At 37.8% G+C, this 72,089-nt stretch overlaps 1 protein-coding gene and 1 non-coding gene across 11 annotated transcripts; one reads left to right on the top strand and one right to left on the bottom strand.

Moving 5' to 3' along the window:
• Window positions 1-32,681: 32,681 nt before the first annotated feature.
• Window positions 32,682-32,789, top strand: LOC112766569 (small nucleolar RNA R71). The gene has a single exon (XR_003184433.1). It is a non-coding gene; the product is annotated as a small nucleolar RNA R71 (small nucleolar RNA).
• A 4,458-nt stretch (window positions 32,790-37,247) lies between these two features.
• On the bottom strand, window positions 37,248-40,830 carry LOC112742542 (uncharacterized). 10 transcript variants are annotated; one of them, XR_011872237.1, is made up of 5 exons: window positions 40,099-40,830; window positions 39,671-39,731; window positions 39,338-39,431; window positions 38,965-39,135; window positions 37,248-37,689 (listed from the first exon to the last, which is right to left on the bottom strand). XR_011872237.1 is itself a non-coding variant. In XM_025791782.2 (4 exons), exons 1-3 carry the CDS (start codon window positions 40,333-40,335, stop codon window positions 39,115-39,117), a joined length of 357 nt encoding a protein of 118 aa, XP_025647567.1. In that variant the 5' UTR covers window positions 40,336-40,830; the 3' UTR covers window positions 37,248-37,689; window positions 39,034-39,114. The 10 variants fall into 10 exon arrangements, 4 of the variants coding, with proteins under 4 accessions (XP_025647567.1, XP_025647575.1, XP_025647580.1 ...); XR_003171894.2 differs by having other exon boundaries at window positions 39,034-39,135; window positions 40,099-40,827; XR_011872234.1 differs by having other exon boundaries at window positions 39,338-39,436; window positions 40,099-40,813.
• Between the last annotated feature and the right edge of the window lie 31,259 nt (window positions 40,831-72,089).

Genomic DNA, 72,089 nt, shown 5'->3' on the forward strand with positions numbered 1-72,089 from the left:
ACAATTACTATAAGAACATTAGTCATAACTAAAAATTAGTACCGCAACTAAAGTATAACAGTAATCACAATTACAATATAAGAACAACAACCACGATTATATTATAAATTAGTACCACTAAGTTGCCAAAATCCACATGTGCATATTTTCTTTCCCAAGTCCACTACCATATTGGTTGGCCAACCATGGACCTCGAATTGTTCATAGTCTGCATCTCCGGACCACATTGGCACCTAATTCTTTGATTCATTCCTGATCTTTTCCAAGCGGCTACGTTGAACAGGTGGTAGTAACCCAACATGGTTCCTGAATTTCAGCTTGTTCCGAGCAATTGTCCTCATGATATACATTCTAACTTCTTTGAGTAGTGTGATAATTGGTTTGACCCTTGCTTCCTTGATTCTAGCATTGAAGACTTCACAAGTATTGTTACACATGTTGTCACATTTTGGTTCATTGCAAAAGAAGGCTGACTCCATGCATCTCTTTACCATTTAGAAAGGTACTCCCATGCTTCCTTGTTAGCTCTTTGAATTTTCATCATCCCTTCAACAAATCCCTCTTGAGTAGTAGATCTTGCACATTCCCATTGTAATCCTCTGAGTTTGTTGTCTTTCTACCGCTTATTGAAGTTTCTCCACAAGTGTCATACACAAAATCTATGGTGGACATCAGGCATAACCTCCTGGACAACTACGATTAGGCCCCACACAAAACCACCAAGATTAATAACTTACAATGTCGTGACCCAAAATGGTCTCCAACCTTACATAAGTGACACAAAATAAGTCCCTATACATGTATAAGTGACAGCAATCTAATCCCCACGACTTATTAAGTAGTACTCCTATCTCATTCTACCAATACAAGCAACAAAAAAAATTGAAACAAACCAGTTATTGAAACAGAATCATGGAAGCAACATATTGAAAAAGAACCATACAAGCAACAACAATTATTAAAACAGACCCATGCAAGCAACAAATACTATTGAAATACCCTCACTACTGAAATACAATAACTATTGTTAAAGCTAAGAACCATTAAATAACAATTATTGCTACTGATGACTAATGATTGGATTTTTGATGGTTTAGAATTTCACAAATGAAATCTCGTCGAAGTATAGTTTCTAAACCAAGCAATAATCCTTTCATACAAAAATTTGTTTGTCACAAGTAACAAACCCCTAAAATCTATAAATCGAAATATTGAACCTCGGGTCGTTCTCCCTAGGAATTACAATAAAGTGTCTTGTTATTGGTTATGAGTTATGTTTTGGGGTTTTTGAGAAGAGGCATGAAAGATAAATGACAAGGAAGTAAACTAATAGCTAAAAAGGTCTTGGCAAGGGTTGGTGGTCAAGGATCTCTATCTTAATCACTAACCACAACTTGAGAATTGGCAAGGATCGATCCCATTAAGTCATCCTCTAACTAGTAGTAAAGGAAAGTCAAATGAGCTATATTAATCCTAATCCATAAGTCCTAACTCTCCACTAATTCAATTAGTGAGAACTAGAGTCAACGGATTCCAATCATCAATTACTTGGACATTAGCAACTCAAGAAGTCCTAAGTTATCTTTCCAAGCCAAGAGCATAAAATTCTACTCTAAAATCCAACCAAGCATTTTATCAAACACTTGGAAGGCAATAAAAGGAAAGCATAGTAAAATTGCAAGGAAAGTAAATCTACACTACTCAATTATAAGGAATTAAACAACAACAAATCAAACGAACAAGATCTACATGAATTACCTTAAATTGCATAAAAGGAAAATAGAAGAAACAAAATTGCATCAACATAAAAGTAGAAAATTACAAGAATTAAATGCTAAATTAGAGAGAAGAGATGTAGGAGAAGAAGAATTACAAAAGGAAAAATAAATCAAAGCATGAATTAAACCTAGATCTAAGAACTAAACCTAATCCTAATCCTAATCCTAGAGAGAAGTGAGAGTTTCTCTCTCTAAAACTAACTAATCCTAATCCTCATGTGAGTGAATGATGGAATCCCCCTTTGCTCTTCAATCCTTGGCTTTAAATAGCATTTTTGGCGCCAAAGTTGGTTGGGATTGGGCCCCACAACCCTTCTGAATTTGCTGGCCATGTTTTTATTAAAAAATCATATACCAGCACCGACACGTACATGCATAGCACGCGTACGCGTCCATGGGGGTAATTAGCAAGGTGCGCGCGCGTGCGTCCATGGGAGAGTTCAATTCTTTGGCTTTTCATGATCTTCTCCACGTTGTATGCTTTCTTTTCACTCCTTTGATACTTCCCTAGCCCTTTTTAACCTGAAATCATTTAACAAACAAATCAAGGCATCTAGTGTAATCAAAGGTGAATTAAAATTAGCTAATTAAGGACCTAGAAAGCATGTTTTCACACTTAAGCACAAATTGGGAGACAATCATGAAACCATGCTATTTCATTGAATAAATGTGGGTAAAAGGTCATACAATCTCTTAAATGAAGCATAAGATAAACCCTACAAATGGGGTTTATCAATGACAAGTCATCTTATGCTAGTTTCACAAGCATTTTTCTCTTGTTTCATTAAGTTTTTATGAACTTTCTTGCACAATAAGTAAGCAATTGGATGAAATTTCATGCATTCCCTAAGTCAATTGAACATGGGTGTTTGTGAGCTTTTTCATGGGGTTTTATGCCACTTTTACTAGCTATTATAAATGATGCAAATACCTCATGATTATAGCAAACTTTGAGGCAATTGTTTGATTGATTGTAGGTAGAAATAAGGCAAGAAAGAAGCAAGAAATAAGAGGAAGAAACAAAGTAAAAGAGTATTGAAGAAGAGAAGGAGATGCAACGTTGGTGGATCAACATGCCACCAATGTTCAAGGCAACGTTTTTTTGGAAAGAAGAAATGGGTGCCAACGTTGAGGGCAACGTTGGTGATCCAACATTGCCTCAAATATGGGAAGCTGCAGAATGCTGGTGCTGGCATTGAGAGAACGTTGGAGGCCCAACGTTACTTCCAACGTCTTCGATGGTTTTTCAATTCTGGAGCCAGAAAAATTTTGGGTGACGCGTATGCGTCGATGACGCGTACGCGTGAAAGTGAAAAATTTCTTAATCCAGGTGTAAGCATGGGTTACGCGCACGTGTGAATTGGCGAAATTGACCATTCACGCGTACGCGTGGGTTACGCTTGAGCGTGAATGAACGAACGTTGGAAGTCCAACGCTACCTCAAACATTACATCCAACATCCGCAATGAGCCACCCAAAAATTTGATTTGGAAAATTTGCATCGACGCGTACGTGTGCATGCAAATTTTGGCCAGACACGCCAACGCATGAGCGACGCATACACGCAAAACTCCATTTTGACGCATATGCATAGGCGACGCGCACGCGTAGGTGGAAAAACATTGGTGCACCAAGGTTGGCGCCTATGCCCAGCCCTTTGGAAATCCTTTCTCAAGCCAACGTTTGATTCAATGTTTTCTTGCAAACGTTGGGGCCAAAGTTGACACCAGCACCAGTTTAATTGAGCACCCACGCAGATCAAAAATGTGAATTGCCATTTTCTCTCTTCAGCATCATGAGACCCATTCTTGCTTGCTTCAACAAAGGCCCAATCCAAGGACTGGAAGACCAATTTGAAAAGTGTATAAATAGAAAGAAATTTGATTTAGAAGGGGGGCTAGTCAGTAGGAATTAGAGCTGGGTAGTTGGTTACAGATCCGAATTTTTTCTTTTTGGTATTTTCTTATGCATTTTCTTTTTGCAACCTTCTGTTTTCTGGTTTTACTTGAGAAATGATGAAGTAAACCCCCAAATTTATTAGGAGGAGGAGCTCTATTGTAATTCCAATGAATCAATGAAATTCTTCTTTTCTTCTCAATTCATTTTTGTAGCCATTGGATATCTTCTGTTTTGATTTAGAATTCTTCACTCCAGAAGGGGGTTGAATTCAATTGAATGCTTGTGTGATCCTCGGAAGGGGAATCACTTGCATTAGATTTGGAGCTCTATTCTTCACTACTCTCTTGATCAACACTATTCGGGAGGAATTGAGATCTTGAGAGTTAGTGTGGCTTATGAGTGAGAGATTTGCACTTAACCTCTTCTCATGACAATTAGATCAAGAAATTGGCAAGATTGATTGTGATTAGAGAGATTGGATTGCCAAGAAATTGGGATCCAATCAACTTTAATCTGCCATAGATCTACTCAAATGATTGAGGAAGGAGTTGAGACCCAATTGATTTATGAAGGATTAGAATATCTCCGATCCATGATGAATCACTTTCACTGATTTTTCTTCACTTTAACCTTCTCTGAGTTCAATTTTCATTTGATTTGTCTTGCTGTTTGAATCCCTGCACCCAATTTCCTTTATAATTCATGCAATTTAAGTTCCCTCGCAATTTAGATTCTGCAATTTTACTTTCTTGAGCTCTAAGATGCAGTTATTTATATTTCTTACAATTTAAGTTTCAGCTCTTTTTATTTCTTGCACTTTAAGTTTTAGCAATTTATCTTTCTTGCCATTTAAGTTTCTGTCAATTTACGTCCAGCCTTTAAATTTCTTGCTATTTATATTCTGTCAATCAATTTCAACCCAAAACATCAACTATCAACTTAACTAAATTCATCACCTAACTAAAGTTGCTTAATCCATCAATCCCTGTGGGATCGACCTCACTCCTGTGAGTTATTACTACTTGATGCAACCAGGTTCACTTGCCGGTTGTTTGTGTGGAATCGTTTTTCCCCTATCAAGTTTTTGGCACCGTTGTCGGGGATTGATTAAGATTAACAATGATTAAGTAAGGTGATAATCTAGATTAAGCATTTTCTTTGGTTTTCACAAAGCACACTAACTATTTGAGATTTTATTTCTGCTAACATTAACTGTACTCTAGCAATAGAGTGCTCTGTTTGTGTTTTTGTCTTTGTTTTGGTTGTATGCCAGGAGGGAGAAGAAGTGATTCCATATCCTTTGATTCTGAACCAGAGAGAACATTCTTGAAATTGAGAAGAGAAACATGAGGGAAGGGAGTGATTGGAGAAGAAGAATTAGAAGAAGAAGATCAAGAGAAGGAGGGTAACGTCCCTAATCCACCTGAGGATGTGGCTAACAACAATGGTCAACCTCAGAGAAGAGTATTAGCCTTCTACACTATCCCCAACCCAAGGAATTGTGGAAGCAGTATCTTAACCACCAATGTCCATGCTAATAACTTCGAACTCAAACCTCAATTGATTACCATGGTCCAAAATAACTGTCAGTATAGAGGAAGTGCTGCTGAAGATCCAAACCAACTCCTCTCTGTGTTTTTAAGAATTTGTGACACTGTCAAAACAAATGGAGTCCATCGTGACATATATAAGCTTCTGTTATTCCCATTCTCACTGAGAGACAAAGCCACACATTGGTTAGAAACATTCCCTAAAGAAAGCATCACCAACTAGGATGATCTAGTTAGCAAATTTCTAGCCAAATTCTACCCCCCTTAAAGAGTCATTAAGATGAAAACTGATGTGCACACCTTTAGGCAGTTAGAAGAAGAATAATTATATGACGCCTAGGAGAGGTATAAAGCTTTGATCAGAAGGTGTCCAGCAGGAATGTTCAGTGAATGGGTAGAGCGGCAGAATTTCAATGAAGGCTTGAGCATGAGTTCAAGGAAAGCCTTGGATTACTCTTTAGGAGGATTCTTGCAAATGATGAAAACTGCTCAAGAGGCACATTATCTTATAGACATGGTAGCCAATAATGAGTATTTTTACTCCTCTAAAAGGCAAGCAGCTCCAAAGAGAGGCGTATTTGAGCTTGAAGGAGTTGATACAATCTTGGCTCAAAACAAGATTATGCATCAGCAACTCCAACAACAAATTGAAATGATGTCAAAGAGGATAGATGGACTACAACTTGCAGTAGTAAGCACAACTAACTAACCACCAGTTATGTGGGGACAGCAGGAGGAAAGTTATGAAGAACAGCAGTCTGAACAAGTTTAGTATATGCACAATCAAGGAGCTGGACAGAATGGTTTTCATGGAGACACTTACAACTCATCTTGAAGAAACCACCCCAATTTGAAGTGGTGAGAGAACCAGAACCATCAACCTTGGCGAAGAAACTCCAACCAAAATAACTTCCAAAACACAAACCACCAAAACCATCAAAACACTAACCAAAATCCATACAGAAAACCACAAAATAACCACCCTGCATCCACTTACTACCCACCAAATAATCCATCAACAAACCAAAATAATTTTCATCCACCATCTACATCACACACTCAGCCACAACTACCACAAGAGTCCCAAAGAATCTCCAACTTGTAGATGATGATGGAGAAAATGATAAAGCACCAGGAATTGGCCAACAAGAACCATAAAGCCTTATTAAGGAATCTGGAGAGGCAAATTGGACAATTGTCCAAACAGCCAGCTGAAAGGCCAACCAACTCTTTCCCAAGTTATACCATCCCCAATCCTAAAGAAGAATGCAAGGCAATTCAATTGAGAAGTGGCAAGACTTTGGGGAATGACAAAGAAGCTAACAAGAAGCTAGCAGAGGATGACAAGTCTAACAACAAGAAAGAAGTGGCAGCAGAGGAAAGGGATCAAGAGAGTTCCAAGAAGAAAGAGGATGAGCCACAGGCTTCAAAGAAGGGAAATCAAGTCATGACAGAGCCCCCACAAGAACAGAGGAAGGAAGTTAAATTTTACATCCCTCCTCTGCCATACCCTCAAAGATTGCAAAGAGAGCTCAATGATCAACAATTTTCCAAGTTTCTGGAGGTTTTTAAAAAGCTGGAAATCAATATCCCCCTTGCTGAAGCACTGGAGCAGATGCCTCTATATGAAAAATTCCTCAAAGAACTCATTAACAAGAGGAAAAGCTGGAATGAAAAGGAGACTGTGATATTGACACAAGAATGCAGTGCATGATTCAAAGAGGCCTCCCACCAAGACTCAAAGACCTAGGGAGCTTCATCATATCATGCACCATAGGCAACATGACACTAGAAAAGGCTCTCTGTGATTTAGGTGCTAGCATCAACTTGATGCCTCTCTCATTGATAAAAAACCTTGCAATAGAGGAAGTCAAACCAACAAGAATGTCACTTCAAATGGAAGATATATCATTCAAGATACCTAATGGAGTTGTAGAAAACTTATTGGTGAAGATTGGAAAATTCATTTTTCCTGCTGATTTTGTCATCTTAGACATGGAAGAAGAGGAACACAACTCAATTATCTTGGGGCGACCTTTCATGGCCACATCAAGAGCTATAATTGATGTAGAGAAAGGCGAAATAACCCTCAGGGTGCATGATGAAAAAATGATCATCAATGTTTTTAAGGCCATGCAATATCCCCCTGAGAAGGAGAAGCATATGAGGGTGGAAATGATAGAAGAATTAGAGGAGGTGTTACTTGAAGCCAACTATCAGGAGAAACAAAAAGAGGAAACAGAAGAAAAACAAGATATCATGGAAGAAAGAGTAGCTAAAATCTCTTTTGAAAGCAAGACAGAGTAGGTGCCAAAGTAAAAATTGAAGTCCCTCCCTCCTCATCTCAAGTATGCATTTCTTGGAGGAGAAGTGACCTTACCACTGATAATCAATTCTTTCTGAAACATGGAAGATGAAACAAAGCTTATTGAAGTATTGAGGGCTCACAAGACAACTTTGGGATGGACGATTGATGATATCAAGGGTATAAGCCCTGCCATTTGCATGCATAAAATCTTGCTGGAAGAGGACTCAAGACCTGTGATGCAACCTCAAAGAAGGCTTAACCTAGCCATGAAGGAAGTAGTTCAAAAGGAGGTGATGAAGCTGTGAAATGCTAGAATCATATACCCAATCTCTGATAGCCCTTGGGTGAGTCCGGTCCAAGTTATGCCAAAGAAGGGAGGAATGACAGTCATCTTCAATGAGAAGAATGAGTTAATCCTTACAAGGACAGTGACTGGGTGGAGGATGTGCATTGATTATAGAAGATTGAATGAGGCTACAAGGAAAGATCACTTTCCTCTCCTGTTCATTGATCAGATGCTAGAGAGATTGGTCGGCCATGCTTATTACTGCTTCTTAGATGGGTATTCTGGGTATAATAAAAATAGTGGTGGACTCCAAGGACCAAGAGAAAACCTTATTCACCTGTTCATTTAGAGTTTTTGTCTACAGGAGGATGCCTTTTGGACTTTGCAATACTCCAGCAACCTTCCAAAGGTGTATGCTCTCCATCTTCTCTGACATGGTAGAAAAGTTTTTGGAGGTCTTTATGGATGATTTCTCTGTCTTTGGTAACTCATTTGATACTTGTCTGCAACATCTAACCCTTATTTTGAAAAGATGCCAAGAAACAAATTTAGTTTTGAATTGGGAAAAATGTCATTTCATGGTACCAGAGGGTATAGTTCTTGGGCATAAGGTTTTAAGCAAGGGGATAGAAGTTGACAGAGTTAAAATATAGATCATAGAAAAGCTTCCTATCCCTGTCAATGTAAAATTAGTGAGAAGTTTTTTTTGGGCATGCTGGGTTCTATAGAAGGTTCATCAAGAATTTTTCAAAAATAGCCAAACCACTGAGCAATTTTCTAGTGGTTGATAATCCTTTCATCTTTGATGACAGTTGCAAGTATGCCTTTGAAACTTTGAAAAAGAAACTAACTACAGTACCTATCATAACACCCGCTGAATGGGGACTTCCTTTTGAACTTATGTGTGATGCAAGTGATGTTGCAATTGGTGCTATATTGGGCCAAAAGAAAGACAAGCTGCACCATGCATATATTATGCAAGCAAGGTGTTAAATGAGGCACAAAAGAATTATACCACCACAGAGAAAGAGTTTTTGGCTATTGTGTATGCATCTGACAAATTTAGACAATACTTGATTAGTTCAAAAGTTATAGTATACACTAATCATGCTGCTCTCAAGTATCTAATGTCTAAATAGGATTTCAAGCCAAGGCTTATTAGGTGGGTGGTGCTGCTACAAGAATTTGACATTGAGGTGAAGGATAGGAAAGGAAGCGAGAACCAAGTGGCAGATCATTTGTCAAGACTACCACAAGAGGCCAACCAAGATACACCATAACTAGTGAATGAAAAGTTCCCAGATGAACATCTTCTCCAAATACAGCAAGCACCTTGGTTTGCTAACATTGCAAACTACAAGGTGGGAAGAAAGATTCCTCAAGAGTTTACCAAGCAACAAGTGAAGAAGTTGTGTAATGAAGCCAAGAAATTCTTGTGGGATGAGCCATTATTGTTTAAGAGGTGTCCAGATGGGATGATTAGAAGGTGTATCCCTGAAAATGAGATGAGAGACATATTGTGGCACTGTCATAGTTCAGCTTATGGTGGACATTTTGGGCCAGAAAGAACAGCTGCTAAAGGGCTTCAAAGTGGATTTTATTGGCCAACTATATTCAAAGATGCCAGAGAATTTGTGCACCAATGCAATAAATGTCAAAAGGCTGGAGGGCTAACAAAGAGGAACGAAATGCCTCAAAACTTCATCTTGGAAGTGGAATTATTTGATCTTTGGGGTATGCATTTCCTGGGGCCCTTTCCTCCATCTTATTCCTTCAAATACATTCTGGTAGCTGTGGAGTATGTCTCCAAATGGGTGGAGGCTATAGCCACAACCACCTGTGATGCACCAATTGTCTTTCAATTTCTTAAGAGACACATCTTCACCAGATATGGGATGCCTAAAGGCCTTATCAGTGATGGTGGTAGCCATTTTTCTAATAGACAGATGGAAAAGATGCTCCACAAATATGGAGTAATTCATAAAGTGGCCACACCATACCACCCTCAAACTAATGGGTAGGCTGAATTGGCAAATAAGGAGCTAAAGAGAATCTTGGAGAAGACAGTTGGGATTACAAGGAAAGACTGGGCCAGAAAGTTGGATGATGCTCTATGGGCACATAGAATAGCATTCAAAACTCCAATTGAAAAGTCACCCTTTCAGCTAATCTATGGCAAATCCTGTCACCTTCCTGTAGAACTTGAACATAAAGTATACTAGGCCACTAAGCTCCTCAATCTTGACTCTCAAGCAGCAGGAGAGAAAAGGCTACTATAACTCAATGAGCTGGATGAGTTCAGATTGGAGGCTTATGAGAATGCAAAGATATACAAGGAGAGAGCTAAAAAGTGGCATGACAAGAAAGTCTTGAAAAGGGAGTTCAAACCAGGACAACATGTGCTCTTATATAACTCCAGGCTCAAGGTTTTTCCTGGCAAACGCAAGTCCAAATGGACTGGACCTTATCTGGTGACCAAGGTTTCTCCATATGGGAGTCTTGAACTTCTTAATGAAGCTACAAATGACACATTCACAACAAATGGTCACAGAGCCAAGCATTACCTGGGAGGATCTTGGAACAAAGAAGAGAGCATTTAGGAGATGGGATGAACAAGGATAAAGGACGTCAAGCTAATGACGATAAATAAGCACTTGTTAGGAGGCAACCCAAACAGAGGTAGTTTTCTTTTCATAGCTATTTCAATAAAACTTCAAGAGTTCGCCTGTATTGCAAGGAATTAAGTCTGGTGTTGCACACCAAAAGGAGTATAAAAAGGGTGAATTTTGATTTTAAGTTTGATTTGATGGAAAGTCACTATAACCCTTTGAAAAACATCAGGAGTCATAAATTCCAAAGCAATTAGGGAAATTTCTTGACCGTTGCTTGAATTTTTTTTCTGGTTTACTTAATAAAATCACAAGGTTTCATGCATATGGTTAATCTCACTATGGATAGTAGCAAGGGAATAAGTTTGGTGTTCCCACACCAAAGTAAATTCAAAAACCTACAACAGTTTATACATGCTAACCGTTTTCTTAAGTGCTTGGGGAACAAGCAACTTCCAATGATTATGCAGGGAAGCATTTGACCTCATGATGACAAAAGAAAATCTGGAAGACATTCCCAAGAGGTTGTATTGTCACTTAATTCCCTTTTTCTTTGAAATATTCTAAATTGGAAGTTTCTATATATCCTGCTGATTAGCCTAATTAGTGCAAATTCTGATGTCTGCTAAGTGTTCTAGTATAAGTGCTTGCTTTATTTTCATCTGCTTGAATGTTTGTGTTGTATCCCCTTCTGCATAATAAAAGAAAAGGTTAAAACAAAATCTATAAAAGTCCAATATGGGAAACATTAGAATAAGGATCAATGGTGGTAATTGCTTGATTAGTTGGTAAGCTCAATAATAAAAGCTGCAAGGTAAAATGTTTCTTTCAAGTGTAAACTTAGTTGCTGCTATGAATCTTTGATGAATAAATGTCCCTGGAAGAAAAAGAAAAAGTAAGAAGGAAAGAAAGAAAAGCCAAGAATTGGCAACAAACAAATGAAAGAAACAACAAATAAAAGTTAGACACCAATAGCTTGGACCTTAAGACATATGTCTGTGGTGTCTTTGTACTAGGATCTGCTTGGATGAGTAGGTTCTAAGGAGTGTTTCAACACTTGATAACTTGTGTTAACTAACCCGGGATTATCAACCAAAAGTCCATTATCAAAAGCAACCTAGTTACAAGACATTTAGTAACCCAAAGAGGTGATGGGCACCAATGTTCTAAAGAAGAATTGTGAGCCAAGTGTCTGTAGTGAAGAGGTGTTGATTGAAAATGAGCCAAAGAGTTGATGCAACACTTGACACTAAGCTACAATTGAAAAATAAGTTTCTAAAGTAAAGGAAAGAAAGAAAATCTCACAAGGACCAATACAGAATAAGGTCTTGTAGTAGTGATGACACGTCATTTTGTACATGTTCTACTAGCAAATTTTATCTATTTTTACTTGGTTTTCATACATTTCTAGGCAATAAGTAAGTGCTTGGATGAGAAATTCATGCTTGTCTTGATTCAATCAAACATTGTTGATTTTATGCATTTTCATGAAATTTTTGCAAGATTTAGCTGATAATATGAGTGATGCAAGATTTGATTATTATGCTAAGGCTTTGATGTATCAGTTTGGTTGATGACAGGTGAAAACATGAAGGAAAAGAAGTAAAAAGCACAAAATAAGCTCAAAAGAAGAATTCTGGATACATTTTGAAGTTTGAGCATGCTTTGGAGCCTTAGGCCACGATTTTAAAAGCGGGACCATGATTTAAACAAGGAGAGCGCTCTTGGCGCGAAAACGCTCCATTCGTTACCAAAGAACGCCTGCATCAAGTGCAAAATTTGGATTTGAAGTTTAACCATCGACGCGTATGCGTAAATGACGCGTACACGTTGATGAAGGCACAGTGTGGATCTGACATTTTGCAATCCACGCGTACGCGTGGGTGACGCGTACGTGTGGAAGGAGCGTTCATTTCGCGAACGCTACGTTCTCAAAGCGAATGCTGCAAGGGATGCGTACGCGTGGGTGACACGTACGTGTCGATGAACAAATACACCAGGAACCCGCAAGCGTATAGCACCCATGCGTGTGGGTGCCCGTACGCTCCATTATCTAAATAAACTCTACGCTCTCGTGGAAGTGAATTTCTGCTCAAATTAACTTCATTCCAAGCCCATTTGAACTACAAGCAAGCAAGCCCACTCCTATCACTCAATGAAGACCACAAGGATCATCTAGAATAGGAATCTCATTTAATTGAAATTGTTTTGAATTTCATTTCAATTTGTAATTTAGGAAAGCCTATATAAAGGCTTCAGGTTCGAGCGCTGGAAAAAAAGGATTCAAAAGGCTTTTACGGACATTAGGAGTAGGAGTAGGGTAGAAGGCTCTAGTAGAGAGTTCTCTTGGAGGATTAGAGACTCTAGAGAGCTTAGCATAGTTGAGATACACTTTTATTTTCTGCAATTTCTACATTTCAACTTGTATTGAATTTAATTTCCTTTATGCAATTTCTATTTCTTGCACTTCTCTTCTTCTGCAATTCACTTTCTGCAATTTTACATTTCCATTTGTTGTGAGCTGGGTTTACTTTCATGCAATTTACATTTTCTTCAAGTGTTCTTAGAGCGATGATCCATTAATCCCACTACATTAGGGGAGGGGCTCTATTATAATTCACATGATTGAGTGAACTTCTTCTTCTTCTCTATCGTTTGAGTAGCTATTGGATATCCTTTGTTTTGATTGATGATTCATTCACTCTGAAAAGGGGTTTGAATCTGTGAATACTTATGTGAGCCTCGAAAGGGGAATCATGGGCATTAGAACTGAGGCTCTATCCTTCACTACTCTCTTGATCAACACCATTCGGGAGGAATTGAGCTCCTAAGAGTTAGTATGGCTTATGGATGAGAGACATGTACTTAACCTCTTCTCATGACAATTAGATCAAGGAATTGGAAAGATTGATTGTGATTAGAGAGATTGGATTGCCAAGAAATTGAGATCTAATCAATTTCAATCCGCCATAGATATACTCATATGATTAGGAAAGGAGTTGAGACCTATTTGATTCATTGTGGATTATGATATCTCCAATCCCTAATGAATCTTGTTCTCTGTTAATCCTCATTTTTATTGCTTTGAGCTTCATTTAATCTTCTGCCATTTACTTTTAGCACTTTAAATTCCTTGCAATCATATTCTGTTAATCAATTTCACTCAATTCACCATTATTAGCTTGACTAAACTAGTCACCTCACTAAAGTTGCTTGATCCATCAATCCCTGTGGGATCAACCTCACTCACATGAGTTTTACTACTTGATGCGATTCGGTACACTTGCCAGTTAGTTTATGCGGAAATAAATTTTTTGCCATCAAGTTTTTGGCGCCGTTGCTGGGGATTGATATAGATTAACAATGATTAAGTAAGGTGATAATCTAGATTAAGCATTTTTCTTTGTTTTTACCAAGCACACTAACTGTTTGTGATTTTGTTTCTACTAACCATAATCTCACTCTAGTAACAGAGTGCCCTGCTCTTGTGTTTTTGGTTTGTTGTGTGTTTGTATGCCAGGTGGTAGAAAAGGTGAATCCACCTTCTTTGATTCCGAGCCAGAGAGAATATTTTTGATATTGAGAAGAGAAGCAAGAGGGAAGGGAGCTATTGGAGAAGAATCAGAAGAAGAAGATCAAGAGATGGAGGGTAATCTCCCTAATCCACCTGAGGATGTGGCTAACAACAATGGTCAACCTCAAAGAAGAGTTTTAGCCTCTCACACTATCCCCAACCCAAGGAATTGTGAGAGCAGTATCTTAAACCCCAATGTCCATGCTAATAACTTTGAACTCAAGCCGCAATTGATCACTCTAGTCCAAAATAATTGTCAATATGGAGGAAGTGCTGCTAAAGATCCAAACCAACACCTCTCTGTGTTTTTAAGAATTTGTGACACTGTCAAAACAAATGGAGTCCACCCTGACATATATAATCTTTTGTTATTCCCATTCTCATTGAGAGACAAAGCCACACATTGGTTAGAAACCTTCCCTAAAGAAAGCATCACCAACTGGGATAATCTAGTAAGCAAATTTTTAGCCAAATTCTACCCACCTCAAAGAGTCATTAAGCTGAAAACTGATATGCAAACCTTCAGGAAGTTAGAAGGAGAATCATTGTATGAAGCCTGGGAGAGGTATAAAGCTTTGATCAGAAGGTGTCCAGACGGAATGTTCAGTGAATGGGTGGAGCTGCAGAATTTTTATGAAGGTTTGGCCATGAGTTCAAGGAAAGCCTTGGATTATTCTTTAGGAGGATCCTTGCAAATGATGAAATTTGCTCAAGAGGCACATGATCTTATAGACATGGTGGCTGGTGCACGAAATTGTGATCATCAATGGCGCCATCAACATGGTACGCTCAATTGCAATCTCAACTCTTTATCACAACTTCGCACAACTAACCAGCAAGTGTACTGGGTCGTCCAAGTAATAAACCTTACGCGAGTAAGGGTCGATCCCACGGAGATTGTTGGTATGAAGCAAGCTATGGTCACCTTGTAAATCTTAGTCAGGCAGATTCAAATGGTTATGGATGATATATGAATAAAGCATAAAATAAAGATAGAGATACTTATGTAATTCATTGATGAGAACTTCAGATAAGCGTATGGAGATGCTTTGTCCCTTCCGTCTCTCTGCTTTCCCACTGTCTTCATCCAATCCTTCTTACTCCCTTCCATGGCAAGCTGTATGTTAGGCATCACCGTTGTCAGTGGCTACAATCCCGTCCTCTCAGTGAAAATGTTCAACGCACCCTGTCACGGCACGGCTAATCATCTGTCAGTTCTCAACCAGGTTGGAATAGAATCCATTGATTCTTTTGCGTCTGTCACTAACGCCCAGCCTTCAGGAGTTTGAAGCTCGTCACAGTCATTCAATCATTGAATCCTACTCAGAATACCACAGACAAGGTTTAGACCTTCCGGATTCTCTTGAATGCCGCCATCAATTCTAGCTTATACCACGAAGATTCCGATCAAGGGATCCAAGAGATAAACATTCAAGCCTTGTTTGCTTGTAGAACAGAAGTGGTTGTCAGGCACTCGTTCATAAGTAAGAATGATGATGAGTGTCACATAATCATCACATTCATCATGTTCTTGGGTGCAAATGAATATCTTAGAACAAGAATAACCTGAATTGAATAGAAGAACAACAGTAATTGCATTAATACTCGAGGTACAGCAGAGCTCCACACCTTAATCTATGGTGTGTAGAAACTCCACCGTTGAAAATACATAAGAACAGTGTCTAGGCATGGCCGAATGGCCAGCCTCTCAAAGAGGGTTCAATCATAAAAACATGATCAAAAGATTCAAGTGATCAAAAGACTCCAAGATCTAAAGATGGAAATACAATAGCAAAAGGTCCTACTTATAGAGAACTAGTAGCCTAGGTTTACAAATATGAGTAAATGATATAAAAATCCACTTCCGGGCCCACTTGGTGTGTGCTTGGGCTGAGCATTGAAGCATTTTCGTGTAGAGACTTTTCTTGGAGTTAAACGCCAGCTTTTGTGCCAGTTTGGGCGTTTAACTCCCATTCTTGTGCCAGTTCCGGCGTTTTACGCCAAAATTCTTGAGCTGACTTGGAACGCCTGTTTGGGCCATCAAAGCTCGGGCAAAGTATGAACTATTATACATTTCTGGAAACTCCAGGATGTCTACTTTTTAACGCAATTGAGAGCGCGCCAATTGGGCTTCTGTAGCTCTAGAAAATCCACTTCGAGTGCAGGGAGGTCAGAATCCAACAGCATCTGCAGTCCTTTTCAGCCTCTGAATCAGATTTTTGCTCAGGTCCCTCAATTTCAGCTAGAAAATACCTGAAATCATAGAAAAACACACAAACTCATAGTAAAGTCCAGAAAGGTGAATTTTAACTAAAAACCAATAAAAATATAATAAAAACTAACTAAACATACTAAAAACATACTAAAAACAATGCCAAAAAGCGTATAAATTATCCGCTCATCACAACACCAAACTTAAATTGTTGCTTGTCCTCAAGCAACTGAAGATCAAATAAGATAAAAAGAAGAGAATATGCAATGAATTCCAAAAACATCTATGAATATCAGTATTAATTAGATGAGCGGGGCTTTTAGCTTTTTGCCTCTGAACAGTTTTGGCATCTCACTTTATCCTTTGAAATTCAGAATGATTGGCTTCTCTAGGAACTCAGAATCCAGATAGTGTTATTGATTCTCCTAGTTAAGTATGATGATTCTTGAACATAGCTATTTTATGAGTCTTGGCTGTGGTCTAAAGCACTCTGTCTTCCAGTATTACCACCGGATATATACATGCCACAGACACATAACTGGGTGAACCTTTTCAGATTGTGACTCAGCTTTGCTAGAGTCCCCAATTAGAGGTGTCTAGGGTTCTTAAGCACACTCTTTTTGCCTTGGATCACAACTTTATTAATTCTTTTTCTCTCCTCTCTTTTTTTTTTCATTTTTTTTACTGCTTTTTCTTGCTTCAAGAATCATTTGTATGATTTTTCAGATTCTCAGTAACATGTCTCCTTTTTCATCATTCTTTCAAGAGCCAACATTCATGAATAACAAATTCAAAAGACATATGCACTGTTCAAGCATACATTCAGAAGTCAAAAGTATTGCCACCACATCAAAATAATTAATCTGTTATAAAATTCAGAATTCATGCAATTCTTCTCTTTTTCAATTAAGAACATTTTTCATTTAAGAAAGGTGATGGATTCATAGGACATTCATAACTTTAAGGCATAGATACTAAGACACTAATGATCATAAGACACAAACATAGATAAACATAAGCATAATTTTCTGAAAAATAGGAAAATAAGGAACAAGGAAGTTAAAGAACGGGTCCACCTTAGTGATGGCGGCTTGTTCTTCCTCTTGAAGATCTTATGGAGTGCTTGAGCTCCTCAATGTCTCTTCGTTGCCTTTGTTGCTCCTCTCTCATGATTCTTTGATCTTCTTTAATTTCATGGAGGAGGATGGAATGTTCTTGATGCTCCACCCTTAGTTGTCCCATGTTGGAACTCAATTCTCCTAGGGAGTTGTTGATTTGCTCCCAATAGTTTTGTGGAGGAAAGTGCATCCCTTGAGGCATCTCAGGGATTTCATCATGAGGAATTTCCTCATGCTCTTGATGAGGTTCTCTTATTTGCTCTACCCTTTTCTTGGTGATGGGCTTGAGGTCATGCCTTCTTAGTTGAACCGGCTTCCCTCTTGAATCTCTCTTCCATTGAGCGCCCTCTTCACAAATGTCTATGAGGACTTGGTCCAATCTTTGATCAAAGTTGACCCTTTTTGAGTTTGAAAGGGACCTCGGGGATCACCTTCTTCATGGCCACAACTTCATAGAAGTGGTCTTGATGCACCCTTGAGATGAATCTCTCCATCTCCCATGACTCAGAGGTGGAAGCTTTTGCCTTCCCTTTCCTCTTTCTAGTGGTTTCTCTGGCCTTAGATGCCATAAATGGTTATGGAAAAATAAAAAGCAATGCTTTTACCACACCAAACTTAGAAGGTTTGCTCATCCTCGAGCAAAAGAAGAAAGAAGAGAGTAGAAAAAGAAGAAATAGAGGAGATGGAGAAGGCTTTGTGGTTCGGCCAAGGGGAGAAGTAGTGTTTAGGTTGTGTGAAAATGAAGGAGTGAATATGGGTTTATATAGGAGTGGAGAGGGGGTGTATGGTTCGGCCATAATGGGTGGGTTTAGGAGGGAAAGTGTTTTGAATTTGAATGGTGAGGTAGGTGGGGTTTTATGAAGGATGGATGTGAGTGGTGAAGAGTATAGTGGGATTTGATAGGTGAGGGGTTTTGGGGGGAGAGGTATTGAGGTGATTGGTGAATGGGTGAAGAAGAAAGAGAGTGGTGGGGTAGGTGGGGATCCTGTGGGGTCCACAGATCCTGAGGTGTCAAGGAAAATTCATCCCTGCACCAAGTGGCGAGCAAAAATGCTCCCTTATGCCAATTCTGGCATTAAACGCCGGGCTGGTGCCCATTTCTGGCGTTTAACGCCAACTTCTTGCCCTTTCCTGGCATTTAATGCCAGTCTGGTGCCCCTTTCTGGCGTTAAACGCCCAGAATGGTGCTAGACTGGGCGTTAAACGCCCATTTGCTACCCTTACTGGCGTTTAAACGCCAGCAAGATTCTTCTCCAGGGTGTGCTATTTTTTTTTCTGTTTTTCATTCTGTTTTGCTTTTTCAATTAATTTTTTGACTTCCCATGATCATCAACCTATAGAAAACATAAAATAATAAAGGGAAAATAGATAATATAATAAAATTGGGTTGCCTCCCCACAAGCGCTTCTTTAATGTCAGTAGCTTGACAGTGGGCTCTCATGGAGCCTCACAGATATTCAGAGCAATGTTGGAACCTCCCAACACCAAACTTAGAGTTTGAATGTAGGGGTTCAACACCAAACTTAGAGTTTGGTTGTGGCCTCCCAACACCAAACTTTGAGTTTGACTGTGGGGGCTCTGTTTGACTCTGTTTTGAGAGAAGCTCTTCATGCTTCCTCTCCATGGTTGTAGAGGGATATCCTTGAGCCTTAAACACAAAGGATTCTTCATTCACTTGAATGATCAATTCTCCTCTGTCAACATCAATCACAGCCTTTGCTGTGGCTAGGAAGGGTCTGCCAAGGATGATGGATTCATCCATGCACTTCCCAGTCTCTAGGACTATGAAATCAGCAGGGATGTAATGGTCTTCAACTTTTACCAGAACATCCTCTACAAGTCCATAAGCTTGTTTTCTTGAATTGTCTGCCATCTCTAGTGAGATTCTTGCAGCTTGTACCTCAAAGATCCCTAGCTTCTCCATTACAGAGAGAGGCATGAGGTTTATGCTTGACCCTAGGTCACACAGAGCCTTCTTGAAGGTCATGGAGCCTATTGTACAAGGTATTGAGAACTTTCCAGGGTCTTGTCTCTTTTGAGGTAATTTCTACCTAGACAAGTCATCCAGCTCTTTAGTGAGCAAATGGGGTTCATCTTCTCAAGTCTCATTACCAAATAACTTGTCATTTAGCTTCATGATTGCTCTAAGGTATTTAGCAACTTGCTCTTCAGTGACATCTTCATCCTCTTCAGAGGAAGAATACTCATCAGAGCTCATGAATGGCAGAAGTAAATCCAATGGAATCTCTATGGTCTTAGTGTGAGCCTCAGATTCCCATGGTTCCTCATTAGGAAACTCATTGGTGGCCAGTGGACGTCCATTGAGGTCTTCCTCAGTGGCACTCACTGCCTCTTTCTCCTCTCCAAATTTGGCCATGTTTATGGCCTTACACTCTCCTTTTGGATTCTCTTCTATATTGCTTGGAAGAGTACTAGGAGGGAGTTCAGTAACTTTCTTACTCAGCTGACCCACTTGTGCCTCCAAGTTTCTAATAGAGGACCTTGTTTCAGTCATGAAACTTTGAGTGGTTTTGATTAGATCAGAGACCATGGTTGCTAAGTCAGAGTGGCTCTGCTTAGAATTCTCTGTCTATTGCTAAGAAGATGATGGAAAAAGCTTGCCATTGCTAAACCTGTTTCTTCCACCATTATTGTTGTTGAAACCTTGTTGAGGTCTCTGTTGATCCTTCCATGAGAGATTTGGATGATTTCTTCATGAAGGATTATAGGTGTTTCCATAGGGTTCTCCCATGTAATTCACCTCTTCCATTGAAGGGTTCTTAGGATCATAAGCTTCTTCTTCAGATGAAGCATCCTTAGTACTACCTGGTGCAGCTTGCATTCCAGACAGACTTTGAGAAATCATATTGACTTGCTGAGTCAATATTTTTTTCTGAGCCAATATGGCATTCAGAGTATCAATCTCAAGAACTCCTTTCTTCTGATTCGTCCCATTGTTCACATGATTCCTTTCAGAAGTGTACATGAATTGGTTATTTGCAACCATTTCAATGAGTTCTTGAGCTTCTGTAGGCGTCTTCTTCAGATGAAGAGATCCTCCAGCAGAGCTATCCAATGACATCTTGGACAGTTCAGACAGACCATCATAGAAGATACCTATGATGCTCTATTCAAAAAGCATGTCAGAAGGACACTTTCTGATCAATTGTTTGTATCTTTCCCAAGCTTCGTAGAGGGATTCACCTTCCTTCTGTCTGAAGGTTTGGACTTCCACTCTAAGCTTACTCAATTTTTGAGGTGGAAAGAACTTTGACAAGAAGGCATTGACTAGCTTTTCCCAAAAGTTCAGGCTTTCTTTAGGTTGTGTGTCCAACCATATCCTAGCTTTGTCTCTTACAGCAAAAGGGAATAGCATAAGTATGTAGACCTCAGGGTCAACCCCATTGGTCTTGACAGTGTCACAGATTTGCAAGAATTCAGCTAAAAACTGATGAGGATCTTCAAATGGAAGTCCATGGAACTTGCAATTCTGTTGCATTAGAGAAACTAATTGAGGCTTAAGCTCAAAGTTGTTTGCTCCAATGGCAGGGATAGAGATGCTTCTCCCATAGAAGTCGGGAGTAGGTGCAGTAAAGTCACCCAGCACCTTCCTTGCATTGTTGGCATTGTTGTTGTTTTCGGCTGCCATGTCTTCTTCTTTGAAGAATTCTGCTAGGTCCTCTACAGAGAGTTGTGCCTTAGCTTCTCTTAGCTTTCGCTTCAAGGTTCTTTTAGGTTCAGGGTCAGCCTCAACAAGAATGCTTTTGTCTTTGCTCCTGCTCATATGAAAAAGAAGAGAACAAGAAAATATGGAATCCTCTATGTCACAGTATAGATATTCCTTGAGGTGTCAGAGGAATAGAAGGAGGAGGTAGAAGAATTAGGATGTGAGAAGAAGGGAAGAATTTTCGAAAATAAGTTAAAAGATTTTGAAAAAGAATTTTGAAAATTGATTGATGATTTTCGAAAACTAAGAGTGGGAAAGAAATAAAGTGATTTTTGAAAAAGATTTTGAAATTAGAAATCAAAAAGATATGATTGAAAACTTATTTTGAAAAAGATGTGATTAAAAAGATATGATTGAAAATATATAGTTTAAAAAGATATGATTGAGAAACAATTTAAAAATATTTGATTTCTAAAATCACTGACTTGGCTAACAAGAAAAGATATGATTCAAACATTAAACCTTTCTCAACAGAAAAGGCAACATACTTGAAATGTTGAATCAAATCATTAATTGTTAGCAAGTATTTTTGAAAATGGAAAGAAATTGATTTTGAAAAGATATGATTGAAAAGATATGATTTGAAAAAGATTTGATTTTGAAAAATTATGAAATCTTGAAAAAAATTTGAATTGAAAACAAAATCTTCCCTCTTGTGCCATCCTGGCGTTAAATGCCCAGAATGGTATACATTCTGGCGTTTAATACCCAAAATGCTACCCTTTTGGGCGTTAAACACCCAGCCAAGTACCCTGGCCGGGCGTTTAAACGCCAGTTTTCCTTCTTCACTGGGCATTTTGAACGCCCAGCTTTTTCTGTGTAATTCCTCTGCTGAATGTTCTGAATCTTCAATTCTCTGTATTATTGACTTGAAAAGACACAAATTAAAAATTTTTTGGATTTTTAATGATGAGGAAAAATCAAAATGCAAATAAAATCAAATAAACAATGCATGCAAGACACCAAACTTAGAAGTTTGTATACTATTGACACTAACAAATTGAGAATGCATATGAGAAACAACACAAAACAAGAGAATTTAAAGATCAGAGCAAGTAAATCATCAAGAACAACTTGAAGATCAATGAAGACACATGATAAATGCAAGAAGAACAGAAACATGCAATTGACACCAAACTTAAAATGAGACACTAGACTCAAACAAGAAATATTTTTGGTTTTTATGATTTTGTAATTTTTTTTTGGATTTTTCGAAAATTAAGTGGAAAAGAAAATAAAGATATCAAAATTCTTAATAAGAATTCCAGGAATCATGCAATGTTAGTCTAAAGCTTCAGTCTAAAGGAATTAGACATGGCTAACCAAGCTTCAGCAGGACATTGCATTCAAGAGCTAAATTGATGAAAATCAATCAGCTTTGGTGATGATAAGAACATCACCTTGAAATACTAGAATTCATTCTTAAGAACTCTGAAGAAAAATACCTAATCTAAGCAACAAGATGAACCGTCAGTTGTCCAAACTCAACAATCCCCGGCAGCGGCGCCAAAAACTTGGTGCACGAAATTGTGATCATCAATGGCGCCATCAACATGGTACGCTCAATTGCAATCTCAACTCTTTATCACAACTTCGCACAACTAACCAGCAAGGGTACTGGGTCGTCCAAGTAATAAACCTTACGCGAGTAAGGGTCAATCCAACAGAGATTGTTGGTATGAAGCAAGCTATGGTCACCTTGTAAATCTTAGTCAGGCAGATTCAAATGGTTATGGATGATATGAATAAAGCATAAAATAAAGATAGAGATACTTATGTAATTCATTGGTGAGAACTTCAGATAAGCGTATGGAGATGCTTTGTCCCTTCCGTCTCTCTGCTTTCCTACTGTCTTCATCCAATCCTTCTTACTCCCTTCCATGGCAAGCTGTATGTTGGGCATCACCGTTGTCAGTGGCTACAATCCCGTCCTCTCAGTGAAAATGTTCAACGCACCCTGTCACGGCACGGATAATCATCTGTCGGTTCTCAATCAGGTTGGAATAGAATCCATTGATTCTTTTGCGTCTATCACTAATGCCCAGCCTTCAGGAGTTTGAAGCTCGTCACAGTCATTCAATCATTGAATCCTACTCAAAATACCACAGACAAGGTTTAGACCCTCCGGATTCTCTTGAATGCCGCCATCAATTCTAGCTTATACCACGAAGATTCCGATCAAGGGATCCAAGAGATAAACATTTAAGCCTTGTTTGCTTGTAGAACAGAAGTGGTTGTCAGGCACTCGTTCATAAGTGAGAATGATGATGAGTGTCACATAATCATCACATTCATCATGTTCTTGGGTGCAAATGAATATCTTAGAACAAGAATAAGATGAATTGAATAGAAGAACAATAGTAATTGCATTAATACTCGAGGTACAGCAGAGCTCCACACCTTAATCTATGGTGTGTAGAAACTCCACCGTTGAAAATACATAAGAACAAGGTCTAGGAATGGCCGAATGGCCAGCCTCCCAAAGAGGGTTCAATCATAAAAACATGATCAAAAGATTCAAGTGATCAAAAGACTCCAAGATCTAAAGATGAAAATACAATAGCAAAAGGTCCTACTTATAGAGAACTAGTAGCATAGGGTTTACAAATATGAGTAAATGACATAAAAATCCACTTCCGGGCCCACTTGGTGTGTGCTTGGGCTGAGCATTGAAGCATTTTCGTGTAGAGACTTTTCTTGGAGTTAAACGCCAGCTTTTGTGCCAGTTTGGGCGTTTAACTCCCATTCTTGTGCCATTTCTGGCGTTTTACGCCAAAATTCTTGAGCTGACTTGGAACGCATGTTTGAGCCATCAAAACTCAGACAAAGTATGGAATATTATACATTGCTGGAAAGCCCAGAATGTCTACTTTCCAACGCAATTGAGAGCGCGCCAATTGGGCTTCTGTAGCTCCAGAAAATCCACTTTGAGTGCAGGGAGGTCAGAATCCAACAGCATCTACAGTCCTTTTCAGCCTCTGAATCAGATTTTTGCTCAGGTCCCTCAATTTCAGCCAGAAAATACCTGAAATCACAGAAAAACACACAAACTCATAGTAAAGTCCAGAAAAGTAAATTTTAACTAAAAACTAATAAAAATATAACAAAAACTAACTAAAACATACTAAAAACATACTAAAAACAATGCCAAAAAGCGTATAAATTATCCGCTCATCAGTGGCCAACAATGAGTATTTCTACTCCTCTGAAACACAAGTAGCTCCAAAGAGAGCCATATTTGAGCTTGAAGGAGTTGATACAATCTTGGCTCAAAACAAGATTATGCATAAGCAACTTGATAAACCACTATTTCATGGTTCATCTTGTGCTCAATTGAGTGGTTTTTATCAACTCTTCACCCACTTATTCATACTATTCGCATGTTTTACGTTTTCCTTCCTGATTTTGTGGTATTGAAAACATGCTTCTTTGACTTTTAAATTACTAACTTCAATCCTCTCTTATTACCATTAGATTCCTTGATATGTGTGTTAAGTGTTTTCAGAGATTGCAGGGCAGGAATGGCTTGGAGGATGGAAAGGAAGCATGCAACACTGGAAGGAATACAAGAAGTTGAAGGAACTGCAAAGCTGTCAGCCTGACCCTCTCGCACTAAAACCATCATAACTTGAGCTACAGAGGTCCAAATGATGCGGTTCCACTTGCGTTGGAAAGCTAACGTCCGGGGCTTTGATTTGATATATAATTCGCCATAGTGGCCATACAGATAAGCGACACGAACGCGCGTTCCACGCGGATGCGTTGCATCTGCGAATCTCATTCCACGCAAACGCGTGGATGACGCCTCTGCATCACTTTGCCGCGACCTGTACGGACCAGATTTCACAATCAGCGATTTTTTGGCTGTTTCTGACCCAGTTTTCAGCCAAGAGAACACAGATTAGAGGCTATAAAGTGGGAGAATGCATCCATTCATAATTAAGCTTTGATAACTCATAATTTTTAGTTTTAGATGTAGTTTTTAGAGAGAGAGAGGCTCTCTCCTCTCTCTTAGGATTAGGATTAGGATTATAATTTATTTTAGGATTAGGATTTCTTTTCACTTCACGATTATTTCATCTTCATATCAGGTTCAATGTTCCTGTTTTTATTTATTTTCTCTTTTACTCTCAGATAATTTAATGCTTGTATTACATATGTTGCCTATTTGACTTATGAGCCATTCATGTTGGGATTTTCTTAATTAATATAATTTGAAGTATTTCAGACTTATGATTATTTTCTCTAATTCATGTTATTGACGCTTGGACTTTATCCAAATTATTTTCATTCAAGTAGATTTTATTCCCTTTTGGCTTTAATTGATTAACTGGAAGCTCTTGAGTTATCAACTATTCATGATTGATTGTTATGTCGGATGATTAATTGGAATTCCACTAACTCTAGTCTTTCCTTAGGAGTTGGCTAGGACTTGGGAAATATAACCAATTGGTCCACTTGACTTTCCCTTGATTACGCAAAGGTTAACTAAGTGGGATTAACTTCCATTCTCATAGGAGTAACTGGGATAGGACTTCCGAATTTTCATATCTTGCCAAGAGTTTATTTTATAGTTAATTATTTATTTTATTTGTCATTTAATTTACTTGTTCCTCACTTTCAAAACCCCAATTTACAAAACTCATAACCAATAATAAGAACACATCTCCCTGCAATTCCTTGAGAAGACGACCTGATGTTTAAATACTTCGGTTATCAATTTATTTAGGGGTTTGTTACTTGTGACAACCAAAACGTTTGTACGAAGGGATTTTCTGTTGGTTTAGAATCTATACTCACAACACGACTATATTTTTATAAAATTTCTTACTAGCAAAAATCCTAACGTCAAAATGGCGCCGTTGCCGGGGAATTGCAAACGTGTGCCTTATTATTGGTTATTGTAAATATTTTTCAAAAAAAAATATTTTTCTTTTACTTGTTTATTTGTTTTCTCTCTTCCCTCTTATTTCTGATAGCTACTATAAATTCTCACCCCTCTTGCTTTGAGTTTGGTTCTAATTTTGTTGCAAGGAATGGAAGCTATAACAGGATTATGCATCAAGGTCTAAGCAATCAAAGATGGATGGAGCCACAAGGATCTGATCACCCCTTTAGGCAACAACACCCTCCTAGATATCATGGACAGAGACCATTCTACAATGCATACCAAGCTGATAGATATGGTGGACCGCCTTGTAGCTACCAACAAGACCCACCCTGTGCTCAGAGACCATCCTTTCAACACAACCTCAATCTACCATACTCACAAGCTCTTTTTCACCATTCGCCACCATATAATCCTTATCCACTGGTGCGCGAAATTGTGAACAATACTTTTCACAACTCTCATAATCCCCGGTCATGAACCCCAAAAACTTGGTGTTCAATATCATGGCATTAACACAACTTCGCACAACTAACCAGCAAGTGCACTGGGTCGTCCAAGTAATAAACCTTACGCGAGTAAGGGTCGATCCCACGGAGATTGTTAGTATGAAGCAAGCTATGGTCATCTTGTAAATCTTAGTCAGGCAAACTCAAATGGATATGGTGATGAACGCATAAAAACATAAAGATAAAGATAGAGGTACTTATGTAATTCATTGGTAGGAACTTCAGATAAGCGCATGAAGATGCCTTCCCTTCCGTCTCTCTGCTTTCCTACTGTCTTCATCCAATCCTTCTTACTCCTTTCCATGGCAAGCTTATGCAAGGGTTTCACCATTGTTAGTGGCTACCTCCCATCCTCTCAGTGAAAATGTTCCTATGCTATGTCACAGCATGGCTAATCATCTGTCGGTTCTCGGTCAGGCCGGAATAGAATCCAGTGATTCTTTTGCGTCTGTCACTAACGCCCCGCCTGCTAGGAGTTTGAAACGTTACAGTCATTCAATCATTGAATCCTACTCAGAATACCACAGACAAGGTTAGACCTTCCGGATTCTCTTGAATGCCGCCATCAGTTCTAGCCTATACCACGAAGACTCTGATCTCACGGAATGGTTGGCTCGGTTGTCAGGCGAGCACTCGGTTGTCAGGCGATCAACCATGCATCGTGCAATCAGGAATCCAAGAGATATTCACCCAATCGAAGGTAGAACGGAGGTGGTTGTCAGTCACACGTTCATGGGTGAGAATGATGATGAGTGTCACGGATCATCACATTCATCAAGTTGAAGAACAAGTGATATCTTAGAACAAGAACAAGTGGAATTGAATGGAAGAACAATAGTAATTGCATTAATACTCGAGGTACAGCAGAGCTCCACACCTTAATCTATGGTGTGTAGAAACTCCACCGTTGAAAATACATAAGAACAAGGTCTAGGCATGGCCATGAGGCCAGCCTCCCAATGATCTAAGATAGCATAACAATGAAGATAGCTACCCCTCGATGTCTCAATACAATAGTAAAAGGTCCTACTTATAGAAAACTAGTAGCCTAAGGTTTACAGAAATGAGTAAATGACATAAAAATCCACTTCCGGGCCCACTTGGTGTGTGCTTGGGCTGAGCAATGAAGCATTTTCGTGCAGAGACTTCTCTTGGAGTTAAACGCCAACTTTTATGCCAGTTTGGGCGTTTAACTCCCATTTTGGTGCCAGTTCCAGCGTTTAACGCTGGGATTTCTGAGGGTGACTTTGAATGCCGGTTTGGGCCATCAAATCTTGGGCAAAGTATGAACTATCATATATTGCCGGAAAGCCCAGGATGTCTACTTTCCAACGCCGTTAAGAGCGTGCCAATTGGGCTTCTGTAGCTCCAGAAAATCCGCTTCGAGTGCAGGGAGGTCAGAATCCAACAGCATCTGCAGTCCTTTTCAGTCTCTGAATCAGATTTTTGCTCAGGTCCCTCAATTTCAGCCAGAAAATACCTGAAATCACAGAAAAACACACAAACTCATAGTAAAGTCCAGAAAAGTGAATTTTAACTAAAAACTAATAAAAATATACTAAAAACTAACTAGATCATACTAAAAACATACTAAAAACAATGCCAAAAAGCATACAAATTATCCGCTCATCACAACACCAAACTTAAATTGTTGCTTGTCCTCAAGCAACTGAAAATCAAATAAGATAAAAAGAAGAGAATATGCAATGAATTCCAAAAACATCTATGAAGATCAGTATTAATTAGATGAGCGGGGCTTTTAGCTTTTTGCCTCTGAATAGTTTTGGCATCTCACTCTATCCTTTGAAATTCAGAATGATTGGCTTCTTTAGGAACTTAGAATCCAGATAGTGTTATTGATTCTCCTAGTAGAGTATGATGATTCTTGAACAAAGCTACTTATTGAGTCTTGGCTGTGGCCCAAAGCACTCTGTCTTCCAGTATTACCACCGGATACATACATGCCACAGGCACATAATTGGGTGAACCTTTTCAGATTGTGACTCAGCTTTGCTAGAGTCCCCAATTAGAGGTGTCCAGGGTTCTTAAGCACACTCTTTTTGCCTTGGATCACAACTTTATTTCTTTTTCTTTCTTTTTCTCCCCTTTTCTCTATTTTTTTTCGATTTTTTTTATTGCTTTTTCTTGCTTCAAGAATCATTTTTATGATTTTTCAGATCCTCAGTAACATGTCTCCTTTTTCATCATTCTTTCAAGAGCCAACATTCATGAACCACAAATTCAAGATACATATGCACTGTTTAAGCATACATTCAGAAGACAAAAGTAATGCCACCACATCAAAATAATTAAACTGTTATAAAATTCAAAATTCATGCAATTCTTTTTCTTTTTCAATTAAGCACGTTTTTATTTAAGAGAGGTGATGGATTCATAGGACATTCATAACTTTAAGGCATAGACACTAAGACACTAATGATCACAAGACACAAACATAGATAAACATAAGCATGAAATTCGAAAAACAGAAGAATAAAGAACAAGGAAATCAAGGAACGGGTCCACCTTAGTGATGGCGGCTCTTTCTTCCTCTTGAAGACCCTATGGAGTGCTTGAGCTCCTCAATGTCTCTTCCTTCTCTTTTTTGCTCCTCTCTCATGATTCTTTGATCTTCTCTAATTTCATGGAGGATGATGGAGTGTTCTTGGTGCTCCACCCTTAGTTGTCCCATGTTGGAACTCAATTCTCCTAGGAAGGTGTTTAGTTGCTCCCAATAGTTTTGTGGAGGAAAGTGCATCCCTTGAGGTATCTCAGGGATCTCATGATGAGTGGGGTCTCTTGTGTGCTCCATCCTCTTCTTAGTGATGGGCTTATCCTCATCAATAGGGATGTCTCCCTCTATGTCAACTCCAACTGAATAACAGAGGTGACAAATGAGATGAGGGAAGGCTAACCTTGCCAAGGTAGAGGACTTGTCCGCCACCTTATAGAGCTCTTGAGCTATAACCTCATGAACTTCTATTCCTTCTCCAATCATGATGCTATGAATCATGATAGCCCGGTCTATGGTAACTTCGGACCGGTTGCTAGTGGGAATGATTGAGCGTTGGATAAACTTCAACCATCCTCTAGCCACGGGTTTGAGGTCATGCCTTCTCAATTGAACCGGCTTCCCTCTTGAATCTCTCTTCCATTGGGCGCCCTCTTCACATATGATTGTGAGGACTTGGTCCAACCTTTGATCAAAGTTGACCCTTCTAGTGTAAGGGTGTTCATCTCCTTGCATCATGGGCAAATTGAATGCCAACCTTACACTTTCCGGACTAAAATCCAAGTATTTCCCCCGAACCATAGTAAGATAATTCTTTGGATCCGGGTTCACACTTTGATCATGGTTCTTGGTGATCCATGCATTGGCATAGAACTCTTGAACCATCAAGATTCCGACTTGTTGAATGGGGTTGGTAAGAACTTCCCAACCTCTTCTTCGGATCTCATGTTGGATTTCTGGATATTCACCCTTTTTGAGTGAAAAAGGGATCTCGGGGATCACCTTCTTCAAGGCCACAACTTCATAGAAGTGGTCTTGATGCACCCTTGAGATGAATCTCTCCATCTCCCATGACTCGGAGGTGGAAGCTTTTGCCTTCCCTTTCCTCTTTCTAGAGGTTTCTCTGGCCTTGGATGCCATAAATGGTTATGGAAAAACAAAAAGCAATGCTTTTACCACAACAAACTTAAAATGTTTGCTCGTCCTCGAGCAAAAGAAGGAAGAAGAGAGGAGAAGAAGAAGAAATGAGGAGAAAGAGAATGGCTTTGTGTTCGGCCAAAGGGGGGAGAAATGGTGTTTAGGTTGTGTGGAAAGGAAGGAGTGAAGGAGGGTTTATATAGGAGAGGGGGAAGGGTAGGGTTCGGTCATTTGAGGGTGGGTTTGGGTGGGAAAGTGGTTTGAATTTGAATGGTGAGGTAGGTGAGGTTTTATGAAGGATGGATGTGAGTGGTGAAGAGAAAGATGGGATTTGATAGGTGAAGGGGTTTTGGGGAAGAGGTGTTGAGGTGATTGGTGAATGGGTGAAGAAGAGAGAGAGTGGTGGGGTAGGTGGGGATCCTGTGGGGTCCACAGATCCTGAGGTGTCAAGGAAAAGTCATCCCTGTGCCAAATGGCAAGCAAAATCTCGTTTTGTGCCAATTCTGGCGTTAAACGCCGGGCTGGTGCCCATTTCTGGCGTTTAACGCCAGCTTCTTGCCCTTTTCTGGCGTTTAACGCCAGTCTGGTGCCCCTTTCTGGCGTTAAACGCCCAGAATGGTGCCAGACTGGGCGTTAAACGCCCAACAGCTAGCCTCACTGGCGTTTAAACGCCAGTAGGTGCGTCCTCCAGGGTGTGCTGTTTTTCTTCCTGTTTTTCATTCTGTTTTTGCTTTTTTTTTTCATTGATTTTGTGACTTCTTATGATCATCAACCTACAAAAAATATAAAATAACAAAAGAAAATAGTTAATTATAAAACATTGGGTTGCCTCCCAACAAGCGCTTCTTTAATGTCATTAGCTTGACAGAGGACTCTTATGGAGCCTCAGAAATTCTCAGAGCTATGTTGGAACCTCCCAACACCAAACTTAGAGTTTGAATGTGGGGGTTCAACACCAAACTTAGAGTTTGGTTGTGGCCTCCCAACACCAAACTTAGAGTTTGACTGTGGGGGCTCTGTTTGGCTCTGTTTTGAGAGAAGCTCTTCATGCTTCCTCTCCATGATGACAGAGGGATATCCTTGGGCCTTAAACACCAAGGATTCTTCATTCACTTGAATGATCATTTCTCCTCTATCAACATCAATCACAGCCCTTGCTGTGGCTAGGAAGGGTCTGCCAAGGATGATGGATTCATCCATGCACTTCCCAGTCTCTAGGACTATGAAATCAGTAGGGATGTAATGGTCTTCAACTTTAACCAGAATATCCTCTACAAGTCCATGGGCTTGTTTTCTTGAGTTGTCTGCCATCTCTAGTGAGATTTTTACAGCTTGTACCTCAGAGATCCCTAACTTCTCCATTACAGAGAGAGGCATGAGGTTTACACTTGACCCTAAGTCACACAAGGCCTTCTTGAAGGTCATGGTGCCTATGGTACAAGGTATTGAAAACTTCCCAGGATCCTGTCTCTTTTGAGGCAGTTTCTGCCTAGACAAGTCATCCAGTTCTTTGGTGAGCAGAGGGGGTTCATCCTCCCAAGTCTCATTTCCAAATAACTTGTCATTTAGCTTCATGATTGCTCCAAGGTATTTAGCAACTTGCTCTTCAGCGGCATACTCATCCTCTTTAGAGGAAGAATACTCATCAGAGCTCATGAATGGCAGAAGTAAGTCCAATGGAATCTCTATGGTCTCAGTTTGAGCCTCAGATTCCCATGGTTCCTCATTGGGGAACTCATTGGAGGCCAGTGGACGCCCAGTGAGGCCTTCCTCAGTGGCGTTCACTGCCTCTCCTTCCTCCCAAAATTCGGCCATGTTGATGGCCTTGCACTCTCCTTTTGGATTTTCTTCTGTATTGCTTGGGAGAGTACTAGGAGGGAGTTCAGTAATTTTCTTGCTCAGCTGACCCACTTGTGCCTCCAAATTTCTAATGGAGGATCTTGTTTCAGTCATGAAACTTTGAGTGGTTTTGATCAGATCAGAGACCACGGTTGCTAAGTCAGAGTTATTCTGCTTAGAACTCTCTGTCTGTTGCTGAGAAGATGATGGAAAAGGCTTGCTATTGCTAAACCTGTTTCTTCCACCATTATTATTGTTGAAACCTTGTTGGGGTCTCTGTTGATCCTTCCATGAAAAATTTGGATGATTTCTCCATCAAGGATTATAGGTGTTTCCATAGGGTTCTCCCATGTAATTCACCTCTTCCATTGAAGGGTTCTCAGGATCATAAGCTTCTTCCTCAGATGAAGCCTCCTTAGTACTGCTTGGTGCATTTTGCATTCCAGACAGACTTTGAGAAATCATATTGACTTGTTGAGTCAATATTTTATTCTGAGCCAATATGGCATTCAGAGTGTCAATCTCAAGAATTCCTTTCTTCTGACTAGTCCCATTGTTCACAGGATTTCTTTCTGAAGTGTACATGAATTGGTTATTTGCAACCATTTCAATCAGTTCTTGAGCTTCAGTAGGCGTCTTCTTCAGATGAAGAGATCCTCCTGCAGAGCTATCCAAAGACATCTTGGATAGTTCAGAGAGACCATCATAGAAAATACCTATGATGCTCCATTCAGAAAGCATATCAGAAGGACACTTTCTGATTAATTGTTTGTATCTTTCCCAAGCTTCATAGAGGGATTCTCCTTCCTTCTGTCTGAAGGTTTGGACTTCCACTCTAAGCTTACTCAATTTTTGAGGTGGAAAGAACTTTGCCAAGAAGGCATTGACTAGCTTTTCCCAAGAGTCCAGGCTTTCTTTAGGTTGAGAGTCCAACCATGTTCTAGCTCTGTCTCTTCCAGCAAAAGGGAATAGCATAAGTCTGTAGACCTCAGGGTCAACCCCATTAGTCTTGACAGTGTCACAGATTTGCAAGAACTCTACTAAGAACTGATGAGGATCTTCCAATGGAAGTCCATGGAACTTGCAATTCTGTTGCATTAGAGAAACTAATTGAGGCTTAAGCTCAAAGTTGTTTGCTCCAATGGCAGGGATAGAGATGCTTCTCCCATAGAAATCGGGAGTAGGTGCAGTAAAGTCACCCAGCACCTTCCTTGCATTGTTGGCATTGTGGTTTTCGGCTGCCATGTGTTCTTCTTCTTTGAAGAATTCGGTCAGGTCCTCTAAAGAGAGTTGTGCTTTGGCTTCTCTTAGCTTTCTCTTCAAGGTCCTTTCAGGTTCAGGATCAGCCTCAACAAGAATGCCTTTGTCTTTGCTCCTGCTCATATGAAAGAGAGGAGAACAAGAAAATGTGGAATCCTCTATGTCACAGTATTGAGATTCCTTGAAGTGTCAGAGGAAAAGAAGAGTAGAAGACAGAAGTAGAAAATTCGAACTTATCAAAGAAGATGGAGTTCGAATTTTGCATTAAGGGATAGTGTTAGTCCATAAATAGAAGGATGTGAGAAGAAGGGAAGCAATTTTCGAAAATTAAGTAAGAAATTTTGAAAACATTTTGAAAAACACTAATTAATTTTCGAAAACCAAGAGTGGGAAAGAGATCAAGTGATTTTTGAAAAAGATTTTGAAATTAGAAATAAAAAAGATTTGATTGAAAACTATTTTGAAAAAGATGTGGTTAAGAAAATATGATTAGTTTAAAAAAAATGTGATTGAGAAGATATGATTTGAAAGACATTTTAAAAGGATTTGATTTTAAAAATTAAAAACTTGACTAACAAGAAAAGATATGATTCAAACATTAAACCTTCCTCAACAGAAAAGGCAACATACTTGAAGTGTTGAATCAAATCATTAATTGATAGTAAGTATCTTTGAAAATGGAAAGAAATTGATTTTGAAAACACATGATTGAAAAGATATGATTTGAAAAAGATTTGATTTTGAAAAACTTTGAAAATCTGAAAAAAAAATTGCATTGAAAAACAGAATCTTCCCTCTTGTGCCATCCTGGCGTTAAACGCCCAGAATGGTGCACATTCTGGCGTTTAACGCCCAAAACTATACCCTTTTGGGCGTTAAACGCCCAACCAGGTACCCTGGCTAGCGTTTAAACGCCAGTCTGTCCTTCTTCACTGGGCGTTTTGAACGCCCAGCTTTTCTGTGTAATTCCTCTGCTGTATGTTCTGAATCTTTAATTTCTCTGTAGTATTGACTTGAGAAGACACAAATAAAAAATATTTTTGGATTTTTAATAATAAGGAAAAATCAAAATGCACAAAAATCAAATAACAATGCATGCAAGACACCAAACTTAGCAGTTTGTATACTACTGACACTAATGAGAATGCATATGAGACACATAAAACACTCAAGTCAAGAGAATTCAAATATCAGAGTAAGAAATCATCAAGAACATCTTGAAGATCACTAAGACACATGAATGCATGCAATTGACACCAAACTTAACATGAGACACTAGACTCAAACAAGAAATATTTTTGGATTTTATGACTTTGTAAAAATTTTTTTTTGTGCTTTTTTTTTCAAAAATTAAGTGGAAAAAGAAAATAAAGGTATCAAAATTCTTAATGAGAATTCCAGGAATCATGCAATGTTAGTCTAAAGCTTCAGTCCAAAGGAATTAGACATGGTCAGCCAAGTTTCAGCAGAACATTGCATTCAAGAGCTAAATTGATGAAGATCAATCAGCTTTGGTGATGATAAGAACATCACCTTGAAACACTAGAATTCATTCCTAAGAACTCTGAAGAAAAAATACCTAATCTAAGCAACAAGATGAACCGTCAGTTGTCCAAACTCAACAATCCCCGGCAACGGCGCCAAAAACTTGGTGCGCGAAATTGTGAACAATACTTTTCACAACTCTCATAATCCCCGGTCATGAACCCCAAAAACTTGGTGTTCAATACCATGGCATTAACACAACTTCGCACAACTAACCAGCAAGTGCACTGGGTCGTCCAAGTAATAAACCTTACGCGAGTAAGGGTCGATCCCACGGAGATTGTTAGTATGAAGCAAGCTATGGTCATCTTGTAAATCTTAGTCAGGCAAACTCAAATGGATATGGTGATGAATGCATAAAAACATAAAGATAAAGATAGAGGTACTTATGTAATTCATTGGTAGGAACTTCAGATAAGCGCATGAAGATGCCTTCCCTTCCGTCTCTCTGCTTTCCTACTGTCTTCATCCAATCCTTCTTACTCCTTTCCATGGCAAGCTTATGCAAGGGTTTCACCATTGTCAGTGGCTACCTCCCATCCTCTCAGTGAAAATGTTCCTATGCTCTGTCACAGCATGGCTAATCATCTGTCGGTTCTCGGTCAGGCCGGAATAGAATCCAGTGATTCTTTTGCGTCTGTCACTAACGCCCCGCCTGCTAGGAGTTTGAAGCACGTCACAGTCATTCAATCATTGAATCCTACTCAGAATACCACAGACAAGGTTAGACCTTCCGGATTCTCTTGAATGCCGCCATCAGTTCTAGCCTATACCACGAAGACTCTGATCTCACGGAATGGTTGGCTCGGTTGTCAGGCGAGCACTCGGTTGTCAGGCGATCAACCATGCATCGTGCAATCAGGAATCCAAGAAATATTCACCCAATCGAAGGTAGAACGGAGGTGGTTGTCAGTCACACGTTCATGGGTGAGAATGATGATGAGTGTCACGGATCATCACATTCATCAAGTTGAAGAACAAGTGATATCTTAGAACAAGAACAAGCGGAATTGAATGGAAGAACAAAAGTAATTGCATTAATACTCGAGGTACAGCAGAGCTCCACACCTTAATCTATGGTGTGTAGAAACTCCACCGTTGAAAATACATAAGAACAAGGTCTAGGCATGGCCATGAGGCCAGCCTCCCAATGATCTAAGATAGCATAACAATGAAGATAGCTACCCCTCGATGTCTCAACACAATAGTAAAAGGTCCTACTTATAGAAAACTAGTAGCCTAAGGTTTACAGAAATGAGTAAATGACATAAAAATCCACTTCCGGGCCCACTTGGTGTGTGCTTGGGCTGAGCAATGAAGCATTTTCGTGCAGAGACTTCTCTTGGAGTTAAACGCCAGCTTTTATGCCAGTTTGGGCGTTTAACTCCCATTTTGGTGCCAGTTCCAGCGTTTAACGCTGGGATTTCTGAGGGTGACTTTGAACGCCGGTTTGGGCCATCAAATCTTGGGCAAAGTATGAACTATCATATATTGCTGGAAAGCCCAGGATGTCTACTTTCCAACGCCGTTGAGAACGCGCCAATTGGGCTTCTGTAGCTCCAGAAAATCCGCTTCGAGTGCAGGGAGGTCAGAATCCAACAGCATCTGCAGTCCTTTTCAGTCTCTGAATCAGATTTTTGCTCAGGTCCCTCAATTTCAGCCAGAAAATACCTGAAATCACAGAAAAACACACAAACTCATAGTAAAGTCCAGAAAAGTGAATTTTAACTAAAAACTAATAAAAATATACTAAAAACTAACTAGATCATACTAAAAACATACACTACAACAAACAAGGCTTTTCGCAACGGTCAAAAACCGTTGCCGTAGATTGAAAAACCGTTCCCAAAACTTTAGGCAACGCTTTGGCAACGGTTTTTGACCTGTGGTATATGCGGCCGTTACCAATGCTCAAAGGCAACGGTTTTTTACCTAAGGCAACGGTAACAGAAAAACCGTTGTCACAGTTAGTGGCATAGACAACGGTTTTGACGGAAAATTTTAGACAACGGTTTTGATCCGTTACTCAACAAGCAACGGTTTCTAACCGTTCCTATTAACATGACAACGGTTTAAAATCGTAACTGGATAGGCAACGGTTTTAAACTGTTGTGGTTTTATTATTCACATAGCCAACGGTTTTAAACCGTTACCGTTGGCTCCAGGTTTCGGCAACGGTTTTAAAACCGTTGCCAGTTTATAGCCATCTAGGACAACGGTTTTAAAGCGTTACTGTTGATGTCGTTTTCGGCAACGGTTTTAATACCATTGCCATTTTATAATCATCTAAAACGACGATTTTAAAGCGTTACCTTTGGAGTCGTGTTTTGGCGTTTTAACACCATTGTCTTTTGTAACTATTGACAACGATTTTTTCGTGATATATAATTTTTTATTTACAATAGTTTTCTCATGAATGAACTTAATTTCAATTTTTTTTTTAAATTATTTAATGTCAATAAATAATCTAAACTATTTGAATGAAGTCACTAAAGAAAAAAAATTGAACATTTCCCATCAAATTTAACTTATAAAAATTGTTGTAAGATCCACAATATCATCTAAGTTTGCAAAAAATATAATAACAAAAGAGAGTTGAAATAGCTAAGTAGCAAATAGTCATCATGTTAGTAAGAATAAAAAACATGTGTACATTTCCAGATACTTTCTAAAAGAAACAAGACTAAAGTTCTCACTTGAATATATTCCCAAATGGCTTCTTTATCTTTAATCCCCTTCCAATTTGTGTAAATTAATGGACAAAAATCTGAATTCCTTGTCACTGTGCCCAAAAATTTGCTCAAGTTGTTTCCAACTTCATCAGTAGGACCAATTGCCTCTTCTTCACTATCTAGAGAAATTTCTTCTCTATCTTCCAGCTGTCTTGCATGAATCTTCAAGCATTGTATAGGTCCTCGTATTTTCTTCACTGTTTTCTCTATACAAAGATACTAATTATATATGACATTTTTAGAAATTACCAAATTCGATTCACAAATTGGAATTCAATTAACACAAATTTTTAGAAATTTCGGCAGCATTCTGGCATTAAATATGACATTTCTGAATTTAACAAATTAACCCATATGAACTCACTAAAACCAAATCAGCACTAATCAGCAAAATCAACACTAAACAGCAAAATCAACACTAAAACCAAATCAGCACAAACAGCAAAATCAACCCATATGAACTCACTAAAACCAAATCAGCACTAATCAGCAAAATCAACACTAAACAGCAAAATCAGCAAAAAAACCAAATCAGCACAAACAGCAAAATCAACCCATATGAACTCACTAAAACCAAATCAGCACTAAAATCAAACGGCAGCAAGCGAAAATGGCAATCAGCAGCAATATAACTAATTAAACTAAGAAAATGTAACCAGGGAAAAAAATTGAGAACCTGCAGAAGAAGCAGAAACAGAAAATGGCAAGCAGAAACAGAAACTAATTAAACTAAAGCAACAAATTACCAAATTCAATTAACACACAAATTTTTAGAAATTTCGGCAACATTATGGCAGTAAATAGGACGTTTCTGAATTTAAACAAACAACAAAATCAACACATATGAACTCACTAAAATCAAATCAGCACTAATAAAACAGCTCAGAATAAGGCCATCAGTATCATTGCTCAATCAAAACAAGGCATGGAATCAGCCATTAACAAGGATAAAGCAGCACTAAACAGCAAAATCAACCCATATGAACTCTCTAAAATCAAATCAGCACTAATAAAATAGCTCAGAATAAGGCCATCATCATCATTGCTCAATCAAAACAAGGCATGAAATCAGCCATTAACAAGGATAAAGCAGCACTAAACAGCAAAATCAACCCATATGAACTCACTAGAATCAAATCAGCACTAATAAAACAGCTCAGAATAAGGCCATCATCATCATTGCTCAAATAAAACAAGGCATGAAATCAGCTATTAACAAGGATAAAGCAGCACTAAACAGCAAAATCAACCCACATGAACTCACTAAAATCAAATCAGCACTAATAAAATAGCTCAGAATAAGGCCATCATTTGACAACATCAAAGTAAATAGTAGAAATTAAGAATAATATCAGGAGTCTTTAACTCAACTGTAAACGTAAAAGTAACAACAATTGATGGACAAATTGCCAAGAGACAGGAAATCTATAACCTATTTTAACTCAACCCCAAAGCTAGCTCAAAGGCAAAGAATGTCTCACATTTATAAACCACCTAGAAACCTCATCTTTGAATGATGTTGGATTTGTAATGCTGGCAATGTTCATTACCTCACAAAAGTCACCAGAAATCTGCTTAGATTTTGCTTGTAAAGTCGTATGGTACTCACGCAACAAGCACTGGTCAAGAGTTTAAAATCTACCCTCTCGTATCTGCATCAGTTAGACAGTTTACATTATAGTAAGCAGCTTTTCGTATGGAAGGAAGAAAGCATAGTAATCAAGAACTCAAATGAGTTTTGACAAGAAAATGTTAGACGGTTTACATTATAGTAATAAGTAGCTTCTCATATGGAAGGAAGAAAGCATAGTAATCAAGAACTCAAATGAGTTTTGACAAGAAAAAGAAACTCACTGATCTCAGGGAAACCTTCAAGCTCAATGACGAAGCATCTTTAAGTCTATTTAGGGTAGAAATGCACCATGCATCATTTGTTTCACTTGCCACTCTTTCCTAATGGAAATTTAAGTAATTAGATGGAAAAAGAAACCGTGAACTGTTACCAGAAAGTTAAGCCACTCACAATAGATAGATGTTAATCAAGACTAGCTGGTACAAATAGAGTTAACAAGATAAGAGACTATAACTAAAAGCAACACTAAAGACATTTTAGCAGCAGAATAAATGAAATTCTAAGATAAAGTTGTGCTAGAGGTACTTAAATTTAATGGAAGATGTAAAGCTCACCAAAGAATCAACAATCTGTTCCATTATGTCATGGCAAAAGCATTTATCTACAATTTCAATCCTGAAGAAAATGAAAAGTAGAAAAAAGGGCTATCTTAAACTGTGAATCAGAATATAAGAAACAAAGTTAGTAAAGAGAGCATCTAAACAGCTATAGGAAATTTTCATTTTTAGAGAACCAGTTTCCAAATCAAAATCAGAACAACATTAGACATGTATCTTCTCAACACACTCTTGCAGACTACAGCATACACATATCAACATGTTCTACCTTACTATCGTAAAATCAACAAGAGGCACAACCAGTCACACATTTAATCTACAACCAAAATCCATTACATATGAATCATTCAACTATTAGTAATAATCCAGTAAACTTTTCAGGCATTCAAAGTTTAAATTATTTAATTTAATAAAATATTCCCTACCTCGATGTCACAACTCGCAAAAATCACTAAACACAGCAGCTCCATCAGTGGTTCCAATACCAGCTCCCATGGCAGCAGCAGTAGTGATTCTGGGCAGCTCCAGTGCTGGTTCCCGGCGGCTGAGGACTCCGGCAACTTGCAGAACCTAGAGGCGAGGCAGAAGAGAGCCGTTTTCCTCAAATCCCAAGTAGCAGCTTCCCTGTTTCCTTTTCCATTCACGTTCCTCTCCATGGCCATGATGAAACAACGAATTGAACGGCGGTGTAGCCAGGATGCAACGGCGGTGGCTCCCTTTCCCTGGCCCCTGGCTCATGCGTAGTTCTTTCTCTCCGCAATATGAAAGTGACGGAAATGGAAGCTTCTGTGACAGAAACGAACGTGACGGCGACGGCAGCGGCTCGGCGACCCCTTCTCGCACGATGATGGCGACCGCTCAACGGAGGCGACGACGCAGTGGCGTTGCGGGGTTAGCGCGGCTTCTCTTCTCCGTCCCTCACTCTCCCTTTGCGGACTCTCTTTCTCCTTCGGGCTTGGCAACGACGGCGACGGCGGCACCTAACCCGCCGGCGCCGTCCTCTTCTCCTTCCTCCTCTCTTGTCCGTGTGTGTGTATGTGTTACGCTTATGAGTGGGGGTTGTGTGCTCAGTGTGGGAGGGGGGGGGGTGTTTAGGGTTTTAGAATTTGGAAATTAGAGTTTTTTATTTAATTTGGGAATTTAGTTAGGAATGAGAGATTTTATAAAAGAATATAGATAAAATAGATATATTGATAAAAATGGGTGGATAGAATAATAATTTTAAAATTTAATATACTATAGTCACCAAAAAAATTTAATATACTATATTAAAATTATTTAAAAATATTATTTATCAATCTAAATTCAAATAATTATTTCTAACAAAAAATATATATTTGTTATAACAAAATAATTATTTATAATAAAAATATATAATATTATTATAAATTTATTTTAATTTTATTTTTTTCAAAAATAATATTTGCTATATAATAATCAATAATAGATATATAATATTTATTTTAAAATTATTTTAATTTTATTTTTTTATATTAATATTTATTATATATTTATAATAAAAATATATAATATTTATTATAAATTTATTTTAGCCTTATGTGTTTAAAATATAATATCTTTTATATATTTATAATAATATATAATATTTATAATAAATTTATTTTAATTTTATTTTTTTAAAATAATATTTGTTATTTATTTATAAGAATAGTTTTTGAGTATTTTATAAATTCAGTATTTATAGAAAAAATAGTTTCAATTTATATAATTATCTGAAATTATTTTTATTAGTATTGTTTAATTTGTACAATTATTTAAATAATATTAGAAAATAGTTGTTTCATAAATAATTGTTGTAATGGTTGTAAAACCGTTCTTTAAAATAGTCAAAGAGAACGGTTTTATTTTGTTACTATAGCATAATGAAAAAATGAACTTCAACAATAACACTGTAAAAACCGTTGTCTAAGACCATCTAATGGAACGGTTTTAAAGTGTAGCATTTTGGCAACGGTTTTAATGCGTTTCTTTTGTACAATTCTTTAAACAACAATAAAAAATCGTTGTTTAAAGCCAAATCATGGTAACGGTTATAAAACCGTTCTTTAAAATAGTCAAAGAGAACGGTTTTATTTTGTTGCTAGAAATTGATGAAAAACTGAATTCAACAGTAACACTTTAAAAAACCGTTGTCTAAACCTATCTAAGAGAACGGTTTTAAGGCGTTGCGAAATTTGGCGTTGCTAAAGGCCATATTTGTTGTAGTGATACTAAAAACAATGCCAAAAGGCGTACAAATTATCCGCTCATCATCCACCCCAACGCCAATCCAACTATTCCCGAGAACCACCACACACCTATGCACCATGTCCATATCCATCAAGCCAAGAATCATAGGTTCGCCTCGAAGAATCAGTAAAATAATTTAATACAACCCTTCATCAACTGGAGCAAGCAATAAATCAATTATCTTCCAGACATTCAAACACTCAACAGACTCCCATGGCTTCATGTGGAGAATCTAATGAAGAACGCAGCACGAAGAAGACACTAGAAACTCCAGTGAACAGCATAGAGCATAACTTCATACTGGAACAAGTAGAGGACGCTGTCATTGTAGAAGAAGAAGAGTTGGTTGAAGATTTAGGAGATGCTGAACCTCCACGGGAACACAGAGTCATGGAAAACTCCGTCAAGGATGTTACAATTGACGCTAAAGAGGATGTTGCACAGCCTCCAATGTAGATATCTTATGAAGAACTGGACGGAATAACCCAAGATGCAAGTTTCCTTGATGATGATAATCATAAGTCGAGTTCTCTTAGTAACGAACTTGCATCCGCAAGTGAATTCTTTGAGATGGAAGAATTTTCCCCAAGTGAATATGAAGATGATGTAGAGGTCAACTTTTCTCAACCTTCTATTTATGACTCAAGTGATGAGGAAGATATCAATGACTTTGATCAAGACATGGGTGAAGTTGAAGAAATTTGCAAAGAGGTGGAGGAATTCACTGAAGACCACAAGGGAGTAGAGCTTGCAGAGCTACTAGAAACACCTATCCCAAGGCCATTACCACCCAACACAGACTTCAAGTGGGTAAAATCCTTAGCTTTATCTTTACTTTTTCACTTGAATATGGTTTACTTGAAACAGATGGCCAGCTTAGAGCTCTTTGCGGCTTTAAGAGTAAAAGGGAATTGACTCGCACTCAGAGTTGGTATGCAAGATTCAATAAGGTTTCACACTTCAATTTGAGGTGCAAGAATTGGTGTCAAGCTCAATTGAAAGGATCTTGAAAGCTGTTTGGTCACTATAGTGAGAATTCAGAATACTCACCACTCGGCTGAAAAAATACAGATCAAGATAAAAATGGGTGTAAAAGTAGAATTTGGGATCCTGAAATCTATTCCGACAGTCGTCACCCCGGGAGTCTGAGAATATGTTTGAAGCTGCTCAGACGCTTTACATGCCTAGTTTGGGACCCCGGAGGATGCTGGCATTCCAAACACTGGTGGAGATTCCTGGACGAATTCAAGCACAAGCCACCCTAGCACAAGCCACACTAGTGGGGGAATGCATCCATTCATAATTAAGCTTTGATAACTCATAATTTTTAGTTTTAGATGTAGTTTTTAGAGAAAGAGGCTCTCTCCTCTCTCTTAGGATTAGGATTAGGATTAGAATTTATTTTAGGATTAGGATTTCTTTTCACTTCAGGATTATTTCATCTTCATATCAGGTTCAATGTTCCTGTTTTTATTTATTTTCTCTTTTACTCTAAGATAATTTAATGCTTGTATTACATAGGTTTCCTATTTGACTTATGAGCCATTCATGTTGGGATTTTCTTAATTAATATAATTTGAAGTATTTCAGACTTATGATTATTTTCTCTAATTCATGTTATTGACGCTTGGGCTTTATCCAAATTATTTTCATTCAAGTAGATTTTATTCCCTTTTGGCTTTAATTGATTAACTGGAAGCTCTTCAGTTATCAATTATTCATGATTGATTGTTATGTCGGCTGATTAATTGGAATTCCACTAACTCTAGTCTTTCCTTAGGAGTTGGCTAGGACTTGGGAAATCTAACCAATTGGTCCACTTGACTTTCCCTTGATTACGCAAAGGTTAACTAAGTGGGATTAACTTCCATTCTCATAGGAGTAACTGAGATAGGACTTCCGAATTTTCATATCTTGCCAAGAGTTTATTTTATAGTTAATTATTTATTTTATTTGTCATTTAATTTACTTGTTCCTCACTTTCAAAACTCCAATTTATAAAACTCATAACCAATAATAAGAACACATCTCCCTGCAATTCCTTGAGAAGACGACCCGAGGTTTAAATACTTCGGTTATCAATTTATTTAGGGGTTTGTTACTTGTGACAACCAAAACGTTTGTACAAAGGGATTTTCTATTGGTTTAGAATCTATACTCACAACACGACTATATTTTTATAAAATTCCTTACTAGCAAAAATCCTAACGTCAAAATTGCAGCAGCAAGCACAACCAACCAACCACCTGTGGGAACAGTGATGCACCACTAATTCATGGTACATTTTGTGCTTAATTGAGTGGATTTTATCCATTATTATCACATTTATTCACAGAATTTGCATGTTTTACACCTTCCTTCCTATCTTTGTACTATGATTGAAAACATGCTTCTTTGGCCTTAAATTTGCTATGTTTAATCCTCTCTTATTACCATTCGATGCCGTGTATAACAACCCTGGTTTTCGAATATGCGAGATCTTTTCTGAAAGTACGGAGAACTCTGGAGGATCAGTAAGGGGAGAAGCTCTGATATATCATCAAGTATCTCAATCCTCATTGTCATTATTCCATCTTTAAGCTAGAACCTTTTTGAGGCAAGCTCGATAACGCAGTCACGAAAAACATAGTTTTTGAACCGTATCGGTTAGGAGTTTTGATCCGGTTTTTCGTAAATAGCCTCAGTTTAATGAACCAGGCTCGATTCATAAGAGAAGGGAGATAATAGGGTAATATTATCATTATATTAGTATTAGAAGCTTCATGAATAATATTATAAGGTTACTTGGTCAGTTTTATTTAAAAACAGAAAATCGGTTTAACCGAGTTCACAGTTTACAGGTGCAGCTTAGCACTAGCACTCTCTGATGACTTTATCAATGCTAAGGCCTCATTATACATGTTTTATTCTCACAATAAATATGTTACTAGTATCGTTTATGCTAGTAGCTTAGAAAATAATTTTTAGAGATGTTTTTACAAGTGTTTCGATACATCTAGTTTTAGTAGTTATACACCTGAGATATTTTAATATTATTTTAATCCACCTCCAAGCCAACCAATCACAACTCACCCTACACCCCCAAGACACTCCAAGGCTGGTCATTTACTCCCTTTGGCCGAAAATAACAAGAGAGAAAAGAGAGAAACTTTCATGAACACTTAATCTTCAAAGATTGATTTCTTCTGAACTAAAACTCAAACCAAAATTCCGATTTCACCAAAATGATCCTCTGTTCTTCCTCTACATAACCATGTAACTTATCAAGGCTGGAAATAAGGTGAGATCGCTGTTCCTTTCCCCTTTCAATTCGGTTTTCAAGGAAACATGCTTAAACATGTGTTTTCTTGATGTTTTTCCTTAGGAATCATGCTTAACTTGACTTGAGGGCCAATAAATGTTAATTTCCTGCATATCTAAGGTGATATATCCCTTCCTAATGTGCTGAGAGAGATTTGGTCAGTTGAGGGTTTGTGGATTTAAAGTTGTTCTTGATGTGATTTAGGAGGAAAAAGTGCTTTAAGAACACTTCAAAGAGTAACCGGATTTGGAGCAGCGAATCAAGGTAGGGTGTCACGAAATTAATCTTGATTATTTGTGTTTAAATTGTGTGAATGTTGTATGATTTGGCTGTGCTAAAAATTGGTTACATATATGATTGATTCTTGGTGAAAATTTGGGGAAATTTTGATGAAATTTGATGAAATTCAACCTTTAAAGTTCATGTTCTTGGGGCAGCTAGAAAAACAAACCCTAGAGCTTAAATTGAGGTTCAATTTATGTTTAAAACATGTAGAGAATATGGGGTTTTAGTGTCTGGAAATTTATTTTGAATTTTGGTAAAAATCGGTTGCTGAAAAGACTGAAAAATGGGTAAAAACAGAGAAAGAATCTGAAGAATATACGAAGAACACTTTGAGTGTGGTGAAGAACATTGAAGAACACCTTTTAGATCTTATAAAGGGCAAGGAAGTAATTATTTTGGTGTTTGAGGGGTTATTTAGTAATTTCTGAAAGATTGGGTGGTTAAAGTAGATATATTAAAAGTTATGGGTGGTAAAAAGTGGATTTTAAAGGTTAAAGGTTAAAGCAGGGTAATTTTAAAAAATTTAATAATAAAATAATAAATAATAATAAAATATTAAATAATAATATTTAATTAAAAATAACATTTTAATAAAAATAATAAAATAATGCGAAAAAGGCAGTTTTCTATAAAAGCTTTAGAAAGACAATTTTAAGCGTAGAATCTCATAATTACCTTCATAAAACACTTAGGAAGTAGTAAGAACATATTAGTGAGACAAATATAAAGGAAAGATAAGAAGTTGAAGAAAAGATAAAAACCAAAGAAAAGTCTGTAAAGTCTTAATGACAGAAAAACAGACAGAGATTAGTGAACGAACTAGGGCAACATAGTTAGTCCTTGAGTTGCGACTAGGGTTAGGTATTATATGAAAAAGTTAAACTGTTTCAGTATAAACTTAATGAACCTATACTTGGGACAGGCTAACTATTCATACCAATATTTACATAAGCTTTAAATACATATGTTAAATAGAGAAATCAGAGAAAAGTAAAGAGATACAGAGAAGAGAGTAATCAGAGTAGAGTAAAGAGATAAAGAGAAAAGAGTAGTATGATAAAAAGCAGAGGACCTGTTGAAGGGTCATCTGTTGCTTAAAGCAACCCAAGAGGTGCTTGTTTGTTTATTTGTTGCATTAAGGCAACTCCAGAGTTATTTGTTTGTTCATCTACTGCATTGAGGCAGTCAGATAGATGGTGGTGCGACCACTGAGAACGCTTTCCTGTGGTACAGATCCATATTTTAATTCTGTAAGGCAGAGGGGTTATTTCCTGCTACAGAAGTACCGTGACCACCTGTTCCATTTCTGTAGTGGCAGAGGGGTTATTTCCTGTATACAGAAGGTGTGTCGGCATACATCCCTGCAGTGGCAGATGTGTTATTTCCTGCGTGTAGTGGACCTTGTGGTGGCAGAGGGGTTATTTTCTATACACAGGGGTATAGCCAACTGGAAAGCCATACCCGTTTCAGCTGCTTCGGGTTACGTCGGGAGCGGGTAGAAACCGACAAATAAGCTCATTACCTGCACTAGGGCTAGACATGCATCATACTTGGTTGTGCATTTTCTCTATTATGATTGTTGCATGAATGTACGCTTTCTTTGTTTGTATTCTATTCTCCGTGTTTGTGTTTGTGTTTTTCTTTCTTGTATTCTTCTGTTTGTGAACTGTTTTCTGTTTTCTCTATTTTCTCTAGTTATCTGTCTTCTATTTACTACTTCTCTATATTCTGTTATTTGTCTACCAAATAACATAAAATTAATGAACTTAACTAATAACCCCGACCTTACTAAGAAGTCCCCGGTTCTTACCCCTTCTCTCTCCTTTCCCCCTCCAGATGGAAACATGAGTACCCTTCCGTAGTTCGCTGATGACCGTCCGTAAAGAGGATTCCACTCTAGGTAGTCTTCTGAGTCTAGGAAAAATCCCGTTCTCTGTTCATATGTATATACGATGAGACCAGCCAACGTCTGCATCCCGTTTGTACGTAAACTTTAACCTAAATCTTGTGTACGAGACTCTTGTTATGTGGCTACTTGATGAGGTACTAGGGTGACGTCATATGGCAATGACTGATCGTGCATAGGAGTGATAGACGACCTTCCACCTTTTGATGACGTTCCACCTGACTTGAGTTTTGAAGACCTAGAACGTACTTTCCCTCGCTTTAGTAGTTTAGAGGGACTAGGTGAGTATAGAGTCTAGGCTAGCCTGGGTGCCAGCTTAGGGACTTCTTGAACAGGTCAGGGCCTGGGATGTTGTATGTATATATATGTATATAGATATTATTTAGCTATATCTAGGGGTGTTCTAACTAAAGATCTTTACTCTAATAAAGGCTGGTTCACGGAATGTTATCAACTGCTTGAGATGTATTTATGTATGGTTGTTTATAACTGTTTATTCTATTATTATTTATGAATTGCTTATGAATGATTCTGTTTATTAATCCAAACATTTTTTTAAAAAGTACCTCGCAAACTAATTACGCTTTTAACAACGAATCAGGCTCATATAATAAATAATAGATAATAATTAGGATGATAAATTGGTAGCGCTCAGTTTCCGGTATGTCCTAGGCATATTGAAAATTGGGTCGTTACAATTTGGTATCAGAGCAGTTCGTTCCCAATAGAGCTTGGGGAGTGGACTGACTATGTTTCATTGCATACTCTGTTGTGTGTCTCATGCTGTCAGGGTATCTTTAAGATACATTTGTCATGAATGTCTATGAGCACTTATTTTGGGAATGTTCATGCCTTACCTGAGATATTAAGACTGATCACCTTAATGTTGATTGTTTGGTGCGGATAAGACCTCAATGACTGCAAATAGGCATAGTTTAACCGAGCTCTGAATGACGAATCGATGTGAGGCATAGCTATCTCATAGCTGTTATGATCTCCATGGCTATGGCTATGTTAGATTTGGATGCTGTAAGAAATGAACGCTTGCTTTACTTGCGAGGAACCTGGACATATGGCCAAGAACTGTAAGAAGAGAATGATCCAACAGCTAACCAGAACCTAACAACAAGGTCGAGTGTTTGCTATGATTGCTGATGATGCTATGCAATCAGACACCGTGATCCAAGGTCAGTGTTATGTCAAGAATCGATTTCTAACTATACTATATGATTCGGGTGCATCGCATTCTTTATTTCTCTAACTGTTGCTCACGAGTTAGGATTATATTTCTTTAAATTGAATTTTCACTTGATTGTTCATACACATGCATCCCAAAATACTTTGACCAGTTTAGTGTACCTGCAAGTACCACTTGCTATTAGGAATAGGACTTTTATACATGATCTAATATGTTTGCCTCTGTGTAGTTTAGAATCTATTCTAGGATTAGATTGGTTATCTAAGTATCATGTTTTCCTTGATTGCTTTGAAAGAACTGCTGTTATTCCATCTAATAGTTTAGATATTAAATCATTTCTGTCATATACTTTATATCTAAATTTTGTAAAACTTACCTTTGACGGGAGTGATTGTGAGGGGTACGTTCTGTTAGAGGCTAGCACAAATAATAGTGAATTAAGCCTGGAACAGATCCAAGTCGTGAAGGAATTTCCTGATATTTTCCCAGATGACATACCTGAGTTTCCTCCTCAACGTGAGATAGAATTCAGCATTGAACTAGTACCTGGAACCGGACCGATTTCCACAGCACGGTACTGGATGTCACCACTGGAACTTGCAGAGTTGAAGAAGCAGTTGAATGAGTGATGAGCGGATAATTTATACACTTTTTGGCATTATTTTTAGATAGCTTTTAGTATAATCTAGCTATTTTTAGGGATGTTTTCATTAGTTTTTATGCTAAATTCACATTTCTGGACTTTACTATGCGTTTGTGTGTTTTTCTGTGATTTTAGGTAATTTCTGGCTGAAATTGAGGGACCTGAGCAAAACTCTGATAAAAGGCTGACAAAGGACTGCTGATGCTGTTGGATTCTGACCTCCCTGCACTCGAAATAGATTTTCTGGAGCTACAAAATTCCAAATGGCACACTCTCAATGGCATTGGAAAGCAGACATCCATAGCTTTCCAGCAATATATAATAGTCCATATTTTATTCGTGATTAGACGACGTAAACTGGTGCTCAACGCCAGTTTCATGCTGCATTCTCGAGTCAAACGCTAGAAACACGTCACGAACCAGAGTTAAACCCAAAAACACGTTACAACTTGGCGTTCAACTCCAAAAGAAGCCTCAGCTCGTGTAAAGTTCAAGCTCAGCCCAAATCACACACCAAGTAGGCCCCGGAAGTGGATTTCTGCATCAATTACTTACTTCTGTAAACCCTAGTAGCTAGTCTAGTATAAATAGGACTTTTTACTATTGTATTCAGTGTCTTTGACCATTCGGTCTTTTGACCATATGTCCTTCTCCCTATTTTTGAATTCATATCATATTTTGGGGGCTGGCCATTCGGCCATGCCTGGACCTTCACTTATGTATTTTCAACGGTAGAGTCTCTATACACCATAGATTAAGGGTGTGGAGCTCTGTTGTACCTCAAGTTTTAATGCAATTACTAATATTTTCTATTCAATTTAATTTATTCCTGTTCTAAGATACCATTCGTACTTCAACCTGATGGATGTGATGATCTGTGACACTCATCATCATCCGTCCCTATGAACGCGTGCCTGACAAACGCAATTTTAAACACGTGTCTAAACCTTGTCTATGGTATTCCGAGTAGGATTCTGGGATTGAATGACTGTAACGAGCTTCAAACTCGCGATTGTTGGGCGTGATGACAAACGCAAAAGAATCAAGGGATTCTATTCCGACATGATCGAGAACCGACAGATGATTAGTCGTGCCGTGACAGAGCATTTGGACCTTTTTCACTGAGAGGATGGGATGTAGTCATTGACAATGGTGATGCCCTACATACAGCTTGCCATGGAAAGGAGTAAGAAGGATTAGATGAAGGTAGTAGGAAAGCAGAGATTCAGAAGGAGCACAGCATCTTCATACGCCTATTTGAAATTCCCACCAATGATTTACATAAGTATTTCTATCTTTATTTTCAGTTTATTTATTATTATTATTCAAAAACTCCATAACCATTTATTATCCGCCTGACTGAGATTTACAAGATGACCATAGCTTGCTTCATACCAACAATCTCTGTGGGATCGACCCTTACTCACGTAAGGTTTATTACTTGGACGACCCAGTACACTTGCTGGTTAGTTGAGCGAAGTTGTGAAATTATGTTTAGACCATGGTATTGAGCACCAAGCTTTTGGGGCCATTACCAAGGAATCAATTTTGAACAACAATTTAAGTATGAATCACAATTTCGTCCACCAAGTTTTTGGCGCCGTTGCTGGGGATTGTTCAAGTATGGACAACTGACGGTTCATCTTGTTGCTCATATTAGGTAATTTTCTTTTTTTATTTTCTTTTCAAAAAGTTTTCAAAAATATTTTTCAAAGATTTTCTCTCTCTATTTTCGAAAAATCCTTCAGAGTTTTTAAGAATGGATTCTAGAGTTTCAAAATGGTATGTTGAAGCTTGGCTAGCCATCAAGCTTTAGACTAACCTGGTATGATTCTTGGGATTTTGATTGAGGACTTTGAATTCATTACTTCTTTTTTTCCTATATGTTTTTCGAAAAATATAAAATAAAATAAAAAAATAATAAAAAAATTATAAAAATTAAAAATATTGTGTTTCTTGTTTGAGTCTTGAGTCAATTTATAAGTTTGGTGTCAATTGCATATTCATCTTGTTCTTGCAATTTTCGAAAACTCATGCATTCATGGTGTTCTTCATGATCTTCAAGTTATTCTTGGTAAGTCTTCTTGTTTGATCTTGATGTTTTCTTGTTTTGTATCTTTTGTTGTTTTTCATGTGCATTTTTGCATTCGTAATGTCTAAACATTAAAAATTTTTAAGTTTGGTGTCTTGCATGTTTTCTTTGCATCAAAATTTTTTTTTCAAAAATATGTTCTTGATGTTCATCATGATCTTCAAAGTGTTCTTGGTGTTCATCTTGACATTCATAGTGTTCTTGCATGCATTATGTGTTTTGATTCATAATTTTCATGTTGTGAGTCATTTTTTATGTTTTTCTTTCTCATAATTAAAAATTCAAAAATAAAAAAAAATATCTTTTCCTTTTTTCTCTCAAAATTTTGAAAATTTGAGTTGACTTAGTCAAAAATTTTTAAAATTAGTTAGTTCTTATAAGTCAAGTCAAATTTTCAAATTTTAAAATCTTATCTTTTTAAAACATTTTCAAAATTCAAATCTTTTTCATTTTTCTTTTATGATTTTCAAAAATTTCAAAAATTATTTTCAAAATCTTTTCTTAATTTTATTTCAAAATTTTCGAAACTTAACTAACAAGTAATGTGATTGGTTCAAAAATTTGAAGTTTGTTACTTTCTTGTTAAGAAAGGTTCAATCTTTAAATTCTAGAATCTTATCTTTTAGTTTCTTGTTAGTTAAGCAATTAATTTTAATTTTAAAAATTAAATCTTTTCTAACCATATCTTTTTAATCATATCATTTTATCTTATCTTTTATATCATATCTTTTTTCAAAATTTTATCTTTTTTAAAAATTTGATTTTAAAATATCTTTTGAACAAGAAAAGGAGATGGCAGCCGACTGCAAGGAGGATGCTTGGTGATTATACTACACCTACTTCCAAGTTTGATAGAAGAAGCATCTCAATTCCTGCCATTGGAGCAAACAATTTTGAGCTAAAACCTCAATTAATTGCTCTAATACAACAGAATTGCAAGTTTTATGGACTTCCAACAGAAGATCCCTACCAGTTCTTAACTGAGTTCTTGCAGATTTGTGAGACTGTTAAGACTAATGGAGTAGATCCTGAAGTCTACAGGCTCATGCTTTTCCCTTTTGCTGTAAGAGACAGGACTAGAACATGGTTGGATTATCAACCTAAAGATAGCCTGGACTCCTGGGATAAGCTGGTCACGACCTTCTTGGCTAAATTCTTTCTTCCTCAAAAGCTGAGCAAGCTTAGAGTGGATGTTCAGACCTTCAAGCAAAAAGATGCTGAATCCCTCTATGAAGCTTGGGAAAGATACAAGCAGATGACCAAAAAGGTGTCCTTCTAACATGTTTTCAGAATGGACCATGATAGATATATTCTATTATGGTATGTCTGAATTCTCTAAGATGTCACTGGACCACTCTGCAGGTGGATCCATTCACCTAAAGAAAATGCCTGCAGAAGCTTAGGAACTTATTGAAATGTTTGCAAATATCCAATTCATGTACACTTCTGAGAGGAATTCCGTGAATAATGGGACGCCTCAGAGGAAGGGAGTTCTTGAAATTGATGCTCTGAATGCCATATTGGCTCAGAACAAAATGTTAACTCAGCAAGTCAACATGATTTCTCAAAGTCTGAATGGATGGAAAAATGCATCCAACAGTACTAAAGAGTCATCTTCTGAAGAAGAAGCTTATGATCTTGAAAACCCTACAATGGCAGAGGTAAATTACATGGGTGAACCTTATGGAAACACCTATAATTCTTCATGGAGAAATCATCCAAATTTCTCAGCAATGGCTTTAATAATGGTGGAAGAAAGAGGTTTAGCAATGGCAAACCTTTTCCATCATCTTCTCAGCAACAGACAGAGAATTCTGAGCAGAGCACCTCTAACTTAGCAAATATAGTCTCTGATCTATCTAAGGCCACTTTAAGCTTCATGAGTGAAACAAGGTCCTCCATTGGAAATTTGGAGGCACAAGTGGGCCAGCTGAGTAAGAAAGTCATTGAAACTCCTCCTAGTACTCTCCCAAGCAATACAGAAAAGAATCCAAAGAGAGAGTGCAAGGCCATTAATATAGTCAATATGGCCGAATGCAAGGAGGAAGGGGAGGACGTGAATCCCAATGAGGAAGACCCCATGGGACGTCTCCCAACCAAGAAGGAGTTCCCAATTGAGGACCCAAAGGAATCTGAGGCTCATATAGAGACCATAGAGATTCCATTAAACCTCCTTCTGCCATTCATGAGCTCTGAAGACTATTCTTCCTTTGAAGAGGATGAAGATGTAACTGGAGATCAAGTTGCTCAATATCTAGGAGCTATCATGAAGCTGAATGCTAAGTTGTTCGGTAATGAGACTTAGGAAAGTGAACCTCCCTTGCTCATTGGTGAACTAGATACATGGGTTCAGCAAACTTTACCTCAAAAGAAACAAGATCCTGGTAAATTCTTAATACCCTATACCATAGGCACCATGACCTTTGAAAAGGCTCTGTGTGACCTAGGGTCAGGCATAAATCTTATGCCACTCTCTGTAATGGAGAAGCTGGGGATCATTGAGGTACAGCCTGCCATATTTTCATTGCAAATGGCAGACAAGTCAGTAAGACAAGCTTATGGATTGGTAGAGGACATGTTGGTAAAGGTTGAAGGCCTTTACATCCCTACTGATTTCATAATCTTAGACACTAGGAAGGAGGAGGATGAATGCATCATCCTTGGAAGACCTTTCCTAGCCACAGCAGAAGCTGTGATAGATGTTAACAGAGGAGAATTAGTCCTTCAATTGAATGGGAACTACCTTGTGTTTAAGACTCAAAAGTGTTCTTCTGTATACATGGAGAGGAAGCATGAAAAGCTTCTCTCAGTACAGAGTCAAACAAAGTCCCCACAATCAAGCTCTAAGTTTGGTGTTGGGAGGCCACAGCCAAACACTAAGTTTTGTGTTGAATCCCCACATCCAAACTCTAAGTTTGATGTTGGGAGTCTACAACATTGACCTGATCACCCGTGTGGCTCCATGAGAGCCTATTGTCAAGCTATTGACAATAAAGAAGCGCTTATTGGGAGGCAACCTAATTTTTATTTATCTAATTTTATTTTTTATTTTATTGTTCTTTTATGTTTTATTAGGTTCATGATCATGTGGAGTCACGAAAAAAATATTAAAATTAAAAACAGAATCAAAAACAGCAGAAGAAAAATTACACCCTGGAGGAAGGACTTACTGGCCTTTAAACGCCAGTAAGGAGCATCTGGCTGGCGTTCAATGCCAGAACAAAGCATGGATCTGGCGTTGAACGCCAGAAACAAGCAGCATCCTGGCGTTTGAATGCCAGGAATACACTCTAAGGAGAGCTGGCGCTGAATGCCAGAAACAAGCATGGAACTGGCGTTCAACGCTAGAAACATGCTGCAATTAAGCGTTGAACGCCCAAAACAAGCATCACTCTGGCGTTTAAATGCCAGAATTGTATGCAAAGGCATTTTAAATGCCTAATTGGTGCAGGGATGTAAATCCTTGACACCTTAGGATCTGTGGACCCCACAGGATCATCTCAGGATCTGTGGACCCCACAGGATCCCCACCTACCTCAAATCACCTCAATCTCTCTTCCCCATCACCTCTTCACCACTCACATCCATCCATCTCTTCACAACCTAATCCCACCTATATGGCCAAAACATACACATCTCTCCCTCTCCTCCATATCTTTTTCTCCTTCCATTCTTTCTTCTTTACTCGAGGGCGAGCAACATTCTAAGTTTGGTGTGGTAAAAGCATAGCTTTTGATTTTTCCATAACCATTTATGGCACCTAAGGCCAGAAAAAAAAGAGAGGAAAGGGAAGATAAAAGCTTCCACCTCTAAGTCATGGGAGATGGAGAGATTCATCTCAAGGGTCCATAGCTCAGTAGTAGAGCATTTGACTGTAAATCAAGAGATCTCTGAGATACCTCAAGGGATACATTTTCCTCTAGACAATTATTGGGAGCAACTAAGGATAGGAGCACCAAAATCACTAGGGATCAAGCAACAAAGGCAAGGAAGAGACATAAAGGAGCTCAAAAAAGCACCATTGATCCTTCAAAAAGGCGCCACCCTCACAAAGGTGGACTCATTCCTTAACTTCCTTGTTCTTATCTCTATTTTTCGATTCTATGCCATATGTTTGTCTATATTTGTGTCTTTATTATATGATCATTAGTATTTAGTAACTATGTCTTAAGGCTATGAATAATTCCATGAATCCTTCACCTCTCTTAAATGAAAAATGTTTTTAATTCAAAAGAACAAGAAGTACATGAGTTTCAAATTTATAATTGAATTTAGTTTAATTATATTGATGTGGTGACAATACTTTTTGTTTTCTGAATGAATGCTTGAACAGTGCATAATTTTGATCTTGTTGTTTATGAATGTTAAAATTGTTGGCTCTTGAAAGAATGATGAACAAAGAGAATGTTATTGACAATCTGAAAAATTATGAAAATTGATTCTTAAAGTAAGAAAAAGCAGTGAAAAAGCAAAATCTTGCGAAAAAAAATATTTTTGGCGAAAAAATAAATTGAAAGAAAAAGAAAAAGCAAGCAGAAAAAGTCAATAGCCCTTAAAACCAAAAGGCAAGGGTAAAAAGGATCCAAGGCTTTGAGCATCAATGGATAGGAGGGCCCAAGGAAATAAAATCCAGGCCTAAGTGGCTAAATCAAGATGTCCCTAACCATGTGCTTGTGGCATGCAAGTCCAAGTGAAAAGCTTGAGACTGAGTTGGTTAAAGTCGTGATCCACAGCAAAAAGAGTGTGCTTAAGAACTCTGGACACCTCTAACTGGGGACTTTAGCAAAGCTGAGTCACAATCTGAAAAGGATCACCCAGCTATGTGTCTGTGGCATTTATGTATCCAGTGGTAATACTGGAAAAACAAAGTGCTTAGGGCCACGGCCAAGACACATAAAAGTAGCTGTGTTCAAGAATCAACAAACTTAACTAGGAGAATCAATAACACTATCTGAAATTCTAAGTTCCTATAGATGCCAATCATTCTAAATTTCAAAGGAGAAAGTGAGATGCCAAAACTGTTCAGAAGCAAAAAGCTACAAGTCCCGCTCATCTAATTAGAATTAATATTCATTGATATTTTGAGATTTATATTATATTCTCTTCTTTTTATCCTAATTGATTTTCAGTTGCTTGGGGACAAGCAACAATTTAAGTTTGGTGTTGTGATGAGCGAATAATTTATACACTTTTTAGCATTGTTTTTAGATAGTTTTTACTATAATCTAGCTATTTTTAGGGATGTTTTCATTAGTTTTTATGATAAATTCACATTTCTGGACTTTACTATGAGTTTTTGTGTTTTTCTGGGATTTCAGGTAATTTCTAGCTGAAATTGAGGGACCTGAGTAAAACTCTGATAAAAGGCTGACAAAGGACTGCTGATGCTGTCGGATTCTGACCTCCCTGCACTCTGAAATGGATTTTCTGGAGCTAAAGAACTCCAAATGGCGTGCTCTCAACGGCGTTGGAAAGCAGACATCCAGAGCTTTCCAGCAATATATAATATTCATACTTTATTCGTGATTAGACAATGTAAACTGGCGCTCAACGCCAGTTCCATGCTGCATTCTCGAGTCAAACACCAGAAACACGTCAAGAACCAGAGTTGAACGCCAAAAACATGTTACAACTTGGCGTTCAACTCCAAAAGAAGCCTCAGCTCGTGTAAAGTTCAAGTTCAGCCCAAAGCACACACCAAGTGAGCCCCAAAAATGGATTTCTGCATCAATTACTTACTTCTGTAAACCCTAGTAGCTAGTCTAGTATAAATAGGACTTTTTACTATTGTATTCAGTGTCTTTGACCATTCGGTCTTTCGATCATAGGTCCTTCTACCTATTTTCAAATTCATATCATATTTTGGGGGCTGGCCATTCGGCCATGCCTGGACCTTCACTTATGTACTTTCAACGGTGGAGTCTCTACACACCATAGATTAAGGGTGTGGAGCTCTGCTGTACCTCAAGTTTTAATGCAATTACTACTATTTTCTATTCAATTCGATTTATTCCTGTTCTAAGATACCATTCGTACTTCAACCTGATGGATGTGATGATCTGTGACACTCATCATCATCCGTCCCTATGAACACGTGCCTGACAACCACTTCCGTTCTACAAGCGAAAGCTAGAGTGTGTATCTCTTGGATTCCTGATGCACGACGCATGGTTACCCTCGCCTGACAACCGAGCCTTCCATTCCGTGAGATCAGAGTCTTCGTGGTATAAGCTAGAATTGATGGCGGCATTCATGAGAATCTGGAAAGTCTAAACCTTGTCTGTGGTATTCTGAGTAGGATTCCGGGATTGAATGACTGTAACGAGCTTCAAACTCGCGATTGTTGGGCGTGATGACAAACGCAAAAGAATCAAGGGATTCTATTCCGACATGATCGAGAACCGACAGATGATTAGCCGTGCCGTGACAGAGCATTTGGACCTTTTTCACTGAGAGGATGGGATGTAGCCATTGACAAAGTGTGAATTCTGGACAGAGACGGTGGCGTTTTTTGGGACATGTTATATCACAGGGAGGAATTGCAGTGGATCCTTCAAAAATTGAAGCAGTAGTGCAATGGGAACCACCTACGACCTTTATAGAAGTTCGGAGTTTTCTCGGACTTGCTGGCTATTTCCGGAGGTTCATCAAAGGATTTTCACAGATAGCCTTACCTTTGACTTACCTTACACGAAAGGAAGTTCCATTTATCTGGACGACTAAGTGTGATAGAAGCTTCAAGATGCTTAAGGAAAAGCTAACAACTGCACCTGTACTAGTACTACTCGATCCGTAGAAACCTTTTGGAGTATACTGTGACGCCTCTCATAAAGGACTTGGGTGTGTGCTGATGCAAGACAAAAATGTGGTGGCTTATGCTTCCTGGCAGCTGAGACCTCATAAACAAAATTACCCAACGCATAACTTGGAACTAGCTGCGGTGGTGTTTGCTCTCAAGATCTGGAGACACTATTTGTATGGCGCTCAGTTAGAAGTTTTCTCTGACCACAAAAGTTTGAAGTATATCTTTGACCAAAAGGATCTCAATATGCGACAACGAAAGTGGATGGAATTTTTGAAGGACTATGACTTTAAGTTAAGTTATCACCCAGGAAAAGTGAACGTGCTGGCAGATGCCTTGAGCAGGAAGAATTTGAGTATCTCTTGGATGATGATAAAAGAAGAGAAGCTACTTGCAGAATTTGAGGACCTTAAGTTGGCTATGACTGAGACGTCAAGTGGAGTCCGTTTGGCGTAGTTGCATATAACACCAGATTTTAAGATTAAGATTCAGCAAGCACAAGCACAGGACTCAGAAATGATGACGATGCTTAAATGGATGAAAGTAGAGGAACCAGAAGCTGTAAGACAAGATCGTAGCAGTCTCTGGAGTTACAAAAATAGAATTTGTGTGCCTAGCTCTGGAGATTTGCGGCAAGGGATTCTTGCAGAAGCACTTCAAAGTAGATTTTCTATGCATCATGGAGTGACAAAGATGTATCAAGATTTGAAACAAATGTTCTGGTGACCGGGCTTAAAGAAAGAGGTAGCTAATTATGTCTCAAAATGTTTGACCTACCAGAAGGTGAAGGTGAAACACCAGAAACTGTCAGGAACCCTGCAACCCTTAGAAATACCACAATGGAAATGGGAGCAGATCACTATGGATTTTGTCACGGGATTACCAAGGACCTCAACAGGACACGATGCCATTTGGGTAATTGTGGATAGGTTGAAAAAATCAGCGCACTTCCTTCCGATTCGAGTTGAATATACATTAGAAAGGCTGGCACGGATATATATTTAAGAAATCATACGACTACACGGGATACCTTCGTAAATTGTCTCAGATTGAGATCCGAGGTTTACTTCCAGATTCTGGGGAGCTTTCCAGAAAGCTTTAGGAACAGAATTGCACATGAGTACAGCATACCATCCTCAGACAGACGGACAATCAGAGCGGACAATCCAGACATTAGAAGACATGCTAAGATCTTGTGTGATGGATAACCAAGGCAGTTGGGATAGGTATTTGCCATTGGTCGAGTTCGTCTACAACAACAGTTACCAACAAAGTATCGGGATGGCACCATATGAAGCTCTCTACGGAAGGAGATGTCAGACACCATTATGTTGGAATGATGACGGAGAAGCTAGTGTCTTAGGTCCAGACTTAGTGTAAGAAACTACTGAGAAGACAAAGGAGATTCATCGGAAGATCCGGACAGCACAAAGCCGTCAAAAGAGCTATACCGATAAAAGACGTAGACCCTTAGAGTTTAGTGAGGGAGATAATGTCTTTCTAAAAATAACCCTAACTATCGGAATAGGTAGTGTCCTTAAGACTAAAAAGCTTAACCCTGGATACATAGGACCTTTTCAAATACTTAAAAGAGTCGGTCTAGTAGCTTATCAAGTAGCCATTCCTCCATATATGTCAAACCTTCATGATGTTTTTCATGTCTCGCAACTTAAGAAATATATTCCCGATGAGAGTCACATTTTACAACCAGAAATAGTACAGTTACGAAACGATTTGACATATCAAGCATCACCAGTTCAGATCGTAGAAAGAAGTGATAAGCAGCTAAGAGGCAAAACTGTTCGCTTAGTCAAAGTAGCTTAGGGACAAAGAGGAGAAGAAGAGCACACTTGGGAACTGGAAGATAAGATGAAAGCTGATTACCCACATCTATTCTCAGGTAGCTGAAATTTTGAGGGCAAATTTTTCTTTTAGGAGGGTAGAATGTAACAACCCTGGTTTTAGAGTACACGAGATCTTTTCTGAAAGTACGGAGAACTCCGGAGGATCAGTAAGGGGAGAAGCTCTGATATATCATCAAGTATCTCAATCCTCATTGTCATTATGCCATGTTTAAGCTAGAACCTTTTTGAGGCAAGCTCGATAACGCAGTCACGAAGAACATAGTTTTTGAACCGTATCGGTTAGGAGTTTTGATCCGGTTTTTCGTAAATAGCCTCAGTTTAATGAACCGGACTCGATTCATGAGAGAAGAAAGATAATAGGGTAATATTATCATTATATTAGTATTAGAAGCTTCTTGAATAATATTATAAGGTTACCTGGTCAGTTTTATTTAAAAACAGAAAATCGGTTTAATCAGGTTCACAATTTACTGGTGCAACTTAGCACTAGCACTCTCTGATGACTTTAGCAATGCTAAGGCCTCATTATACATGTTTTATTCTCACAATAAATATGTTACTAGTGTCATTTATGCTAGTAGCTCAGAAAATAATTTTTAGAGATGCTTTTACAAGTGTTCCGATACATCTAGTTTTAGTAGTTATACACCTGAGATATTTTAATATTATTTTAATCCACCTTCAAGCCAACCAATCACAACTCACCCTACATCCCCAAGACACTCCAAGGCTGGTCATTTACTCCCTTTGGCCGAAAAAAACAAGAGCGAAAAGAGGGAAACTTTCATGAATACTTAATCTTCAAAGCTTGATTTCTTCTGAACTAAAACTCAAACCAAAATTCCGATTTCACCAAAAAGATCCTCTCTTCTTCCTCTACATAACCATGTAACTTATCAAGGCTGAAAATAAGGTGAGATGGCTGTTTCTTTCCCCTTTCAATTCGGTTTTCAAGGAAACATGCTTAAACATGTGTTTTTTTTATGTTCTTCCTTAGGAATCATGCTTAACTTGACTTGAGGGCCAAGAAATGTTAATTTCCAGAAAGTCTAAGGTGAGATATCCCTTCCTAATGTGTTGAGAGAGATTTGGTCAGTTGAGGGTTTGTGGATTTGAAGTTGTTCTTGATGTGATTTAGGAGGAAAAAGTGCTTTAAGAACACTTCAAAGAGTAACCAGATTTGGAGCAGCAAATCAAGGTAGGGTGTCACGAAATTAATCTTGATTATTTGTGTTTAAATTGTGTGAATTTTGTATGATTTGTCTGTGCTAAAAATTGGTTTCATATATGATTGATTCTTGGTGAAAATTTGGGGAAATTTTGATGAAATTTGATGAAATTCAAGCTTTAAAGTTCATGTTCTTGGGGCAACTGGAAAAACGAACCCTAGAGCTTAAATTGAGGTTCAATTTATGTTTAAAACATGTAGAGAAGATGGGATTTTAGTGGCTGGGAATTTATTTCGAATTTTGGTAAAAATCGGTTGCTGAAAAGACTAAAAAACGGGTAAAAATAGAGAAAGAATCTGAAGAATATACGAAGAACACGAAGAACACTTTGAGTGTGGTGAAGAACATTTAAGAACACCTTTTAGATCTTAGAAAGGGCAAGGAAGTAATTATTTTGGTGTTTGAGTGGTTATTTGGTAATTTCTGAAAGATTGGGTGGTTAAAGTAGATATATTAAAAGTTACGGGTGGTAAAAAGTAAATTTTTAAAGGTTAAAGGTCAAAGTGGGGTAATTTTTGAAAATTTAATAATAAAATAATAAATAATAATAAAATATTAAATAATAATATTTAATTAAAAATAACATTTTAATAAAAATAATAAAATAATGCGAAAAAGGCAGTTTTCTATAAAAGCTTTAGAAAGACAATTTTAAGCGTAGAATCTCATAATTACCTTCATAAAACACTTAGGAAGTAGTAAGAACATATTAGTGAGACAAATATAAAGGAAAGATAAGAAGTTGAAGAAAAGATAAAAACCAAAGAAAAGTCTGTAAAGTCTTAATGACAGAAAAACAGACAGAGATTAGTGAACGAACTAGGGCAACATAGTTAGTCCTTGAGTTGCGACTAGGGTTAGGTATTATATGAAAAAGTTAAACTGTTTCAATATAAACTTAATGAACCTATACTTGGGACAGGCTAACTATTCATACCAATATTTACATAAGCTTTAAATACATATGTTAAATAGAGAAATCAGAGAAAAGTAAAGAGATACAGAGAAGAGAGTAATCAGAGTAGAGTAAAGAGATAAAGAGAAAAGAGTAGTATGATAAAAAGCAGAGGACCTGTTGAAGGGTCATCTGTTGCTTAAAGCAACCCAAGAGGTGCTTGTTTGTTTATTTGTTGCATTAAGGCAACTCCAGAGTTATTTGTTTGTTCATCTACTGCATTGAGGCAGTCAGATAGATGGTGGTGCGACCACTGAGAACGCTTTCCTGTGGTACAGATCCATATTTTAATTCTGTAAGGCAGAGGGGTTATTTCCTGCTACAGAAGTACCGTGACCACCTGTTCCATTTCTGTAGTGGCAGAGGGGTTATTTCCTGTATACAGAAGGTGTGTCGGCATACATCCCTGCAGTGGCAGATGTGTTATTTCCTGCGTACAGTGGATCCTGTGGTGGCAGAGGATTTCCTGTACACAGGGGTATAGCCAACTGGAAAGCCATACCCGTTTCAGCTGCTTCGGGTTACGTCGGGAGCGGGTAGAAACCGACAAATGAGCTCATTACCTGCACTAGGGCTAGACATGCATCATACTTGGTTGTGCATTTTCTCTATTATGATTGTTGCATGAATGTATGCCTTCTTTGTTTGTATTCTATTCTCCGTGTTTTTGTCTGTGTTTTACTTTCTTTTATTCTTCTATTTGTGAACTATTTTCTGTTTTCTCTATTTTCTCTATTTATCTATCTTCTGTTTACTACTTCTCTATATTCTGTTATTCGTCTACCAAACAATACAAAATTAATGAACTTAACTAATTACCCCGACCCTACTAAGAACTCCCTAGTTCTTACCCCTTCTCTCTCCCTTCCCCCTCCAGATGGAAGCATGAGTACCCTTCCGTAGTTCGCTGATGATCGTCCGTAAAGAGGATTTTGCTCTAGGTAGTCTTTTGAGTCTAGGGAAAATCCCGTTCTCTGTTCATATGTATATACGATGAGACCAGCCAATGTCTGCATCCTGTTTGTACGCAAACTTTAACCTAAATCTTGTGTACGAGACTCTTGTTATGTGGCTACTTGATGAGGTACTAGAGTAACGTCATATGGCAATGACTGATCGTGCATAGGAGTGATAGACGACCTTCCACCTTTTGATGACGTTCCACCTGACTTGAGTTTTGAAGACTTAGAACGTACTTTCCCTCGCTTTAGTAGTTTAGAGGGACTAGGTGAGTATAGAGTCTAGGCTAGCCTGGGTGCCAGCTTAGGGACTTCTTGAACAAGTCAGAGCCTGGGATGTTGTATGTATATATATGCATATAGATATTATTTAGCTATATCTAGGGGTGTTCTAACTAAAGATCTTTACTCTAATAAAGGCTGGTTCATGGAATGTTATCAACTGCTTGAGATGTATTTATGTATGGTTGTTTATAACTGATTATTCTATTATTATTTGTGAATTGCTTATGAATGATTCTGTTTATTAATCCAAACATTTTTTTTAAAAAGTACCTCGCAAACTAGTTACGCTTTTAACAATGAATCAGGCTCATATAATAAATAATAGATAATAATTAGGATGACAATTTGGTAGCGCTCAGTTTCTGGTATGTCTTAGGCGTATTGAAAATTGGGTCGTTACACCGTGATATGTTTTCTGAGTGCTTTCAGGGTTTATAGGGTAGGAATGGCTTAGAGGATGGAAAGGAATCATACAAAAGTGGAAGGAATACAAGAAATTGAAGAAATTGCTAAGCTCTCAACCCTGACCTCTTCGTATTCAATTGATCATAACTTGAGCTACAGAGATCCAAATGAGGCAAATTTAGTTACATTGAAAAGCTAACATCCGGGGCTTCAAAATTATATATAATTTGCTGTGGTTGTCTTGAAGTTACGTGGCGTGCACACGTGCATCCCACATATGCGCGCATTGGCAAAAGTTCAGCGTATCAGAAATTGCCCCCAGTGATTTCTAGGCTATTTTTGGCCCAGTTTTCGGTTCAGAAAATACAGATTAGAGGCTGCAAAGTGGAAGAATCAGGGGAAACTTCTCATTATTCACAATTTAGGTTTTAGATGTAGTTTCTAGAGAGAGAGGCTCTCTCTTCTCTCTAGGTTTTAGGATTCCTAGTTTTATGCTTTTGAATTGGATATTGAAAGAGTTACTACCTCCGTTGAAGTCTTTATCATTCTAGTTTGTTTTCTATTTCCTTGCTCTTTTAATTTCCCATTTACTCTGTTCAAAGTTACATATGGATATCTTTAATTTTGGAATTTGTTAATGCAAAAGTATTTTCTATTTAACTCTTTATTTGCTTGATTCTCTCGACCCAATTCCAATTATTATGTCTTCTTTCTACTCCCTTTACATGTATGCAAAATTGGCATCCATGTCAAGGGAGTAGGCTTCCAACTTGGCTTTGGAGTCGATTAATATTTGGAGATCCTTGAGATGGAAGACTCAAGAGTTAAATTGTAATTGGGAATTGTTGGCTGGCTTTCTAGTCACTAACGCTAATCCTTCCCAAGGGAGAGGATTAGGACTTGTGAATTGGAGTTAGCTTAACTACTTGACTTTCCTTCATTCGTTGAGGGTTAAATAAGTAGAAATAACAACCTATTATTATTAATCTTGGGAAATCCAACAAGGATAGAACTTCCAATTAATCCTCTCCAGGCCAAGGCTTCTTTTATTTCAATTACATAAAACCTCTTGTTAATTTTCATTGTTTTAATTTATAATCATTTATTTTCCCATTCTCCAACTCTAAAATTTCTCAGAAAAAAACCCATAACCAATAGTAACACACTTCCCTGCAATTCCTTGAGAGACAACCCAAGATTTAAATACTTCGATTTAATTATATTGGGTTTGCTTAAGTGACAAACACTTTTTTATATGAAAGGATTTTAGTTGGTTTAGAAACTATACTTGCAACGAGGATTCATTTGTGAATTCTAGACCACACGAAAGTCCGTTCATCAGACAGCAGGAGGAAAGCTATGAAGAACAGCAGCCTGAACAAGTGCAGTACATGCACAATCAAGAAGCTGGACAGAACGAGTTTCATGGAGACACTTACAACTCATCTTGGAGAAACCACCTCAATCTAAAGTGGGGAAAAAACCAAAATTCTATGCAAAAAAACTCGAACCAAAATAACTCCCGCAACACAAACCACCACAATCATCAAACCACTAACCAAAATCCATACAGAAAACCACAAAATAATCAACCCCCCATCCAACTACTATCCGCCAAATTACCCCTCAGCTAACCACAACAATTATCATCAACCATCTACATCCCACACTCAACCACAACCACCCCAGGAGTCCCAAAGAATCTCCAACTTGGAGATATTGATGGAGAAAATGTTAAAAAATCATGAAGCTTCATTGAGAAATTTGGAAAGACAAATTGGACAATTGTCCAAACTTCCAGCTGAGAGACCAACCAACTCTTTTCCAAGTGATACCATTCCAAATCCCAAAGAAGAATGCAAGGCAATTCAACTCAGGAGTGGAAGAACATTGGAGAACGAAAAGGCTAACAACAAGAAAGAAGAGGCATTTGAAAAGAAGGGGAGGAAGCCAATCAAAGAAGTTCACACTCAATTGAAGCAGAGAGCAATATAAATGAAGGGCTCATTGAACCACCAATGCAAGAAGGTTTTGATGAAGATAACACTCCAACAAACACACAACACCCAAGTCTTGATATCGAAGAAGTGAAGGCAACCAACAGGAGCACCGAAGAGAGGATTATAACCAAGCTACCATTGATGATATCCATGAAGAAAAAAAGGTCAACCACAAGCAATCCAACCCCTGCTACCCCAACAAGCAAGGCAAATCAAGCAAATAACAAAAGGAAACTTGCTGGGAAGCGCCAAAACAGGGGATATTAACTGACTCTTTTCTCCCTTTGAGGTCATTCCTCTTAACAAACTGGAAGAAGAGGAAGAAAGGTGATCACAACATGTCAAGCTAATGACACTAAAAGAGTGCTTATTGGGAGGCAACCCAACCTTAGGTAATATTTCATTTCTCTGCTTTGTTTATTTTCTCTCTTTACTTTGTTTATTTTCAATAATTTGGCATATGATTACATTCTAAGTTTGGTGTTGCCATGCAACAATTTAATTTCCAATCTTCACTGGATACTTTCATCACTCTAAAATGAAAGTGTCACACTAAGTTTCTAAGTTTGGTGTGCCACTTAATTTTCTATGCAATGAATCCAGCAACACCACTTGTTTGCATAATCATAATGCCTTTGTAGTGTTATCTTTCTTTTGGTTTGACACTTTTTCTTTCTCTTTGTTTTAGTCATTCCTTTGTTTTTAATACTTTCTTTTATTTTGCTCCTTAACAATTTTTGTTAATGCCTTATCGAGAAATCCTCATTGGTGACAAATTTTTCTCTTGGTGATTGTGTTATTAGCATAGAACAGTTTTTTTTGTTTAGTTTCAGTTCAAATAAATTGACATGTAATTGCATTCTAAGTTTGGTGTTGCTATGCAACGAATTTTATTTCAAATCTTTACTGGATACTTGCATCAATTCCAAGTGAAAATGTCACACTAAGTTTGGTGTGCCACTTATCTTTCATGAAATGTATCATGCACACCCCACTTGTTTTTTACAATCATAAATGTCTCTGTTTCTTGTGACTTTACTGTTATTTTTCATGTTGCTTGCTTAAACACATGTACTACTGACACTACATTGTGTAAGACACTCATGACCCATCATAGACCCCATCACCACTATTTTAATTGCTGCTTGAGGATAAGTAAGAATTCTAAGTTTGGTATGGGAAGGGAAATAATTGGAGGAAAGGGACAACAACAGTAAAGATGAACTACAAGGTGGTAACGCTCCTTTTACCTCCTACTTATTTCCAGCACTTTAAATTGCATGATTGTCTTCTATCTTCTCTGTATGCATGTGTATTGTGAATAAGCATAGTGTGATTGCTAGATTGTAACATGTTGCTGTGACATTATGACTACCATCTTGAATTTTGTGAGTTCAAAAGCAATTAAGTATCATGATCACAAACAAACAAGGAAATTAAAAAAGAACTTAGCATGGGCATATAAGTATAGGAAGGCTAGTACGATTAACTGTTGCTCAATTGCATTTGAACTTATTTAATTGAAGTTTTCATCTAGGACATTTTATGAAATTTTTGAAATCATGAAAACCTTGAAGGAAGCAAATGCAAATAAGGCAAGAAAAAGAAAAGGGAAAGAATGAGAAAGCTGAAGGCTCTGAGTACCAATGACAATTTAACTGTTAAGTACTTGTGGTGTTTATGTATCAGGCAAAAAGCTTGAAAACAAAACACTTAAAAGTCAAGGCTAGGCTCAAGTGCAAAATCACTCCCTCAAAGCTCAAGGCTTTGAGCATCAATGATTAGAGAGTAAAGAAAAGAAACAAATAAGCTTAAATAAGTTCTCTAATTAAATGCTTGTGGTGCTTATGTATCAAGTGGTAATACTTGAAAACAAAGCATTTAGAGTTGTAGCTTTGTTTTCAACTCATGGTGCAAAGCACCCAAAAGGAGAAGCTAAGAAGAGAATGAAAAGCTTGCCTCAAGGAAGAAATATAAAGAAAAGATTTTATAAAATGAGTTAGATAGAAACATCAATCATTTGAATTTCTTTTGTGATTGTTGCATGCATCGAAAACTAGCCAACCATGAACATAAAAATTGCTATTCTTCTCACCTTGGGTATGTACTGCATGATTCTTTGCTTGCTTGTGGACAAGTAAGATTTAAGTTTGGTGTTGTGATGACACGTCATTTTGTACATGTTCTACTAGCAATTTTTATCTATTTTTACTTGGTTTTCATACATTTCTAGGCAATAAGTAAGTGCTTGGATGAGAAATTCATGCTTGTCCTGATTCAATCAAACATTGTTGATTTTATGCATTTTCATAAAATTTTTCCAAGATTTAGTTGATAATATGAGTGATGTAAGATTTGATGATTATGCCAAGGCTTTGATGTATCAGTTTGGTTGATGACAGGTGAAAATATGAAGGAAAAGAAGCAAAAAGCACAAAATAAGCTCAAACGAAGAATTCTGGACACATTTTAAAGTTTGAGCACGCTTTGGAGCCTTAGGCCATGCTTTTAAAAGTGTGGCCCATGATTTAAACAAAGAGAGCACTCTTGGCGCGAGAATGCTCTGTTCGTTACCAAAGAATGCCTGCGACAAGTGCAAAATTTGGATTTGAAGTTTAGCCATCGACGCGTACGTGTGGATGAGACAAGGCACGCAAACGCGTGGATGAAGGCACAGCGTGGATGCGACATTTTGCAATCCACGCGTACGCGTCAGGAGTGTTCATTTCGCGAATGCTGCAAGGGACACGTACGCGTGGGTGACGTGTACGCGTCGATAAGCCAAAACACCAGGGACGCGCAAGCGTATAGCACACATGCGCGTGGGTGCCCGAAAGCTCCGTTCTCTAAATGAACGCTACGCTCTCTGATGAGCGGATAATTTATACGCTTTTTGGCATTGTTTTTAGGTAGTTTTTAGTAAGTTCAAGCTACTTTTAGGGATGTTTTCATTAGTTTTTATGTTAAATTCACATTTCTGGACTTTACTATGAGTTTGTGTGGTTTTCTGTGATTTCAGGTAATTTCTGGCTGAAATTGAGGGATTTGAGCAAAACTCTAAAAAAGGCTGACAAAAGGACTGCTGATGCTGTTGGAATCTGACCTCCCTGCACTCGAAATGGATTTTCTGGAGCTACAGAACTCCAATTGGTGCGCTCTCAACGGCGTTGGAAAGTAGACATCTAGAGCTTTCTATCAATATATAATAGTCCATACTTTATTCGAAAATTGACGACGTAACTTGGCGTTGAACGCCAAGTACATGCTGCTGTCTGGAGTTAAACGCCAGAAAAACGTCATGATCCGGAGTTGAACGCCCAAAACACGTTATAACTTGGAGTTCAACTCCAAGAAAAGCCTCAGCTCGTGGATAGATCAAGCTCAGCCCAAACATACACCAAGTGGGCCCCGGAAGTGAATTTATGCATCAAATACTTACTCATGTAAACCCTAGTAGCTAGTCTAGTATAAATAGGATAAGTTACTATTGTATTAGACATCTTTGGTCTCAGTTTTGTTTTATTCTTCATCTTAGGAGGCTATTGATCACATTCAGGGGGCTGGCCATTCGGCCATACCTGAACCTTTCACTTATGTATTTTCAACAGTGGAGTTTCTGCACACCATAGATTAAGGGTGTAGAGCTCTGCTGTACCTCAAGCTTCAATACAATTATTATTACTTTCTCTTCAATTCTCTTCTATTCTTATTCCAAGATATACGTTACACTTAACTTTGATGAATGTGATGATCCGTGACACTCATCATCATTCTCACCTATGAACGCGCGTGACTGACAACCACTTCCGTTCTACCTTAGGCCGGGCGCATATCTCTTAGATTCCCCAACAGAATATTCGTGGTATAAGCTAGATAGATGGCGGCATTCATGAGGATCCGGAAAGTTTAAACCTTGTCTGTGGTATTCCGAGTAGGATTCTGTGATTGAATGACTGTGACGAGCTTCAAACTCCTGAAGGCTGGGCGTGATGACAAGCGCAAAAGAATCAAGGGATTCTATTCCAACCTGATTGAGAACCGACAGATGATTAGCCGTGCTGTGATAGAGCATAGGAACGTTTTCACTGAGAGGATGGGATGTAGCCATTGACAACGGTGATGCCCTACATACAGCTTGCCATGGAAAGGAGTAGGAAGGATTGGATGACTGTAATAGGAAAGTAAAGATTCAAGAGGAGCACAGCATCTCCATACACTTATCCGAAATTCCCACTATTAATTTACAAAAGTATTTCTATCCCTTTTATGTTCTTTTTATTATTAATTTTTGAAACCCAAAACTATTTAATCTGCCTAACTGAGATTTACAAGGTGACCATAGCTTGCTTCATACCAACAATCTCTGTGGGATCGACCCTTACTCACGTAAGGTATTACTTGGATGACCCAGTACACTTGCTGGTTAAGTTGAACGGAGTTGTGAACTATGGTATTGGCATCATGTTTTTGGCGCCATTACCAGGGAATGAAAAGCAATGAATTTTGCAAAATGGAATAACAATTGAATCACAATTTCGTCCACCAAGTTTTTGGCGCCGTTGCCGGGGATTGTTCGAGTATGGACAACTGACGGTTCATCTTGTTGCTCAGATTAGGTAATTTTCTTTTCAAAAATCTTTTTCAAAATTTTCTTTTCTTTTTCGTTTTTCCAAAAATATTTTCGAAAAGAAAAATAATAAAAATCCAAAAAAATCATAAAATCATAAAAACCAAAAATATTTTGTGTTCTTGTTTGAATCTTGAGTCAATTTTTAAGTTTGGTGTCAATTGCATGCTTTAAAAATTTTTCTTGCATTTTTCGAAAATCTCATGCATTCATAGTGTTCTTCATGATCTTCAAGTTGTTCTTGACAAGTCTTCTTGTTTGATCTTGATGATTTCTTGTTTTGTGCTGTTTGTTGTTTTTCATGTGCATTTTTTGTTTGTTAGAGTCCATGCATTAAAGATTTCTAAGTTTGGTGTCTTGCATATTTTCTTTGCATCAAAAATTTTTCAAAATTATGTTCTTGATGTTCATCACGATCTTCAAAGTGTTCTTGGTGTTCATCTTGACATTCATAGTGTTCTTGCATGCATCTTGTGTCTTGATCCAAAATTTTCATGTTTTGGGTCATTTTTGTGTTTTTCATTAAAAATTCAAAAATAAAAAAAAATATCTTTTCCTTATTTTCCTCCAAATTTTCAAAATTTTGGGTTGACTTGGTCAAAAATTTTTAAAATTAGTTGTTTCTTACAAGTCAAGTCAAAATTTCAATTTTAAAAATCTTATCTTTTCAAAATCTTTTTCAAAAATCATATCTTTTCTATTTTTTTCTTTCTTATTTTCGAAATTTTTTTTAAAAATTTTTTTTTCAAAAATCTTTTTCTTATCTTTTATATCTAATTTTCAAAAATTAGCTAACAATTAATGTGATTGGTTCAAAAATTTGAAGTTTGTTACTTTCTTGTTAAGAAAGGTTCAATCTTTAAGTTCTAGAATCTTATCTTGTAGTTTCTTGTTAGTTAAGTCAATTTTAAAAATTAAATCTTTTTATCTTTTATCTTATCTTTTTCAAAAATTTTATCTTTTTTTAAAATTTGATTTCGAAATATCTTATCTAACTTCTTATCTTCTTATCTTTTTCAAAATTTGATTTCAAATCTTTTTCAATCAACTAACTAACTTTTTATTTGTTTCTTATCTTTTTCAAAACCACCTAACTACCTATCCCTCTCTAATTTTCGAAAATACTTCTCTCTTTTTCAAAAATTCTTTTTAATTGTTTTAGATTTTAATTTTAATCTTATCTTATCTTTAATTTTCGAAAATTACTAACCCCTTTTTCAAAATTATTTTCGAAATTCTCCCTCTTTTCTTATTCTATTTATTTATTTAATTACTAACACTTCTCTTCACCTCTCTTCATCTAAAAAATCCGAATCTCCATCTCCATTCTTCTACCCCTTTCTTCTTCTACTAACATAAAGGAATCTCTATACTGTGACATAGAGGATTCCTCTTTCTTTTCTTGTTTTCTTCTCTTTCATATGAGCAGGAACAGGGAAAAAGGCACTCTTGTTAAAATTGATCCAGAACCTGAAAGGACTCTGAAGAGAAAATTAAGAGAAGCTAAATTAAATTATTCTAAAGGTAACCTTTCAGAAATTTTCGAACAAGAGAAGGAGATGGCAGCCGAAAATAATAATAATGCAAGGAGAATGCTTGGTGACTTCACAAAGC

The sequence above is a fragment of the Arachis hypogaea genome, chromosome 2, assembly GCF_003086295.3.
Source record: "Arachis hypogaea cultivar Tifrunner chromosome 2, arahy.Tifrunner.gnm2.J5K5, whole genome shotgun sequence".
Lineage (NCBI taxonomy): Eukaryota > Viridiplantae > Streptophyta > Magnoliopsida > Fabales > Fabaceae > Arachis > Arachis hypogaea.

Bases quoted from the DNA above. Each gene is read 5' to 3' on its own strand.
- LOC112742542 (XM_025791782.2), bottom strand. From the start codon at position 40,335: ATGGCCATGGAGAGGAACGTGAATGGAAAAGGAAACAGGGAAGCTGCT. The intron at 39,437-40,098 runs GTAGGGAATATT...AATTTCCATTAG, and splicing joins TTGCGAGTTGTGACATCGAG to GAAAGAGTGGCAAGTGAAAC. The intron at 39,136-39,337 runs GTGAGTTTCTTT...TAACTGATGCAG, and splicing joins TGAAGGTTTCCCTGAGATCA to ATACGAGAGGGTAGATTTTA.